Source organism: Mesocricetus auratus, unplaced genomic scaffold (assembly GCF_017639785.1).
Source record: "Mesocricetus auratus isolate SY011 unplaced genomic scaffold, BCM_Maur_2.0 Super-Scaffold_100013, whole genome shotgun sequence".
NCBI classification, from domain to species: Eukaryota; Metazoa; Chordata; class Mammalia; order Rodentia; family Cricetidae; genus Mesocricetus; species Mesocricetus auratus.
The window spans coordinates 51,909,714-51,976,392 of record NW_024429196.1 but is presented as its reverse complement, the minus strand read 5'-3'; the positions used below and the strand labels follow the sequence as shown (position 1 = coordinate 51,976,392).

Sequence of the window (66,679 nt, the reverse complement as noted above, 5' to 3'; positions counted from 1 at the left end):
CACATTATTACAACCCCAGATGTCTTCAATGTTGAAAATACTGATTAAAGAATGGTTCTTTCTGAGCCAGGCAGTGGTGGTACATCCTTTTAATCCCAGCACTCGGGAAACAGAGGCAGGCGATCTCTATGAGTTCAAGGCCAGCCTGGTCTACAAGAGCTAGTTCCAGGACAGCCTCCAACGCCACAGAGAAACCCTGTCTCAGAAAAAGAGAGACAGAGAGAGAGAGAGAGAGAGAGAGAGGAGAGAGAATGGTTCTTTCTGAGTTAATTTTAGTCTAATACCATCATGATGACAAACAATAATATCATGGGGAATATGACAAAAAAATTACATGTCATGAAATACAATAAAATACAACCAATATGGAAAAGGTAAGAAATATAGTGCCTGTTGGGGTTTGAATGGACAGTGTCTCCAAAGGGTCAAGTATCTAAACACTTGATGCTATGGGGGGGGGGGGTTGTGGTATCCTCAGGAGGTGGAGCCTTGCTGGAGGAGGTGGGTATCTGAGGAAGGGTGCACTCCAACCATGCCTTTCTTTCCTGTTGCCATGGGAATGTACTGTTCTGTCAACACACCCTTAAGTTATCTCTGTCAGATGTTTTGTCTTAGCAACAGGAACAGTAGCTAACATAGCAGCCACAAGGAATCTTCCACAGGAATGCAAAGCAGGTTTAAGTTAGTGACCAGTTAGCATACCAATAGACAAAGCATATCCCACAAGACCAGGTTAGTGACCAGTTAGCATACCAATAGACAAAGCATATCCCGCAAGACCAGGTTAGTGACCAGTTAGCATACCAATAGACAAAGCATATCCCGCAAGACCAGGTCAACAGATGCAGAGAAGCTGCAAGGCCAAGCAAATGCAAAATGATTCCAGGATTGGAAATCCTCCGCCAAGAATGGAGATAACCCTTAGCCAGACAAAAAACACACTGCTAAAATCCCACGTAACCTAAGGAGGAAGACTGGGTGAGTGCTTTCTCAGACCAGGGAGGGGGCAGACATCTGTCTGTCCTCACCACTACCACTCAACGGGCAATTGGCACGAGTTAGGCAAGAACAGAAAAGTCATTCGCTTTGGGAAGGAATAAAACTATCTTTTCACAGGAAGCATGATCCCAAATGCAGGAAACAATTACAATTTCTCTAAACAACAAAAACCTGATAAATCAACTCAGCAAGTCACAAGATAAAAACCCAATGTACAAAACTTCATTGTGTTCCTATATTCCTGCAATGAAAAGTTTAAAATGCAATTAACAAAATAATCCATGTAAAATAGCATTGACATGAATACAACAGTAATAAGTTTAACAAAAAGAAAATACAAACCAGATATGACGGCATACACCTGCACCCGCTAGGTGCTTGGAAACTGAAGTTTAAGTCCAGACTGGTCTTCATAGCAAGTTCTAAGCCAGCAAGACCCTGCATCAAGGAAGAAAAGGGGGACGGATGAGGAAGAAGAGGAGGTAAGGAGTGGATAGGGGAGGAGAGGGAGAGCGGAGGAGGAGGAGGAAGGCAGAAGAGGGAAGCAGAAGCAGAAACAGCAGTAGAAGTCCTGAATGGTGGTGATGATAGGATGATAGTACGTCTGGGCCAATGCATCGTGAGTTCAAGGCCAGCTAGGATACAAATAAATAAGACGAGTATAGTAGACAATAGCACAGAAGTGGGCAGAGTGTGATCAGAACTACAACACTAGCATGGCTTGGCATGGTTGAAGCAAAGGACTATTTTTCTTTTTTCTTCTTCCTTTTTTTTTTTTTTTTTTACATTTACTTAGTGTCTTAGGGTTACTATTACTATGATGAATCATCATGACCAAAGCAACTCGGGAAGGAAAGAGTTTATTTCACTCACACCTCCATATCATAGTTCATCACTGGAGGAAGTCAGGACAGGAACTCAAGCAGGGCTGGATCCTAGAGGCAGGAGCTGATGTAGAGGCCACTAAGGGGTGCTGCTTACTGGCTTGTTCATCATAGCTTGCTCAGCCTGGTTTCTTACAGAACCCAGGACCACCTGCCCAGGGAGAGCCTAATGGGCTGGACCTTCCTACCCAATTACTAATTAAAAAGATGTCATACAGCCTGATCTTAAGGAGTAGTGGTTCGCAGGCTTCCCAATACAGTTCCTCATGTTGCAGTGACCCCAACCATAAAATTATTTTGTTGCTACTTTGTAACTATAGTTTTGCTACTGTTATGAATCATAATGCAAATATCTGTGTTTTTCTGTTGGTCTTAGGTAACCCCTGTGAAAGGGTCCTTCAAACCTCAAGTGGTCATGACCCACAAGTTGTGAACTGCTGCTAGGGAGGCTTTTTCTCAATTGGGGTTCCCTCATTTCAGATGACTAGAGCTTATGTCAAGTTCACACGTTCACACAAAACTGTCTTCTCTCTCTCTCCCTCTCTCCCTCTCTCCCTCCCTCTGTGTGTGTGTGTGTGTGTGTGTGTGTGTGTGTGTGTGTGTGTGTGCCCACATGGAAGGACAACTTTGTGGAGTCATTTTTCTTCCTTTGGTTAGGGGGATTGCACTCAAGTCAGAAGGCTTGGCAGCAAGTACATTTACCCATGAGCCATCTTGCCATCTCCGAAAGGCTAGTTTTAATCTCAATAAAAATTGATTTGTTTTGGATATTGTAAGTTAAATAAATTCAAAACTAGTCATAAGAATAATAATGAGGGCCAGCATCCTGCATAATTGATCAAAATGTTAGGAAAAGGGGGAGAAAGGGTGTCCAGTCATTCCACCAGACCCTGAAAAGGAAGAAAAGGGAGACAAGGTGGTATATCCAGAAAGCAAAAAAAGGAGGAAGAAGAAAAAGCAAATACATCAAAAGAGATTCAAGCCTATTTAATCCTCCATTTTAAAGATAGTATATTGGGCTGGAGAGCTGGCTCAGAGGTTAAGAGCACTGGCTGCTCTTCCAGAGGTCCAGAGTTCAATTCCCAGCAACCACATGATGGCTCACAACCATCTGGTGCCCTCTTCTGGCATGCAGGCATACATGCAGGCAGAACACTGTATACATAATAAATAGATAGATAAAATAAAGAAAATAAAGATTGTATATTGATATGGGGTATAAGGGATTCCAGGTCTCTGGTAGGCTGAGGCAGGAAGGTGGCTGAGATTTTGAGGTCAGTCTGGACATGGAGAACCCTGCTTCAAAACAAGTAACAAATACATGGATAAATAATAGTTGACTTTGTTACATTAGGAGCAAATCCTATGAAACACAACCTAAAGATCCGTATGTGATGCATAAGAATACAGACTGTATATACAAAGAGAGTCACAACTCTTAACTCAAACCCTAGACACATATATGTTTAAGGCAGATTAATCTATGTAAAAATTAACACTGGGCTGAGGGGGCTCTCCATGCTCAAACACAGTAGCATTTCTGGAAAAATAACATAACCATACTAAGTAAAATAATAGGTTACAAATAGTGCCTCATGGACACAGAACAGAGTTTGCTGCCAGGAGAATTACAAAAGCAACATTTTGTTTTCAGAACTTTGGTTTCCAGAATTGCAAACTTGGAATTACAAACCTGAATCAAGCCACTAATATTAACCAAGGACAGCTAATGTACCTGAGGCATTAACAAATAAAACAGACTCTCGGGTAAACATTGCTAGAAGCTGACTGATAACGATATGTTTAAAGACTTCAACTAACCTAGACAATATTGCAATTCTAAATCTATTTGCTCTTATTCAGATAGCCTCAAACCACTCAGACACAGAGTATGATGGGAAAATCTGGTGCACAGAGCGAATGATTTTCAGTGTGTTGTGTCTCATCCACCTGGTGTTTCAGAGCTGCTTGTCTTCCTAAACACATTATGAAAATGGGCGATGAGTGGGTGGTGAAGAAGATCCTCAGATGAAAGGCTGCAGACCAGCCTCTCCCATTATTACCTCCTCTGAGTCACCTGACTCAAGTGAGTGGGGAATGCCATCTATTTGCACCAAGAGGTGACAAGGTGCCCAGGGTCAGACTCCTGTCTTAGTCATTGTTCTATCTGTGAAGAGACATCACGACCAAGGCAGCTCTTATAAAGAAAACATTTAATTGAGGCTTATTTAGAGTTTCAGAGGTTTGGTCCATTGTCATGGTGGGAAGCACACAGGAAAAAATGGTGCTGGGGAAGTAGCTGAGAGCTACATCCTGACCCACTGGCCACGTGAGAGACTCTGGGCTTGGCATGGGCTTTTAAAACCTCAAAGCCAACTCCTAGTGATGTGCTTCCTCCAAAAAGACCACACCTCCTAGTCCTTTCAAATAGTTCCACTCCCTAGCTACCAAGAATTCAAACCTGTGAACCTGTGGGAGCCATTCCCATTCAAACCACCGCAACTGCTAAGTCTAGGAGCTCAGTCTCCAGTTCTGATCCTAGAGATTCAAGCCGGTTTCAGTGTGCCGTGAATCACACCTAAGACAGCCTCCGTGTGCAACCACAAATCGACAGCTGTACCACATCCTGCTCCACAAGGCTTCAGGAGCAGCATGGAAGAGGGAGCAATGAAGACTGAACCACCCTGCTGGGGCGGGGGGGGGTGAAACAGTGTCTCCCGGATATGGCACTCATGAACACATAGCAGCTGTGGCTGCCCAAGATTAAGCCAGTAGATACTCCATCATGAAATAGGGAGGGGCTCCCAAGATCGCACCTCTCACGGGAGAGCTTTTGACAGTTGAAGGCCTCTTAGGGAAGGACAGCCACTTTACTTTAGAGGTGTGACCCCTAGTAGGACAACAATACTCCTATGGATGGCCCCACACCTGCTCATGGATGGGCAGCACAAATTGGACTGGATGGGTTAGAAATAAAAGGAGGATATGAAATTAGGTGGGGGTGGGAAGTGGGTGGTGGCTAGGTGAAGGAATGGGGGTGAATATTGAATATATTATATGCATGTGTAGAGTTTTCAAGTAATAAAATATTTTCTATATAATTAAAGGCATTGTCCCTTGATTAAGTAAAGTGAAAATGGAAGCCATTAAATAAGTTCTGCTGTAGCCATAATGGTGTGTTTTCATTTCCAAGAGGCACTTCATACAGTGTCTGCGCATGAGGGACCCTGCAGAAGAGCTGATGCAAACGTCCTCCTCTTCTACAGTCCCAAACTTTACCCTTTCTCCTTGACCTTAAGGCAGCCCCAAACTTTACCGCTTCCTCCTTGACCTTAAGGCAGCGGTTCTCAACCTTCCTAAAGGGTCAAAGCAGACCTTTTAATACAGTTCCTCGTGTTGTAGTAAACCCCAACCATGAAATTATTTTCGTTGCTACTTCATAACTGTAATTTTGCAACCATTATGAATCGCAATGTAAATATCCGGTATACAACCCCAGGGGGTCACGACCTACGGGTTGAGAACCACTACCTTAAGGCTCTTACTAAATGGGACAACTCACAATGTCAAACTTTCTGGTGTTTCTGGGGCTTAAATATGTATTATACGGCGGTGTTTTTGCTTGTTTGTGCATTTGTTCACTTGTTTGTTTGTTGTGCAGCCCTAAACTTGTTGGTCCTCCTGAGTGCTAAGATTAAGTATAGACTTGTGTTAACCACACTTAGCCTCCTGGGTTCCGTTTGGTTTTGCCTTGTATTTTTTGTTTTGTTTTGTTTTGTTTTTGCTTTTTACGAGACAGGGTTTCTCTGTATTGTTTCGGAGGCTATCAGTCCAGCCCAGCCTCGAACTCACAGAGATCCTCCTGTCTCTGCCTCCCGAGTGCTGGGATTAAAGGCGTGCGCCACCACCGCCCGGCTGCCTTGTATTTTTAACAACAACAAAAAAAAATTGCAGCCATTTGGAGAAGGAGTGAAGTCAGAATCGTGAATGGAAAGAAATCCTTTTAACCTACTTGATTTTCTTCTACTCGCATTTACTTATAACCTCAGTAAAACAGGAAGAGAAAAATAATTATATGACTAAAATTGGCCACAGCAACGACAGTTGGCACACACACACACACACAAAATACAATATTGAAACAACAGCGATGCAGACTCCTAGAGAAGGAAAAGGAAAGCAAGGGAATCATCCACCAGGGAGATCCCAGAATGCTCTAGACCACGTGGGGCTGGGATCTCACAAAGAACCCTGGAGCTAGACGAGCATCCTCACTATCCGCCACAAGAGGGCGGTCATCAAAAGCCAGTGAAAGGTCACGCTGCCCTCCGCAGACACCGGAAGAGTAAGTCCCGCCTAAGGGGGTTGAGACTATTTTTATAATCAGAAGCTGCTGACGGAATTAGGAAAACATGATCCAAATTAGGATTTTCTTCCAACTATTATGGTGTTGTTAATCCCATTTCAACAATTAATTCTTAGAGATTCATTAGCAGCAATAATAAATTGTCCCGTCTGCAGGGTAAAACAGAAACCAAAATAATTACTTACGTGAAGCAATTTTAGTAATTTGCGATCATTAGGTGGATTTTATTTTAAGTATATTTTACCCAAAATGGGGAATAAAGGAGATTCAGCCTGCATTTACCTTTTTTAAAAAAATGTGACTTTAAACTGAATCTGATTATTGAGAAATTAAAAACTTGAATTTAATTCCACTTGTATTACTGTGCAAAAGTCCTTTCCTTGCCCCTACGTTTTTTCATATCTTCCTTGCAGGGGTTTTCATGGAGAATGCACTCCTTGAAATGGCTTCCTCTCACAATCTATCCAAGGACTTGCCAACCCAGAACCCTCTGGGCTTTCACGTGCTGGAGCCCCCAGTGGTGAGTGTGCTCTTGCTTTCTGGGATCCATATTTCCGAGTTTAGAAGCATTTTCACGACTGGCACCCCCTTTTCTAGTCTCATAGGCAACCTTGGCTCAGACAATCATAACCCTTCTGCGGTCCTGTTTTCTTCTTTGTGGGAACAGGAACAGGTCTTACCTCATCAAGGGACGGTGAGAAGTGTGTGGGCCTGGCATCTGCTAATGGTAATGCAGATGCTAATAGTAATGATTGTTATTGTATCCTCAGACATCTACGGAGCAACTACTATCTGTCTTTGAACAAAATAGCCAATGGTCCCTGATACTGGGCTTGCATTCTAGCGAGAGAGGTTGACAGTGAACAGCGGGCTTTCTGAGCAGTCAAGAACGCTTTGAAGATGATAAGCCCTATGGGAAAGCAAAGTGGAGACAGACACAGAGGCTTGAGAAGGCTGGTCACAGGGGTTTTGCTGTTGTTGTTTTGCTTGCTTTTAGAGTACATGGGCATATGTCATTTAGAAGGTAGGACTTACATAAAGAAGGGTGAGAACTACGCAGCTCTGTTGGGAAGAGCATTCCATACTGAGGGCACAGCTGGGTCACTGGCCAGGTCAGCAGCTACTCCAGCAGGAGTGCCTGGTCTGTTCCAGGACCTGCAAGGCAGCCCAGGGCAAAACAAAACAAAACAAAACAAACAAACAAAAAAACAAAAAAACAACCAAACTGTGTGCATCATTTGCACAGGCAGCCCCAAACAAAATGGGACAACCCTCCCTGTCAGGTTTCTATTGGGTTTTCTCTCATTGTTAACCCATGGAGATTGAAACTTGGAAATCATGCCTTACGTTTTTGCTTGGGGCTTGTCTTCTGCAGTTCCGGGAATGGAACCCAGCCTTGCACGTGATAGGTTCACTCTTCTGTCGGGCCACACTTACAGACCTCTTTTCATCCCTTCTGAATGTGGTGACCCCAAATTGTGCCTACTGGTTAGCTTGAATGGCTATAACAAATACAAGCACCCCAGCCCTTTCTAGTGTCTTAAAATTTATCAGTTCACACTCCCCCTTTTTTTTCTGTCTCTGCAGTCATGATATAGAGACAGATTAAGACCTGGTTCCAAGATTTAAAATATATACTGCCATTCTTTATAAGTAGCAAAGATGTGTAAAATCCTAAACTGAGGAACTCTTGTTTCTAGCTACCCCCAATTTGTTCTAGAGTATGTCCTTAATTTGACAGCCAGGGATCAAAACCTCCATCCTCCATCTCCATTCTTTTTTTAATTTTTTATTAAAATTAAAAACAAACTTATTTTGCAAACCAATCCCAGTTCTCTCTCCCTCCCATCCTCCCACTCCCCCTATGAGTCCCCCATCCCACTCCCATCCACTCCTCAGAGAGGCCTCCCATGGGGGATCATCAAAATCTGTTACGTCATTTAGGACAGGATCTAGGCCCTCCCCCATGTATCTAGGCTGAGAGAGTAAATACTGTATCACTGCCAGAGGCCCCATAGACTATCCAGGCTGCTCAACTGACACCCACGTTCAGGGAGCCCTGTTCCATCTTATGCTGGTTCCCCAGATGTAAGACTGGGGTCTGTGAGCTCCCACTTGTTCAGATCAGCTGTTTCTGTGGGTTTCCCCAGCATGGTCTTGACCCCTTTGCTCATCACTCCTCTCTCTAAATTGGATTTCAGGAGTTCAGCTCAGTGCTTAGTTGTGGGACTCTGCTTCTGTTTCCATCAGCTACTGGATGAAGGCTCTAGGATGGCATTTAAGATAGTCATCAATCTCATTATAGGGGAAGGCATTTAAGGTAGCCTCTCCTCTATTGCTTAGATTCTTAGTTGGGGTCATCCTTGTGAATCCCTGGAGATTTCCCTAGTGCCAGATTTCTCGTTAAGCTCATAATGGCTCCCTCTATTAAGGTATCTCTTTCCTTGCTCTCCTTCTCTGTTCTTACCCCAGTTCTACCTTCCTGATCCCTCATGTTCTCCTCCCCTCTCCCACTCTCCCCTCCATTTACTCCTACCTCCCTCTCTCCCATGCTCTCAATTTACTTGGGAGATCTCGTCCTTTTCCCCTTCTTGGGAATGACCGTAAGAGAGACAAACATGGACCCCCAGTCTCCACTCTTGTCGATATCATTTCTCATAGGCTGGCTTCTTCATCTCCCTCTCCATTAGAACACAGCTGTAATTTAAAAAACAAAAAAACTGTGCTCCACCTATGTAAGATGTAGAATCCTTACTCATGGGAAGACTTGTGATGACCAGTTGTAATCCTCCAGATAAAGTCTCAACAGCAAAATCTGGCCTCATAGTCATGAACAACTCGAGATTGTCTTAAACTTCTATTGCAAAATGCTGAACACGATGGATGACACACATATACACTCAATCCTTGTTGGATCGATGGGAAATCACATTTGATGGAAATAGTAAAACTCATAATGTAAGTTCTCCTCGATCTGAAGACCATTGTTGACATTTAAAAAAACTATACAATATAATTTACATGCAATAAGTTTACGCTTTACTGTATGCACATCTGTGAATAGTGACATATACATATGACCATGTGACCACTGTCCTGATCAAGACACAGAACACAGTTCTGTCACTGAAAGTATTCCTATATCTGATGATAATCAACTCCTCCTTGGACCCTCAGTGACCCCTTGGATCACTGATTTACTTTCTGTTCCTGGAGCACTCCCCTCTTCTAGAAGCCATAATGGAATCATCTGGTATAGGAGTCTGGCTTCTTTCACTTAGCATAATGCAAATGAGAGAAGTTCGTCCTTGCTGCACATATGAGTAGTTCCTTCCTTTTGCCAAGTGGCATGCTAAGATGTATGGATGGATTGCCGAGCTTATCCTTTCAACAGCCAAACAACATTTGGAATTTGGGCTGTTTCCAATTCGGGGCAATTATGAATAAAGCTTCTATAATCCCTCATGTCCAGGTTTTTGTATGAACATATGCTTCCATTTTACTTGGCTAAACAGAAGAAGTGCAGTTACTGGATCATGTGGTATGATGAACATTTTAAGAAAATACCACACACTGCTTTCCAGAGAGGATAAAACCATTTTCTCTTACCACCAGCAATCCCACCAGTTCCGGCCTCAGCTCCATTGGTATGTGGTAGTGTCACGTTGTTTTATGACTTTATTAGTTTTACCAGTTCTAATAAACTCACATTAGGGTTTTAATTTGCATTTGTTCAGAGATATTGTACTGCAAGGAATGGAACCCAGGGCCTCACTGATGCCAGATGAGCATTCTATTATTGAACTAAAACCCCCAGCATGGTGAGGCGGCCCCTGCTTTTAATCACAGCACACAGGAAGCAGGGTCAGGCAGATCTCTGAGTTCACAACCAGCCTGGTCTACAGCCTCAACCCCTGGATATGTTCTATGATGTTTGTTCAAATCTTTTGCCACTTTTAAATGAATTATTTGCTTTATTATTCTTACATTTGAATATATATACTTTTTCAAATAATATGTATATATATGAATACATGTCCCATGTATGTGTTGTAAATATTTTTCCTACTCTATGACTTATCCTTTTTAAAGTCTACACAGAAGAGATCCACACTAGTGTACAATCTATGAGTTTAAACATATGCCCAGATTCTAAGGCATGTACAAGATACCTATACTAACACAGTACAGATGTCAGGTGCAGTGGTTCACACCTACAATTTTGGCACTCAAGAGGTGGAGGTAGAGGGGCTAGGAGTTCAAAATGAGACCAGTTACGTAGAGAGCTTGAGACCAGCTTGGACCATGTTAGACCCTGTCTCAAAAGAAGGATAAGGAGGAGGAAGAGGAGGAAAAAATCAACATGGACTAACAATTCCAATGGTTGCCAATGAATTCAGTCATGCTTCCCCTTATTTATCTGTTCTCCTTACGCATCTTCTGTCAACCTTTTCGTTTACGCTACAGTTTTCCATAGCACATACACTCTCTAAATAAATAAATAGACTGCTGGGACAGATCATTCAGGAAAGCGCTTGCCAGGATATGTGAGTGTGGGGCTCTTTGGCAGGGTGCATGATTTAGCCTGTCACTGTAATAAAATCCACTTTAATCGTGACCAAAGAATATAAATTTGGTCGCATGTTTGCCCTAGAACTATAGTTGGGATTTGGAGATGTGAATGCATGTCTTCCAAGGAACCATCATGAACAAAGGCCCAGGGGTACTGTGAAAATACAGACAGGGTAATGGTGCCTAGACCGACCTCTTAAAGCCTATGTGGTATTCTGTTATAGTGAGAGACCAGGCTGGCAACATAAAAAAGAACCAAATAAAAGGGACCCTTGAGCACTGGAATACTGGTTATATTAGAGATACAATAACACTGTTTTTGAATGGGAAATGGCATCTTGAAGCCATGTTGTAGGAGGATCAATCTGTAGCTACCTCATGGTGACTGCCATTCTCTAGGTAAGAAATGTTGCAGCACTCTGAGCTTCTGAGACTACTACCTCCACCCCAGGCTTCCTGCATGCTAGGCAAGCAGTCTACCCACTGAGTTCCACCCCAAGTCCCCATTGGTTTCCTTGGTGAGTATCTGTGGTTTGAACCTTTGGTATTATTGACTCAACCTTGAACATTTAAATACTTTAAAGTGCTGCTTACCTCTTTAAAATATTTCAATAAACAAGTTAATAAAGAACCTAAGAGGATTCATATTCTGAGTGTATTTACACAAGCTTCTTACAGCATGTTCATGTCCTGTGTGTCTTCCCCATCCATCACAAATGAGACATAAACACAGACCAGGATCCCTTGACATGAAAACACCTTGTCTGCAGCTTTAGTTTATGAATGTGCCAGAAAGTAATAAACTCTGGTTCTTCAAAAAATATTCTCTGTTTTAGATTGTGTTCCCACTGTTGGCTGAGGTTACTGAAGTGTTACCGTGAATGTCTCATGAATTTCCTTACTCTCACTTCAAGGAACCACTAGAGAATTGGGCAATTTTCTCCTTAAAATCAGGATAAAAAGATGAGGCCAACTGTTGAGAAATAAGAGGAAACTTCAAGTCCACAAAATATATTGCATTTATATTGCAATACTGTTTACACTTGAACCTACTGAATGTTGAAAGAGCTTGATATATGCACACTTCCTAGGAGAAGATGTCAGCCTGACTAACATGTCCATGGTCATTATCTGTGTCTGGCATCATGCAGCATCCGCTAAGCCCCGCTGGAGCTGTGGGAGATTCAAGAGAAGTTATGGGCATCTTTAGAGTTTATATCTTTGGGGGAAAATCATACCAGATTAATATTGAAACATATATTTCCATAAATTGTATCACAGCATAAAAAGACTACTGCTGGAATTAAGGCAAACTGAACTCTAAATTCATAAAAATTAAAACATCATCTCGCCTATCAGAACGTGCAAGGAAAAAAAATCAATGGCCACCATTGCTTGCTTTGGAAGAGTTAGAAAAGCAAAATATGCAGATGTTATCTTTGACTTGCTGATCAGAGTTCCCAGGCGCTACTTTTTAACCAGTCCCTGAAATGCCGAGTATATATTTTCAGTCTGGTTAGGGACCACTTTTTTCCTCCACAACTGCATCCTACAGTTCTCAAGAGATGCACTCCCTGGGGGGCCTCAGGGCAAACATGTTCATTTTTGTAGTATGTGCTCTATTATATACATATAAAAATGTGTGCTTTATGGTTTTTGTCCTTAAAGGAACTTTGGTTTGGTTGAATACCTGAACACTTGATTTTTTTTTTTCTCCATCATGCCATTGACAATAGCTGGAAGCGCTCCTGCACATCCTTGATTTTTAAACATTAAATATTTCAGACTCATTCCAGGCCATTTCCTTCTCTGGTCCTTGACTCTTTCTTGAAATGACCCCTTTTAGTTCAGCCAAATGTAAACAAAACTGAATTTTGTTCTGCTCTCACAAGAGCTGTGTTTAGACTACAATTTGCTCTGGGCCAATGGTTTTCAAAGGGAGGTTTGGATCCCCCAGGAATCCTTGAAGGTGAAAGATACCAGCCACAGGAAGTCCCGATTTAAAAACATGTATTTGTTCATCAGACCTCATGGTAGAAGCCCCCCCCCCGCACTGCAATGCAAGCAAAATGCATCTAAGCACAGTGGGCTACGTATGTAATTAGAAAATGCCAAATTACCCTAACTAGCCATCTTGTTTCAAAGTGGACTTTATTGTAGGATTCCATTTATAAGAAGTATCCGAAATAAACAGATGTATCAGATAAACATTAAGTTGGTGATTGCCGGGGGCTGGTAGGTGAGGGAGGATGGAAATGGGTTAGTGGATATAAACTTGCCTTGGAAGGTCACTAAGATTAGGGCTTAAAATTAAGTAGTGTGGGGCCAGAGAGAGGGGTTGGGGGATGAAGGTGTTTGCTGTCAAGCCTGGTGGTCTGAGTTCAAACCTCAGAACTCACGTGGTAGAAGGAGAGGACTGGCGACCGCAAGTCATCCAACCTGCACATGTGTGTTGTGGCATGTATCCACGCGTGCATATAAAGAGAGAAGTAGAGAAATCTTAAACTAGCGTAAAGAGTTGTGCTGCATGCACAGCTCTGTGGATGTATGGAATGAGCACTGATTTATGTATTTGAAAGGGGTGAGCTTTTTGGTATATTATTGTATTTAATAAAACAGTATTTGGAAAATGGAGCTGGGGAGATGGTTCAGTTGCTAAAGGGTAGGCTCACAGGCAAAACACCAAGAAAATAGATTTGCCTCAATATCAACCATGGGAAAATAACAAGTAATGCAATCGAAAATGAGCAAGGATATGTATTGGAAGTTCACCGAAGAAAACCCCCAGATGGACAAATGAGGATGAAAAGAGGGAGAGCATCACCGTGGGATGGAAAATGCAAAGCAAGATGAGGTCACCTAAGCCCACGATATTGGGGGACATGAGCATCATTTCACATGATGGTGGAAAGTGAGACAGCATTCCACCCACGCCCAGTGGGAAGGTTGATGAGACAGCTTTGGATCGTGGTTTGACAGCGCCCCAGAGCTGCAAACACAAAGCTCTAGGTTGTCTCTCTAGCACCGGAAAAGCAGCAATGGGTAGCAACTAACAGGGTTTGTAATGCAGCGTACAGTGCTGCAATAAATGTGGAGTGAAGAGCTTAGCATGCATAGGCCCAGGGTTCAAACCCTACTGTTACAAGAGAGTAAATTAATGCAACAAAGTTGAAAATAAGAACATCTTACAACCCAGGAGTCCTATTTCTAGGTGTGAGCATTCATTAATGTGAACATTATTTTTAATAGAGAAAATGGAAATAACCCAAATATCTGGTAACAAAGGGAAAAGAATTAAAATGTAGTATTAATATGGAATGTTATACAGCACCCAAGTAAATAGGTTAGATTCATTAAAAAGCAATCCATCCCTAAAAAATGCATTACAGGATTTTAAAAATTATTATTTTTAATTATATATGTGTATCTGTGTGAGGATATATGACATGAGTTCAAGTACCCTAAGAGGCCAGAGGTATCAAATCATATGTTCCTGGAGCTGGAGTTAAGGGTGGTTGTGAGCCTCCTGATGTGGGTGCTGGGAACCCAGCTTGAGAACTGGGGTGCTCTGCAGGGGACTATGCATTCTTAACCTCTGAGCCATATCCCCAGCCTACTGAGGGTACTTCTTAAAGGGAGGTAGAGAATCTGCTAGAATTGGTCAATAACATGACTCTGACCATTTACATCAGTGCAAAGGGGGATGTGGTGGACAGGAAAATCACACCGTGATTTAACCAGAGATACCTGCTGCTAGCACTGAGGTCCAAGAGATTCTCTTCCTCCGGGATTATAGTATCTATCATAGGTGTGGTGTGCTGGCACACTCCTTTAATCCTAGCACTCTGGAGGCAGGGGCAGGCAGACCTCTGTAAGCCCAAGGCAAGCCTGGTCTATGCAGCAAGTTTCAGGCCAGCCAGGCTCACAGTGAGACTCTGCCTTAAAACACACACACACACACACACACACACACACACACACACGTATATACATATGTTTATAGGCATATGTATGTGTATATCAGTTCCACCATAGAATATAGGTAATAAGTACCAGACTCAGCAGCATCCTCTCCTCCTCAAGTATGGGTCTTGGATCTACAGAGACTCATCTACAGAGATCTCTGGCTTCATGGAGAGTCACTTTTAAGAGCAAGACTTAGAAACTGGGATACTCCAAATGTTCTTTTTGCATCACTTGTGACATGCATTCCTCAGCAGAGTTGTCACTCACGAGTATCAGTGATGATTGTCTGTCCTACAATTGTACTACTGAGGACGGCATACAGGTGCTGCTGCCTGCAGAGCACCTGACTTGTGACTAGGGAATTTGAAAAACAGAATGTATATTGTAATAGATTTTAACTGGTTTTTTATTTTTGCTTGTTTGGTGGATGTACATGTGTGTGCATGTGTGTGCATGTACCTGGAGACTAGGGTATACATCTTCCTCAATCCCACTCCACCTTATTTTTGAGACAGGGTCTGGAGCTCATGGATTCTTCTAGATTGGCTGACCAATCAGCTGTAGGGATCATCCTGTCTTCACCTCCCCAGGACCAGGGTTCCAGATTTGCACACTACATCCAGCTTTGTACATGAGTACTGAGGCTTGGACTTGAGTCCTTATGCTGGAGAAGCAGGCACTTTGTCTATTGAGGCATCTCCCCAGCCATAATGCATTCTTTTGAGACAGAGTCCCATGCCTCCCAGGCTGGCCTCGAATCTACTATGTAGTCAAGGATAACTTTGATCTTCTGATCTCCCTGACCCATTTTCTGAGTGTTGGGATTGTGAGCACCACCACACTTGCTTTATGCAGTGCTGGGGAACAAAGCCAGCATTCTGTGCAAGTTAGGCAAGCACTCCACTGACAGAGCCACATGCCCCACCCCCTAATTTCAAGAGGTAACATGCAGTTAGTAACAACTCTGGCAAACCCTGGGTATCACAGTTCTCTACTTTATCAGGCCCTAGGTCTCTACACCACATATTTAGGTGATCTGTCTGCCCTTCAGAAAACAGTTTTACCGTGGCTTACATTTTATAATACTATATCACAAGCAATGAGCAAAAATTTCAGCCTCCTTCATCTTCTTTGTTCATTAATTCAATATTGTTTTATCTGAGATGCATCAAGTCCCTGTTGGACACAGCAGGTGGCTATGGAGGAAATATGGACCGGTGAACTGCAGCACTTGAGGGAATGCATGAGACAAAGAAAGAAAAGATATGTTAGGAAACCTAACCCAAGCCAGGCCAAATGATTTCCACCTGAAATCCCATCACTTGGGAGGCTGAAACAGGGAGGGTGCTGTGAATTCAGGGCCAGCCTCGATTCCTGAGTGCTGCCTGTCTCAGAAAAAAACATAAGTAAAGGAGGAAAAGGAGAAGGGGAGGAAGAGAGGGAACAAGAATGAGGAGAGAGAGGAAGAAGGTAGGGGGAGAAAAGGGAGGGTGGAATGCAGAAGTAGAAGAAGAGAACAGAGGGAGAAGAGCAGGAAAGCAGAAGAGGAAAAGGAAGAGAAGGAGAAGAAAGCATGGCCTGTTTTAGGGATTCCAAGACATTCACTAGAACTTCAGGTTGGGGGAGGGGATACTGTGCAAGACACTAATAGCAAAATCAATGCAGAATTTTTTTAGTTGACATAATAACTGTCCCTATTTATGGAGTGCAGTGTGGTACATTGATACCTAAGTATGTTGTATGGTGGACATATCAGGATATTTCATTTATCTCTCATCTCAAATATTTACCACATATTTGGAATAAAATATTCATATCACCTCTTGAGGTATTTTGAAGCATATGATAAAATATTGCTAACTATAATTACCCTTCTATGAAACAGCACACAAAACTGATTTGTACTGTCTAAATGGGACTCAGTGCCCTTTTGTTAGCAATGGTCAGAGTCCAGACTGTGTGTCTCCAGGTTCTTGACCTCTCATTCAAGGAATTGAAATGAAGTCTCACACAAATTGCAAAAGTAGCAATTCCCTTTAATAGAGGGAAGAGATAGTAAAAATCAGAAAGAAATACATTTTCAAGATTGACAGCAGGTCACATGAGTGAGGGCAATCAAGTGACTGATTATTGTTTGTGGCTTCCTTTTGGAGAGGGGCCAAGAGAAGAAGGAGTTTGATTTTTAAGGAATGTGGATTGGGTAGCTCAGTTTTGATTGGTAGATTAAGTTGCACAAACATTTTTCTACTACATTTGATTTTAATCATATGCACATCTAATTATAAGATGGCAATATGGGATTCTCCTTAAAGCTCACTTGGGGACATGGTTTGCCTTATTTCTCATGTATGCCAAACTAGTTAAGGTCAGATTGGTCAACTGAAGTGATTCTTTGATGTTTCCAGGGTGTCTTTGAAGAAAAATGGGGCATTATCACGGGCTTATTAAGGGGAGTAACAAATTTCCATTGCATAAAGAGGATGGACATATCCCATGCACATGCAGAGGGGAGGTTCCAGGTGGCCAACAAGTTGCTATGTGCATTGCTAGGAAAAGAGTGTGAGTATAGTCCAAGCCAAGCAGAGTCTCTGACTGCCAAGTTATTCCCTATGCTTGCTTGCGTTACCTTACCATATTTTCCCAACCCTATTACCCTACTACTCTCCCCAGCATCTGGCAAACACTAGTTTATACTATGTCTTTATGATACCAACCTTTTAAAATTCCGCTCATGAGTGAAATCATGCAGGGTTTGTCTGTGTCTAGTTTATTTCACCATCATATCTTCCAGGTCCATTCAAGTTGTTGCAAATGACAAGATTTCATTCTTTTGATTACAGAATAATATTGTGGTGTGTACGTATTACATTTTCTTTATCATAATGCTAAATTTTTATTTCAATTTAACTGCATCTGGAATTAACTAAAATCCAAGCAGTTGGGTATGCCTATGAGGGATTTTTTTTTAATTGGATCATCTGAGGTGAGAAGGTTAACCTTAAATCTGGCTACTCCTAGTGGCAGCTCACATCAAACAACATGGAAGAAGGAAGCCTTTGCTTTCTGCCTGTTTGCCCTTGCACTGACTGGCAAGTTCATCTATCCTGTTGCTAAGGCATTTCTTTACGGGGATTAGAACCCATTTCTTTGAGATTTCAGTGTATATTGAAGACCAGCTGTTCCCCAGGTACTTCTGGGACTCCAGCACCAGACTGAGACTGCTGAGTCTCTCAGACTGAACGATCACTGACTCTTGGCCTTTCCATAGGGAGACAGCCATTGTTGGACTAGCTGGACCACAGCCTGTAAGCCACTTTGATGCATACCCTTTTAATATACATATTCGCCGAATCACTTCTGCCCCTCTAGCAAACACTGCCTGGCACACTTCTGTACTCATCCCGTGGTGGACATTTATGTTGTGCCCAGCTCTTGGTTACAACTAACGATGCCGCAGCAGTAGATGTCTCTATCATTCTTCTTTGGACATATACGTGTCAGTGACATTGATGGATCACACGATGTCCTATTTTTCATTGACCGAGAGAACTTTATGCCATTTTCATAATGGCTGTCATCAGTTACAATCCCACCAAGGATATGTAAGAATCCCCACTTCTCCATCTCCTTCCCAGCATCTTTCTTTTACCCTTTTGCTAGCAACTATTCTGACTGGAAGGAGGTGGTCACCTTCTTGAGGGTTTGAGATGTTAGGTGCTTTGTGCCCTCTTTGTCTTGTGGCTTTTGAGTTTTTTGCCTCCTGTTGCCCAGGCTAGCCTAGGTCCTGGCTTCCAGATGTTCCCCTTTTTCAGTCTTCCAAGTGGCTGGGACTATAGACTAATACCAAGGCAGCTGGCCTTTTGCCTATATTTTAATTTCATTATTTGGGGGTGTTGCTTTGGATTTCAGGAGTTCCTTATATATTCTGTTATTAACCCTTCTCAGGTACAGATTTTTATGGGCATTTTCTGTCAGTCTATAGTCGTATTCTCACTGGCTTCCTTTGCCCAGTAGAAGCTTTTAGTTCAATGCAATCCCATTTGTCTGTTTTTATTCTGTTGCCTGAAATGAAGAAAGATTAAGTTACATTAAACTGACTTAGGCTTTTACCTGCAAGCAAAAGGAAGCCACTGAAAATCCCTAGCCTCTGGTGTCTCTCTCTTCAAAATAAATGCACTAGAATTGTCTGTTGGTCCAGCAATCTAACCACTGGGCACGCACTGAACAGAACTGAAAGCAGAGGGCCAGATATCTGTGATCTCAGCACCCTGAAGGCAGAAACAGGAGGATCAGGAGTTCAAGGTCAGTCTGGGCTATGTAAGATCTCTTTCAACACCCCTGCCAAAAAACAAAAACAAAACTGAAATCAGGATCTCAAAGAAATATTTATATGTCCATATTTATAGCAGTATTATTGACAATAACAAAAAAGGAAAATGACCTAAATGTCCATCAGAGTATGAAAGTATAAGTCATGTGACAAGGGCATCAAAAGCAATATAATGAAATCCATTTTGCATTAGGAAGAAATTCTGACTCATGCTACAACATAGACAGACATTTCAGGCATTATGCTAAGTGATAAGCCAGTGCCTAGCTCAGCAGCACACATACGCAAACTGGAATGCTCAGAGATTAGGACGGCATCTGGACAGCACGCACAAATTCATGAAGTGTTCCATATGAAAGAGAGAAAAGAAAGAAGGGAAGGAAGGAAACGTGGGCCATCTAGATGGACACACACACACAAATAAATAATCAGTACAAAAATGTATTTTTAAAAGAGAAAAGACAATCAGTGACAAGGGCAAATGTGACTCTACTTAATGGGATGCAGATGTCATCAACTTTATGGAGAGAAAGTAGAAGGGTAGTCGCCAGGGCCCGAGGAGAGAGGGATGGAAGCTACTGGTTAATAGGTATAGAATATCCGTTTGAAAACCTGGGAACACTCTTCAAATGTATATCAGTCATGACAACACCCCCAAATCAATGTCCACAGTGTTGCTCCGCTATACTAAAGTGGTAAAGCTCACGTTGTTTGTATTTGACCATATCAATAAAACACAAAATAAATCCATTGTTATCTTATGTTAAACTGTGCATAAGTGCAGGCAAGGCACTCCCAATGCATTTTCTCCAAACTGTTCTTTTGTAAGTAACTTTTTTAAAGTTACATGCTTATTTACTTGTGGGTGCACATGTGGACACACATGTGTTGTGTCCACATACTTTGTAATCCTATCATTTGGGAGGTTGAGGCAAGAGAATTATGAGATCAATGTCATCCAGGACTGTGTTGCAAAACTTCATGTCAAAAGAAAAGGGGGGGTCTCAAGCCAGAGGTAGTTCAATGGTAGGACCTGTGCATTAAATAAACAAGGTTGCCCACATGAAGAAGTCAAAAATTCCAGGGACATTAATGCCCTGCCTATGGTCACACGGGATAGAAGCAAAGTCACACAGGAATGCAGGTCACTGACTCCAATTCTTAGGAGTTTGTAAACCGTTGATTGCTCTGTGTTGCTTCAATGTATCTTTGAAAGGACTCCTTTAGTTACACTGTGGCTTACCAAGGCTACCTTGATATCCTGCAGTTTCCCATATGTCCGACCCAGTGAGGCTGTGGTCAGCGCTGAGTTGCCACTCTTGATTATATTTCAGCAAAATTTAATGCCCTGTTGAAGGTGTAGTGGAACTGTAGAGAATAAAGACAGGACCCCCCAGGGCATGTTCAGACTGCACATTGCTAAAATACCTAGTTAGGCCAGGCAACCACTCAAAGGCTAATCTTGACTGAGAGTCTTGATTCTTAGATAAACACTATTAGAAGCTATCTCAAAGAAGCAAACTGGAGTGACTGCTTTCAGCACTGAAAATATGTAACAGAGGCAGAAGAAAACATGGTCTCAATTGTGATGTTCAGGCAGCGGGAGCAGGGAGTTTCTTCTCCATTCCAGAATGAATTGTAGTCGATGTACTGAAAGCTCCCAAGGCCTTCCCGGCTTCTCCTACTTGCCTGCTGAAGATGCTTCCTAGTAGGTGGATGTGTCCACATGGCCCAGATCGAGGCCCTGAAAAGCAGATAAATGGGTGAAATGAGCATTGTTGCTTTCTGCATTTCAATGTCCTCTGTCTAGACAGGATGGCTGGAGCTGCCACAGTCACTCTGTGTTCTCTGCCCCCACCACCGTTATACACACACCCATATACCAGTGTGCTTGTGGTGGCTATCAAGGGTCTTTCTCTTTCACTTTTCACCTTCTTTTTTTAAAACTGAATTGGAACTCTTCATTCTGACTATGCTAGGCCCTGGGACCTACTCTGTCCCCTCCACTCACCCACCCCACCTCAGTGACAGAGTAACAGGCTTTTTAATGAAATGCTGGAGATCTGAACTCCAGCTCTATGCTTATGCTTCGGGCATTTTACACACAGCCATCTCCCCAGCCTGCATGAGAAAAATTGTTTCTCTTCATTTTTTTTAATGCTCCTATAGATGGATTTTTCTGATTCCTCTAGCTGAATACTGTTCTAACTGAAATATTAATGAACTACCTTCTTGGAAAAGTTAGTGATTGCAATGATGTTGTAGAATATTATTTTAAGGTGTGTTACATTTGCTTATGCTGCTGAACATTTGTTCAATGATGCAAAGATGTGTTGCATTCTTTTTTTAATCTTTTTAAAAGTTTAAATTAGAAACAAGCTTGCTTCACATGTCAATCCCAGCTCCCTCCCCCTCTCCTCCTCCCTCGCCCCCACCAACCCACCCAACCCCCTACCCAATCCCCACTCCACTCCAGGGAGGGTGAGGCCCTCCACAAGGGATCTCCCAAGTCTGTCATATCATCTGGAACAGGGCCTAGCCCGCCCTTGTGTCCAGGCTGAGAGAGCATCCCTTGATGTGGATTGGGCTCCAAAAGTCCATTTGTATGCCAGGGATAAATATTGATCTACCATCCAAGGCCCCATAGATTGCCAAGGCCTCCTCACTGACACCAAAATTTAGGGGGTCTGGATCAGTCCCACGCTGGCCTCTCAGCCATCAGTCTGGGGCCCACGAGCTCCCCCTTGTTCAGGTCAGCTGTTTCTGTAAGTTTCACCCACCAGGTGTTGACCCCTTTGCTTATCCCTCCTCCCTCTCTGCAACTGGGTTCCAAGACTTCAGTTCAGTGTTTAGCTGTGGGTGTCTGCCTCTGCTTCCATGAACCACTGGATGAAGGCTCCAGGATGGCATATAAGATAGTCATCAATCTCATTATCCAGGAAGGGCATTTAAGGTAGCTTTTCCACTATTGCTTAGTTTGCCAGTTGGTGTCATCCTTGTAGATCTCTGGAAATCTCACTAGTGCTAGATATTTCCTCAAACCTATAATGACTCCCTCTATTATTGTATTCTTTAATGTTGCATTTGTTTGACTCTGTGGAGCTGTGCTACTTTGCCTGTCTAAAACACCTGGTTGGTCTATTAAAGAGCTGAACAGAGAATAAATAGCAAGGCAGAAGAAAGGATAGGAGGGGCTGGCAGGCAGAGAGAATAAATAGAAGGAGAAATCTAGGAGGAGATATAGAGGAACAAGAGATGGAGAAGAGGATTCCAAGGGCCAGCCATCCAAGCACACAGTAAGACACGGAATAAGAAGAAATGATACACAGAAATAGAGAAATGTAAAAGCCCAGAGGCAAAAGAAAAACAACAACAACCATAGAATGGAGCCTATCAGAATATTTGTGGGTTGGGTCTAGGAATATATTTACAGGTTGGACATCCTTAACCAAAATATCTGCAACCTAAAATGCTCCAAAATCTGAAAATTCTTGAGCACTGACATGTAGAAAATTCTACACCTCCTCTCACATGGCAGGTCAGGGTCAAGGTGCAGAAACAGTAAACACATTGTACGAAATCACCTTCAAGCTATGAGTATGAATTACACAGGAAATGTAAATGAATTTACTGTTTCCTCTTGGCTCCCATCCTAAGACATCTTATGATTTCACTATGAATAGCCAAAAATTCCCAGTTCAAAAATCTGAAACATTTGGTCTCAGGTACTTTAGATAAAGGATATTCAGTGTGTGTGTGTGTGTGTGTGTGTGTGTGTGTGTGTGTGTGTGCATGTGAATTAGGTACCCAATGCCCAATACTTCCCTTCCTGATGGGAAACTGCCTGTATCACATTTTCTTAATTGGACCCAGCTTTATTTTATATACACAGTCAAAAATAATTGACTAAATAAAAGAGCTTAGAAAAAGTTGGTATCAGAATACAACTTCCACAGATGCAGACTTTCCTAATTTGGTAAGCTGCAGATACCACCCAAAGATGAGTTCTAATGTCCCCGGGCATGAAGCTGCACACTTGAATGGAGCCACCCCTAGAGAATTTGTGCAGCTCTGTGGGGCTGGACCCACAGGACGAGCGCTTAGGAGATTAGGTGAAATCTGCTTTGCCCAGCTGGGACTTGCACTGTGGCTGTCCTTATACAACCTTGGAACAGCCCACTCCCTTGTCTGTGTAGTGTGTGGGGCTTCAGCTGACTAAGCAATTGCAAGCACTAGCTCTGTTGCTATTAGTGCTCTGGCCAGATCCCTGTAAACCATCTGCTGGCTTTCCTTGCATCCATCATTCTGCAAAGATCACGGTTCAATCTGTTCTACCATGCTGAGGCCAAAGCTCTGCAATCAACTGTGTTGGTCGATGCAAAAGTCAGGTTCTTGCCAACAATGGGTTGCCTCCTAGATCCTTGGTGCCCCTCCCTCACTTTGCCATATAACCCTGATATTAGGCCTTAGAAACTGAGACACATTTATTCAGTCTTCTAACTGAAGGAAGCAGGTGGGCAGATGTCTGAACACTATTCTTTTAGATGTAGGATTAGCCCACTATGCAATGGGTGAAATTCACCTTTCCTGGTCACATGAGGACACCCTTGCATGTCCTTACAGCTCCCTCTTCTCACAGCTGTCACCATATAACTCCTGAATTGCCCAGATATATCCCTAGAAAGTTTGGACAGTTTGGAAAGTTTATCTGCCCCACACTGGGGAACTGTGACCTCTCATCAGCAAGTCACTTGTCTAAACTTAATTTCATATAGGATGGGAACTGGGTGTTTAATAAACACTGAATTGCCCAGATATATCCCTAGAAAGTTTGGAAAGTTTGGAAAGTTTATCTGCCCCACACTGGGGAACTGTGACCTCTCATCAGCAAGTCACTTGTCTAAACTTAATTTCATATAGGATGGGAACTGGGTGTTTAATAAACACACTAAGCCAAAAATAATGGGCCCAGAGATGGGGAACTAGTTCTGGCTGTAGGAGCAGGTGACCTGGAGAGAGCTGATGAATATGAATCAGACCTAGGTGTCTTCCAGTGGGCACCTCCGCATTCTTATGCCTGTGGATTGGTGTGATTATTCTGAGACTTAAAAAAAAATACAAACTTCATGTATTCTGTTTGTCCTCTTTCCCACTATTGATCATTCCCTAAATCAAGGCATCCTTGTGGAGTCATTTGTGAGTCACTTGTGGTGGTTTGAATGTCCCTTCCTGTACTCATGTTGAAATACAGTTGTCACTGCGACCTTTGAGGTTATTTGGCTCTAACAACTCTGCCTTTGCGAATGGACTGATGTCCTCACCTGTGAGGGTGTTAGTTGTTAGTTACCAAGAGAGTGTGGTCCATTCTGCTCTCCCCGTTTTCTTGTTCCCAGTTGATGCCATCTGCCATATTGTGACCCAACAAGGAGGCCCTTACCAGCTACTCCCCCATGGTACACTCCCCAGCCTGAAGAACTATGAGACAAACAGAACGTAGCCAGTCTGTGGGACCCTGTGAGAGCAGCAGACACTGGACTATGACAGGGCTGTGTTTGTGATGGTGGAAACTGTAAACATTTACCAAGCCAGTCAGGCATACCACCTTTCTGGAACCACACGCAGTCACAAGCTTTTCTAACTGAGCCAGAAGAGCAGTGTTCTGCCACCTTCCTTCAGATCAAGTGGCTCTCCCCAGTGCCCACTCGATATCATTCAGTTGGTCACTCAGATCCTAACCTCTCTCAACTCTGACCTAGTCTATAGTTTTGTTTCTTGAGTGAATTTCTTTGTTTAGTCTGCTTAATGCAGTCTGTTTAGTACAAATGAAACATCACCTGATTATTCTCTCATTAAATGCATCATTGGACGCTCCCACTAATTCTGCAATTATTCCTTTCAGAGGTATGATGAAGCTAGCAGAACAAAAATAAAGATAATTAATAAATGTGTTAGTGTATTGGTCCTGTTGCAGGGCTTTGAAGCAAAAAAATAGAAAGGAAAAAACAACACAATTATGATAGAAGTGTTTTGGGCTCTTAAGGCTGATGTCATAATTAATTTAAAAGGTCTATATAATAATCACAGTGTGAGGGTGAAGGACATAACTCAGTTACTAGAATGTTCTTTTAACACCCATGAAGCCCTGACTCTATCCCTAGCACTTCACACACCAGACCTGGTGGTGTGCACATGTAATTCCAGTACTCAGGAGGTAGAGACAGGAGGATCAGGAGTATAAGTCACTCCTGGCTACATAGCAAGTTCAAGTCCAGCCTCAGATATTTGAGGCCCTGTCTCAAATGGGGCGGGGTCTGGGGGAGAGTTAAAGATATGGCTCAAAGAGGTGCTTCCTGTACAAACATGAGTGCTAGAATCAGTCCTCAGACTCCACAGAGGAAAAAGCTGGACGTGACGGCATGTAGCACTGGGTGGCACGTAGCTCTGGGTGGCACGTAGCACTGGCTGGCACATAGCACCAGGGTTACAGATAGCACTGGGAAGACACAGATAACGTCTGGGGCCTCTAGCTAGCCAGCTTAGCTAACTGGCCAGCCCCAGGGCCCAGTATCAGACCCTGTCTCATAAAACAAGTTGATTGGCTCCCAACACCCAAAGTTGACCTCTGACCTCTACATGTACATTCATGTACCTTCACACACACCCCACAAACATGTAAATCTTTTAAAAATCATATTTGCTAAGATGAGTGTGGTGGCACGCACTTATAATTACAGCATTTAAGAAACTGAGGCTGAAGCCGAGTGTTGGTGTTGCAAACCTTTAATCCCAGCACTTGGGAGGCAGAGGCAGGCAGATCTCTGTGAGTTCGAGGCCAGCCTGGTCTACAGAGGGAGTTCCAGGACAGCCTCCCAAATAATACAGAGAAACCCTGTCTCGAAAAACCAAAAAAAGAAAAAGAAAAGAAAAAAAAGAAACTGAGGCTGGAGGATTGCCGTGAGTTTGAGGCCAGCAAGGGCCACCTAGTAAGACCCTATTTCAAGAAACAAAAATACACAGAAAGAAGAAAGGAGGAAAAAGACAGATAAGTTTCCTCTAATATCTTCTCCAGAGATTTTTTAATATTTTCATTTCTTTGAAAATTCCATACAATATAATTAGATCATATTAATTCCCCTCCCTCAATGATTCCCAGTTCCTCCCTGATTTCCCTATCTACCCAACTAAGTGTTCTCATATCTCTCTTTGTCTTAAGCAAACAAACACAGAGTCCAATTTCTTTTGGGCCCTGCTAAAAGGGTCTCCAAAATCATGGGAAGTAGTTTCAAAGTAATTTAACACAACAAATGTTGCACCTTTACAAAAATAACCTTCTGGGAACCATCGTGTCAGTGCCTAATTCTGACAGATTGCTGGGTGTGAATTTCACCTGCCACTTGTTAGGACACAAGGGCCTGACTCAGGACAGCCTGAGAGGAAAAAGGAGACTTGCAGAAATGTAATTATGAGGGGACCTCTTGTGCCACAAGGTTTTCAAATGTCCTGCATCCTGTAGGACAGGCATTCAGTCTACAGATGCTGTCGACTAAATGCCTCACAAGCCAGGAACAGTGCATCCAACAGCAAACACAGACTGCTCAGACTTACCCAGAGGAAAACAAACCAACATGTAAATACAATGCACCACCAGCTATGAAGTCTTTGGGTGGACAACATCACCTCAGAAGCTGTTTGGCTTCATGCTGGCATCTGAGACACATCTGACCTCTTTGAAGTCCTGCTGTGTGTCGCTCTCTCTGCCTGTTTCCCTGTGAATCCTCAGAAGTGGGCTGCATCCGCCAGGTATGAAACAGCCACAATGATGATCTCAAATGTGAGATGTCAGCAAGGATTAGCTTCACAGCTGTGTCATCCTCTGCCTCTGCGTCTCGTCTCCTGCCTGTACCTGCAAAGCTCGTGTGGATACCTGCAAGAGGAATTTGTGTTTATTTTTTCATTTTCTCTTATTTTGACATGTGTGTGCATGCGTGTGTGTGTGAGTGTGTGTGTGTGTGTGATGTTTGTGGTGCATATATATGTGTGTGTTCGCTCACCCATGTGTCCTCAGAAGCCAGAGGGAGATGTCAGGCGTCCTGCTCTACCACTCTTTGCATTACGCCTTTGAGACGGGGTCTCTCATTGAAACTGAAGCGAGGCTTATAGCCAGGAAGCCCCAGACTATCTCTGGCCTCCTACCTCACCAAATTGCTGGGGTCACAATTTACCCTTTTTGATTTTAACCACCCCACCAAATTGCTGGGGTCACAATTTATGCCAAGCTAGAGTCAAATGGGAAGAGGAACCTTAGTTGAGAAAAGTGCTTCCATCAGAATACCTGTAGACAAATCTGTGTTTTCTTGATTGTTAGTTGAAAGAGGAGGACCTACCCGACTAGGAGTGGTATCACCCCTGCACAGGTGGTCCTAAGTGATATAGGAAAGCAGGCTGAGTGAACCATGGGAAACAAACCAGGAAGCAGCACCCCCTCCAGGACTTCTGCTTCAATTCACGCCTGGAGTTCCTGCCCTGACTTCCCTCAATGAAGGATTGATATCAGGAAATGCACAGAGAAGTGAACCCTTTCCTCTCCAAGTTGCTTTTGGCCGTGACGTCTATCATAGCAATAGAAACCAAATGAGATACATGGTCACCCTCACATTTTTATGGGAACTAAGGGGAATTAACTCAGGTCCTTGTACTTTCTCAGCAGTGCTCCTACCTACCTAACCATCTCTCTCACCCCTTTCTGTTTTACCACCGCCTGTCTTCCTACTCTTTGGGCTCTGTCTTTCTGGTTCCTCTAAGTCCCATCTGGTTGTTCTCTCCTTACTGCAAAACTCCATGGGATTACAGCCCCACACCGAAGTCTGGTTGTGGTAACCTACCTGTTTGATACAGGCTACCAGTACTTTAAAATTTTAAAAAGAGTCTTTGGGCATCATAAAATAATGATTGCTGCTTCAGTGGTATATGTTCAAAGGTCAAGAAGAAATACACTAGGAAAGTCTGCCCACTTTCTTTTTTCAACTACATGCTTCTAACCAACCCAATGGAGTTATATAATGGACCTGTGAAAGAAGTAATTCCACATCTCTTACCTGTTTGCCTACACAAAGCATAGAAAACAGGCTATGAAATAATCAAGGCCTAGAGAGTCCCTGTTAGGTCTGCTGTATTAGGCCAACAATGTCTTCACATGTCTTAAGGGTTAGAAGGGAAAAAATGCTAGTACTGAAGGGCAAAATGGGTCTGCCAAATGCCAACCAAGCCTACTGTCTGCCTTTTATTACTGTAGGGAACTGGGCCTGGGTTTAGTATTTTCATGACCAGTTTCAAAGTAAGGATCAAATCAGTGCTCCCCAGAAAACCCTTAAGGAGAAATACACTTAATAATGTAAATCTCAAGGTTTGGTGAAAACGTTTGCTTAGCATTCAAGAGGTCCAGGGTTCAATTCTTAGTACCACCACCAAAGGGGAAAAAAACATAAGGAGTTAAACAGTGCAGCCCTCAGGGGCAGAGCTGCATATGAAGAGCTGATGTTAGACTGAATGATTCAAGTCCCATTTTGGCTCCCCACCCTCTATCCTTGGAGAGGATATAGAACCTCAGTTTCCTCATCCACAAAGAGAAACAAGAGGATTGTCGTGGGGATTAAATGACACTGTATGTGTAAGAGACATACTCTGATATTTGGCCACGTCCTGAAGGAGCTAAGGTATCATCATATAACTACTGGCTGCATAGAATTCATTAGACTCTAGAACATGGATCAGAAAACTTTTCCTTTAATGGTAAGACAATATATATTTCAGGTTTTGGAAGCCATATGCCATGTCACAATTACTCAGTTCTGTCCTAGCTGCTTAATAGTGGCTATATAATTGTGAATTGGTACAAATGCAATGTATTGGGGGGTCACATTTGATCTGTGGGATATAATTTGCTGGTTCCTGCTCTGGTAGATGACCAATAGATTATAAAAACTCTGACAAGAAATGCAGACTCTTAAATTAGGACAATCAATAAAGATGAGGGGTTAAGTAAAAAGCATTGACGAGTTCAGCCTTTCATTGGACCTCTCTAAGGTTTCCATACAGATTCTACAAACAACAGTGCCAATCCTTCTTTCTGGAAAAATCCTTTTAAAAGTTGCAATTTCTGACACACAGGGACAATAAAAACAAAAAAACCCAAAAACCCCAAAATAAAAAATACAAACCCACAAGCTGTGGCTAGAGCTGCTCATCAATTGAGGGCACTCGGCTGCTCTTGCATAAGACCTAAATTTGCTTCTTAGCGCATGCATTGGACAACTCACAGGAGATCTAATGCCCTCTTCTAGCCTCCATGGACACATTCACATAGGTGGAAGAGTCAAGGAGATCTCTATGGGTTCAAGACCAGCCTTGTCTACACAGAGAGTTCCGAGCCAACCAGGGCTACACAGTTAGACTCAGTCTTTTTCTTTTTCTTTTTTTTAAGGTAGAAGAATTGAAGGGACTGTGGTGATCAAGAACAAGCATAGCTTGATGATGGCATCTTGGAACTGCTGTCTCCTTGCTTCCTGGAACATGAAGGAAAACAACTATTAGATGACGTCACATTAGCCCATGTTCTCTAACATGTGGTTGAATATCATCCATAAATGGTCTATATAAGTATAGGGCCAAAGCTAGGATGCTGTAAAACACAAGATATCCTGCCATTCTGTACACCACTTATAAAGAAAAATATTACCAAGTATGCTATAACATAGCACGAAGACGGTCCCATTAGACGTGTGCTATTAGATACCACTTTTCTTTGAAGTTTCTACTCCAAAGGCCTTTTCCATTTCTGTGACTGTCCATGTCATTGTTGAGGATGACACCAAGTTCTACAATCTTTGCGACTAAACCCAATCTACTTTCACTTTCCCCATAGCAATTGGTTTCTGTTTGTCAAGGTCACTGTGAAAAGCTGTATGATCTATAATTTGCACAACAGCACATGGTCACAGGAGCAAACAAGGCTCCTGTCCGGCCCAGCACTAATGTCCTGGCAACTATCAAGAAGGAAGAGGGAAGCGCTTGCACATGCCTGCAGAGGCACTTTTGCCTTATTTTCAGGAAGGCTCCCTGCATACTGCCCAGGAGCTAAGAATGTGATAAAGAAAATGAAAGATGGTTCCTGTGTCTTAGGAGGAAGAATGTTGTTGTCAGAAGTGTGTTGAGGGACCCCTGTGAAAGCGGCCCAGGCAGAAGGCACAGCAGGAGGAGAGAGGGAAGGAAGCAAGATAGGGCAGTGGATGGAGGGAAGCTGGACAAGGAGCCTAGCTGTAGCCAGATCCTTGGGGGCTGTTATACCTGCTCTGTAGACAAAACGGCCCATGATCCTGTACGCTCTGAGCTGGTCCTTGGCTGAGGACCGCTGCAGTTGTAAGTTCTGAGGGAGACAGGCTCACACTGAGAGTGATACCCTGGTTGTGGGGCAGCTGGGGGTTCTCAGCACTTAAGCCACAGGGTAGTAATTCGGGTGGGTATGTTAGGCTTTGTGAAAGAACCTGGACAGGGGATAAGCAATGGCTTACACACACACACACACACACACACACACACACACACACACACACACACAGGTTGAGATATTCACCCTAGTACTTCACATCATGACCAGGTGGGGTGGGTACAGAGGTAGACAAGGATTGTGGCACATACCTGCAGTTCCAGCCGCTTCAGTCACTTCTGCTACGTTTGGAGGCCAAGGGCAGTCTGGACTAAGTCTAGGCTACAGGAAACCCTGCCTGGGAAAGCACAAACAAACAACAAAGTGTCTGCAGAGGTAAGCAAGTTAAAATGAGGTCACTGGAGCGTGACTGGTGTCCTCATAGCAAGTGGGGAAACTTGAATACAAACACACATAGAAGGCAGACAGTGTGGAGAGAGGCACAGGGAAAAGACATCTGCAGAACAAGAAGAAAGAGCCCCGGAGCAACTCCTTCCCTCAGAACCTTCCACAGGAACCAGCCTTGTCCACAGCGAGGTCTGGGGCTTCTAGGCTCTGGAATTGTAAGACAGTGAACTTCTGTTTCTTAAGCTTCCTAATATCTGGGATTTTGTTACAGCAACTCCAGGAAGCTAACAGAAAGGAGCATACCAGGGATGGGGGGGAACATAGCTTGCCTGTGCACCATAAGAAGAGTAAAACATTCTGGCTTACTGTTTAACTGAAGAGTGAAATAAGTCATTCCACAATGTTTCATGAGTGGCTTGATAAAGAGGGGAGTGAAAACCCTAGAACACATTGTGAGGAATAAATAGACAGAAATGCAATAATAATCTGAAATGTCAGTATTTCACATGGCAAATCAAGAGGATCCATGTTTAATGAAAGAAGTTTGAGATGATTAGTGTAACAAATTAGGTAGAATTAAAAGACACATAGAAACACAAAAGAAGTTAATATATTTTTCCAGTCATCAAAAATATCAAACAAAACAGAAAAACTATTCATATAAATGAAAAGGGGGAAATTTCTGCATCTGCATTACAAGCATAAAGGAACACAATCTGGCATACAAAATGTATCATAACTTGTTACAAATTTAAATTTTAAGCTGGGGAGGGGGATGAAGCTCAGTAGGGGAACATGGCTTACCATAGGCGAGGGTCTGGGTTCAATATTTAGCACCACTTTTTTAAAAATCTTATTTTGCAGATACATTTTATTATTTTACTTGTGTGCATGTTTGTGTATGTGCCACCTGTTTGCAAGTGCCAGAAGAGGCCAGAAGATAGTATCAGATGCCCTGGATCTATAGTTACAGGCAGTGGAGAACTGCTGGGTGTGGGTACTCAAAAGAGCAGCAAAGACTCAGTCACTGAGCCACCCATCCAGCCCCTAATTAATCTTTAAGTAACAATACGTAAGAGAAGAAACCTGCACAATGAGCCTGTGGATTCTCTTTTAAATCACGTTATACAACACACTTATAGAATTAACAATGTCTCCGGGTGGTGGTGGCACATGCCTTTAATCCCAGTACTCAGGAAGCAAACGCAGATGGATCTCTGTGAGTTTGAGGCCAGCTTGGTCTACAGGCTACACAGAAAAACCCTGTCTCAAAAGTGAGCCTCTGTCCTAGCATCAGCCTGCATTGTTTGGGGATTGACCCCCTTGGTCAACAACTGGATCCCTCACTGGATGCCTTGCCTGGCTACAAAAGATAGCCACTTCCGCCTCCATATCCTCCATTACTAGACCTCCTCACTAGGCGCAACCTCATAGATTCCAGGAAGTTTCCACAGTGTAGGCATTTTGGACGGATCCGGTGGGACAGGTGTTCTGGCACTCAGGAGTCACAGAATACTGAGTGTTACACAGCTCAGATGGAAAGGTATCCTGGAGTTCAGGAGCCAAGGACTACCACAGGCGGCAGTAAGCTTAGCAGTTTACAGCCCTGCCTCAGGGAAAGGCTTCCCAGTGCAGCTCTGCTCTGAAGGATGTTTGCCCAGTATAGCAGTTTTGCTCTGGCAGGAGGTTGCCCGGATGAAGTTGCTACAGTTCAGCTCTGCTCCTAGAAGAGTGGACAGCCAAGTGTAACATCTCCCCTCTGCCAGGGGAAGGCTTCCTCAGCAGAAGTGTTACAGGCCTGCTCGCTCTGGTCTGCCCAAGGTTGTCTCTGCTCCACTGCAAAAGAAATTCACCCAAAGCTCATCCAAGTGGTTTTTTGGGAGGGAAGAATCCAGGAGAGTGGCTGCCCTCTGCCAGAGTGGCAGAGGTCAGCCAGGTAGCGAGAACAGCCATAAACTGAACAGACACAGGCCTTATATAGGGCTTCCAGGGTAGGGATTGGTCAGATTTTAATGCTGAGCTCAGATTGGCTAGAGCTCCTGCTCAAGGATTGGTTAGTTTTTTGTACAGGGTTCGGGTCAGATTTGGCTCTGGTTTTAGGACCAAAGTGTGTTTCTTTCTGTGGTCCTTTTTAGCCTTTTGGCTCTAGTTTTAGGGCTAGGGTGTATTTCTTTCACTGGCTCTGATTCTGGGGACAAAGTATATTTCTTTGGCACTGGTTTCAGGGTCAGGGTACATTTCTTTGGTTCCGGTTACAGGGCCAAAGTGTGTTTCTTTGACCCTGTTCAGGGTGTTTCTTTGGCTGATCCCTTTTCCTCACACACAGGCCTCCCAAGTGCCCCCAATTCTAGCCTCTCTTCCCAAACTCTTTTAAAGGGAGAAAGAGTGGGACTGGAGAGCTGGCTCAATGGATAAGAGCACTTGCTATACAAACACGAGGACCAGAGTTTAGATCCCAGCTCTCATATAAGACACCCCACTGCTGTGGGGTACAGAGACAGGAGAAGCACTGGGGCTTGCTGGGCTCCAGCCTAGCTCCAAGCTCAGTGAGAGCCCCTGACACAAGCAAAATAGTTGAAGGGTGGTAGAGCAGGGCACTTGACATCATTTTCTGGTCCCCATCTATGTAAAGGTGTACACATGTGCACAAATGTGCATATGCACTACACACACATACACACACACACACACACACTTTAAGAAAACATCAACAAGAAAAAATGAGGTCTAATGAATTATGCATAAATAAAGTATGAAAAATGAAAGTTATTGACAGGAGTATGTTTCCTGGTTTGGTTTTGTTGTCTAATTGTTCTGTTTTTTTTTTTTCTTTTGAGACATGGTCCTACTAGGCAGCCCACACTGGCCGCCTGCCCTGGCCTCCCAAGTACTGGGATTACAGGCATGAGCTGTCACACTCAGTTTATCTGCAGGAATTTTTTGGCAATCTTTTAGTGCTAATCACTGAAATAAAAGGAAATAAAAATTAGTCATGTCCAGTTCAAATAAAAAGCTATTCTATGTAAACCAACACTTTGTTTCACTGAGCAGAGATATTACTATTTTCAATTATGTGATAAAACATTCACTGGCAGAAATGAAGTCAATGTTTTTAAGATCTAAAATATAATGCTGAGATGGCTGGCAGAGACCCAGGCTTCGCTCCAAAGACCTAGCCTTCTGAAGGACACTGTACAGTGTTCTCCAAGAGCCTTATGCAAACATGGTCTGCAGCTGTTGGCCACTGGTGATCCCACTTTGGGTGAGACACTAACAGGAGATGTTTTGGTGCAATAGACTTGTAGAAGAAAAGGCTGCTGGTTCCATTTAAATATACAGGAAAGGAGGAGAAGAAAGGCACTTGGCCCTTAAAATCATCTCTTTTTTTATTTAAGTTTGAAGTACAAAGATTGTGCTGATGTTTCAGTGTGTCCGGCTTGCCAACTCCATCACAACCAGAAATTAATTTAAGAGTAGCATACACAGAAGTTAACATATGGTTCATGTATAAAATACTTCCCGACAAGTATGAGGATGTGAATCTGGATCCTCAGAAAGTATGGAAAACCCAGGAAGGATTCATGTCCCACCAGCAATCCCAACGTCCAGGAGGCAGAGATGGAATCCCCAGGGCAAACTGGCCAGCAAGTGTGGCCAAGTTGGCAAGCTTTGGGTTTAACAAGAAGCCTCCACAAATCAAGTGGAGAGAGATGGAAGAAGACACCTAACACCCATATCTGCACACACACACACACACACCTACCTGTGCATGTGTGCCTGCACACATACGTATGCACACACTTGATAACACATATATACACATGCGCACAAGCACCACACAAATACGTAAGAACACTTTTAGGCCACAAATATGTAGTCAAGTATGGTTGCACACACTTTTAATACCAGCACTCAGGAGGCAGAGACAGGCAGATCTCTATGAGTTTAAGGCCAGCATGGTCTACATAGCAAGTTCCAGGACAGCCATGACTACATAGTAAGACCCTGTCTCAAAAGAAGAGGGGTGGGTTGGGGATTTAGCTCAGTGGTAGAACACTTGCCTAGCAAGTGCAAGGCCCTGGGTTCATTCCTCAGTTCCAGGAGAAAAAGAGAAGGAAGGAAAGAAAGAAAAGAGTTACAAATATTAATGAAAAAGAAATGCTGTAGCGCCTTTTACACAAGTGAGTTTCACAAAGAAATAGGTTAGGGAGAAACCCCATGCATTTTAAGCAAAGTAAAGGATTTTGTTTCACAAGCCAGTGATGGTAACCCAAAGGATACAAATAGGGAAAAGAGGCACTACTTAATGACTGTTATAGGGATAACTGGATACCAATATAAAAAAGTGTGTCACTTACTACTTTATTTCACAGAGTGAAAAACAGACCATTTTAAAGATTAGGAGCCATAACAATGCCACTAAGACTGATAGGGTTAGTCAGCTTCTGGTGACTTTAAGTGACAGGTTTAATCAACTAAAATAATCAGCTTACAAAGAAGCTTTGACAGGTGTGATGGTGCACACCTGTGATCCCAGCACTTATGAAGTAGAGGTAGGAAGATCGGGAGTTCAAGGCCAGTCTTAGCTACAAAGTGAGCACAAGGCTAGCCTGGGCAATGTAAGACTTATTTGAAAATAAAGAAGGAAAAAGATACTGAGAGGAAGGGAGAGAGTGAGGGAGGGAGAGAGGAGAGCAGGAAGGAATGGAGGGAGGCAGGGTTTTAATTTGGCTCATAGTCTGAAGGCTCTAAAAGTGTTTGGCTGGCCCTGTTGCTTTCAGGGCTGTAGTGAGATGCACAATAGAACAGGACTATGTAGTGAGAAAAACTTCTCACCTCATGTCTGGAAAACAAGATAACAAAACACACACACACACACACACACACACACACACAGAGGCCCCAAGCTCTCCCACTAGGCCCCACCTCTTAAAGGCTACATCACTTCCCAGTAGCATCAAGCTAGAGACCAACTAAGCCTTTAACATACAGGTCTTTAGGGAACACCATATTGTTGGACCCTTCCCCCATAGGGATCTGCTGACTAGCGCGGACGCTACGCCATATAACATTGTTGCTATAAGAATTGCAAAGAAGATTATCAATAACAAAGACATGCCACACAAAATTCACAGTCCTAGCATTAATTACCAAAATCAAAATTGGAACAATCCTAAGATCTAACTGTTAAGTCCACTTATTAAAGAGAACTGAAGAGGGGAGGGCTCGGTTGATAAAGCATTTGCCATGCAAGCCCGAAGATTTGAGTTTGGATCCCTAGCACCCACATAAAAAGCCAGGTGCCATGGTTCATTTCTGTAAGCCCAGCCCTGGAGAGGCAAAGACAGGGGGACTATGGAGGCTTGCTGGCAATCTAGTCTAGAAAAATTCAAGGAACTCCAAGCGAGAGACCTTGTCTCAAAAATTAAGGTTGAGGGGTCAGGGAGACGGTTCAGTGGATGAGGCACTCATCGTCAAACGTGGCAGCCTGAGTGATTCCTAGAACCTACATGGTAGAGGGGGAGAATGACTACACAAAGTAGTTCTCTGTCCTACACACACACACACACACACACACACACACACACACACACACACACACACACACATGCCCACACAGAGAGGGGGGGGTTGAAATCAAAGCAAAGCCTAAAGAGTCTCTAAACAGATAAAGCCAGGTAGGCTGCAAACCTCATTTGATTTGCCAACTGAAGCTAAACATAGCTTGAGCTGTTTTTTTTTATAAATATATGTGCTTTTAAAAAAAGGAAAGGAAAGGAAAATAAAAGTAAAAGAAGGAGATGGAGAGGTGGCTCGGTGGTTAAAAGAATGTGTTGCTCTTGCAGAGGACCAGGGTTCGATTCCCAGTCACACACAGGGTGGTTTGCAAACATCTAACCCCAGTTCCAGGCAATCCAATGCCCTCTTCTGACCTCCTCAGGCACCAGGCACACACACAGTACACACACACACACACACACACACACACACACACACACACACACACACATATATATATACATATATATATTTTTTTAGGCCAAAAACCAAGATGTGTAAAATAAAATGAATAAATATAATTTGAAATGATAAAGACAGACTTCAAGCTCAAAAAGGAATAGTCAGAAGTATAAGATGATACAGTTAGGAACTTCCCAATGTGTTGCTCTAAACCAAGTAGTGCTTCAGGTGCCCAAGGTGCTTCCTTTAGCTTTTACTCCACCGCAGCTGCTGAAGCCTCTCCATGCTTCTTCACTGGACCCAAACCCTCTGAGTCTGGTACCACCTCATGGATTTCTTGTTTGTTCAAGAAGATGTTTTAGTCTGCTGAGGGGGGTTTATGTTATAAAATACAGTGTTCTGGGACTGTGTGCAGGTAAATGTACTAAATATACCATCTGAAGGGTGATGCTATCTTCCCCAAAGCAACCTGTGCATTATGAAAAGCATTGTGACATTCTTTTGCACGTACAACATAGTCATCTTTTGGGTCTGTCACCTCACTGCCCCCAACTCCAAATCTCCAAAACACTTCATGTGAGAATATTCACAAAGCACTTTGAGAAACAGCTTACATACTCAGCAGAAAGGGCTGGCTGTTCAGAGCAGATAGTGACACAAGCCCTGTAGAGTCCAAGCTTCCCCTTGCTTGCTCACTGACCCAGCAGAGAAACTCAAGCCCCTTTCCTTTCCCTTTTTGTAATTCCTTTCCCACCCCTTAGCCTCTCAATGGGTCTCTGCCTCCAGCACCCTCCCCCAGTACAGCTTTGTTTTCCACACTGGTGTCATGATGCTAATTCTGAAACCCTAGGATACCTAAAAATCCCACTCTGCCTATCCACCTTGCCATAACTGCCCCAAACATGCAATCCATACAACCTGGCATCCAAAGACCTCCAAGACCTGACCCTACCCACCCTGCTTCTCCTTTCCCACAAAACCCTGGCTCCTTTTCAATCCGTGCTGCTATTTACAGCTCTGTGCCTTGACCAGAATGCCCTCATTTGCCCTCTCATCCTCCTGACAAATGTCTCTCACCTTTTAACCTTAACCCAAGCTTCTCATCCCATAAATCCTTCCTAAAGCACAAGAGGGAAGGCATGATTTCCCCCCAGATGAACACAAAGATTGGGTCTTGTTTATTTTTGCCCCCTTCTATTATTTCTGACATGATGGGGGCCTTGGAGCTGGAGCACCCCAACTTGTCAATTTAAAGTGATTTGGTTCCATTAAGTCTAAAACTTGTTTTCAGAGAGACAGGGAGGGCTCCAACTTCTCAGGAGACTTCTTTCCCTCCTTTCAATATCCTTCCCTCCCTCCCTCCCTTCCTCTCTCCCTCCCTCCCTCCTCCTCTCCCTCCCTCCCTTCCTCTCTCTCTCTTTCTTACTTTTAGGAGCATGTGCACCCCAGCACTTCCCAGGCGCTTGAATCCTGGGGAACTGTCATTGCAGTGAGGTGATGTGCATTAGTGACCTCCCTGGTTTTGTTGAGTGAAGTGTCACTTGGCCACCTTAACCCACTAATTTTTTACTTTAAGCTTGCCTGACTTGCCAGTGAGACAAATCGAGACAGTGTTACTGCCAGCTGCATAAACGCAAGGCCTGTGGCATCTCAGATTCAAAAAGATTCTTCAGCCTGTCATGGTGAGCCCAGGAAACCTCTTTGGTTCACAAACTCTTTAGCCCTTTAACATCACTGTGCTGTACTTTCTGGAGTATGGAATGTTCTCAATACAGGCTGTAGGAGCCTGAGCCCCTGCTTAGGTCCATGTATCTGGACTCATCCTGTGTCAGTTCTCTCTGCAGCAGTTGGGCCATGTTGGGTGTGATTATATCACCCATCGCACCCTCTCCAAAAATGTACAGACAAGCACTGAATCTGCACAGACTTTCTGGGTGTCACAAGACTGTCCACTCATTCCTGCACCTGGCTCCAGCCTTGGAGAGTCCATCACTCACAGCCAAACTCTTACCCTTTTCCTCCTGTCTCCACGGCACCTAAGCAGTGTTGGCATGGTCTCCTTATCCACTGTTTATGGCAGACTTCGCTACTTTAGTCCTTCTTGACATGCTATTGAAATGCAGATTTCAGTTCAGTAGTTCTAGAATGTAGTAGCCTGGGAGTCTGAATTTCTTACTGAGCTCCTAGGCGATAGCAACCTGTTGGTCCAATGAGCACTGTTTAAAGACTTTAATCAAAGTTTCACTTTGACAAAGTTGTCTTTGCTTCCTTGGGCTCACTTCCACGGGACAATAACAACTGACAAGATGCAAGAAAAGAAAGATGGCCATCAATGGAAAAACATCAGGCAGAGGTTCACAGCTGTCGTCTGTTTTCCATGAACCACCGCATTTTCCTCTCCCAACAGAAACACTGCTGCCTCTTCAGGACTCCTATACTGTACAAATTTCAATCATTACCCTGTGTGTTTGATTACACACACTTACCATTATCCATACTATAATGTTCTTGACAGTGTAGAACAGAATCCCAAATTGGTGGTGACAGGTCACACATGGCTCCACAGGCATATTCTTTCACCATCACTGTCTTGTAAAACACAGGAATCGGGTGCCACACATAAGGCTCCAACTTGCAGCCACAGTGCACACCAGAAGCCCCTGAGACACTTTCCAAGCCATGGTGCTGGCTCTGGTCCATCCTTTCTGGTGACTGTGCTTTGGCTTGTCTGAGAAGGGCCCTAGACACCTGAATTTGGTTCCCATATTTTGTTGACTTTGAGAACATGTGTAGATTTGGCAGAGACAGCCCAGGACTTCCACAGACCTCACACTCCATCTTCCCTCTTTACAGTTCACACTGACACAGGACATTTGTCATAGATAACGAATCAATATTGTACAGTCTGATCAACTATTGCCATGGTTTCTTCAGGCTTCCTCGGCCTTTCCCTAAAGACTATTTCTGTTGCCACATTACATTTAGTTGTCCTGTCTCCTCAGGCTCCTCCTTTTCTTTTAAAGATTTATCCTATTTTTTTAGTGTGCATGCCTGCAGAGGTAAGAAGAGGGTGCCCAGATCCTCAAGAACTGGAGTTGCAGGTGGTTGCGAGCCGCCTGATGCGGGTGCTGGGAACCAAACTCAGGTCTTCTGCAAGAACAGCAAGTGCTCTTAACTACTGAGTCAGCTCTCCATTCTTGCCCTCTTCCTTGCCACCACCCTGCTTCTTCTGTTTACTTTCTTTTTTGAAGCAGAGTCTTGCTATATAGCCCAGCCTGACTTTGAATTTTCTCCTGACTGTCTAACAAGCATTGGGGTTGTCAGAGTTTTTCACCACTTTAAACACTTTTCTTTTTTCTATTTGTTTAGTTTATTTTTACATTCCAATCCCAGTTCCCCCTCCCTCCTCTCCTCCTGCTCCTCCCACTTTTCCCCCACCCCACCTCCCATCAGCTCCTCTGAGAAGGTGAGGCCCCCCCTAGAAAGTCTACCAAGTCTGTTCCATCATCTCTTTGAGACAGGACCAAGGCTCCCTCCACCCTTCACATCCCTGTGTCTAGGCTGAGCAAGGCATCTCTCCATAGAGAATGGACTCCACTAAGTCAGTTTGTGCATTAGTGTTAGATCTTGCACCCACTGCCAGTGGCCTCATGTGTTGTCCCAGCCACACGATTGTCACCTATATTAAAGGAGTCTAGTTCCATCTTATGCAGGTTCCTCATTTGTCAAACCTGAGTCAGTGATTTCTCCCTAGCTCAGGTCAGCTGTTTCTGTGGGTTTTCCCATCATGGTCTTGACCCCTTTGTTCATATTATCGTTCCTCCCTCACTTCGATTGGACTCCAGGAGCTTGGCCCAATGGCAAGTTGTGGATTTCTGCATCCGATTCCATCTGTTTCTGGAAGAGGGTTCTAGCTTCTCCGGGGTTGCGGATTGTAGATTGGGTATCTTTTGCTTTATGTCTGGTATTCACTTATGAGTAAGTACATACTACATTTGTCTTTCTGGGTCTGGGTTAACCCACTCAGGATGGTTTTTTGCTAGTTCTGTCCATTTGCCTGTAAATTTTAAGATGTATTCCATTGTGTAAATGTACCACATTTTCTTTATCCATTCTTCAGTGGAGGGGCATCTAGGTTGTTTCCAAGATCTGGCCATTACAAATAATGTTGCTATGAACACAGTTGAGCAAATGTCCTTGTGGTATGAGTGTGCATCTTTTGGGTACATGCACAAATCCTTTCTTTCTTTCTTCCTTCCTTCCTTTCTTTCTTTTTGGTTGTTTTTAAGACATAATTTCTCTGTTTAACAACTCTGGCTGTCCTAGCCCTCACTCTGTAGACTACACTGGCCTCTGCCTCCCAAATGCTGGCATTAAAATCATGAGCCACCACATTCAGCTTAGGTTTTTTTTGTTACAGGGCCTCACACTAATCTTGATGCTGGTGACCATGGCAGTCCTTAGAAGGACTGGTAGGGAATTTGTAAGATGCTTCTTATTTGTTTTTTTATGAATAAATTGGTGTTCACACTGAAAGACTTTTCATTTACTCTAATTTCCATTTCATATTAAAACAACAACACTGATTTGAAGAATGCAGAGAGTTTACATAAAGATGGATAGTCTAGCTCCTTTGGATCTGTGGGGAGATCTAACACACCTGAAATCCCAGCACTCAAGTAGTGGAAGCAGGAAGATCGGGTTTTCAACGTCTCTTTCTGCTATGTCAGTGTGTTCAAGGCCAGCTTGGTCTTCAAGAGACCCTCAGCAAACAAACAAATAAATAAATAAATAATCAACCTCAAATTTTTCATGTAAGTAATTTATTTGTGAAACTTTTGTCATTACTCTTAGCTCTCCACAATACACAATCGTGCCTATCTGATATCCATTTTCTACTTCCTTCTGTCCTGAGGAGGTGGAAACATGTTGTGGTGCCTTGTTGTTGTGAGAGAGGGGATCTTGGTATGTTTCCCAGACTATTTCCAATCTCCTGAACTCCAGAAGTTCCCCTATCTCAGGCTCCAGAATAGCTGAGACTACAGATGTAAACCATCACACCCAGCTAATACGTCATGACTTTAAAGCATAGGCTCTGTTCCCATATTCTCTTGTAGAATAGTCAGCAAAAGTCTAGGAAGACTGTGGGCAGGCCATCTAACAACACTCTTTGTAGCAGTCTACTCAGATCAAGCATTCGTCCTCTTCCAACTTGAATGTGTGTTCTTAACTTCAAAAGGTGTCTTTCAAAAGTAAAAGTCGTGTGTTAAGGAGAGCAGTGACAAAAGCAAGCACAAGCAGAGTACTGGTGTAGAGTGTCATCTAACCGGCCCTAGACTGCCTGGCTTCCATACCATGATAGCTTTTGTTGTTGTTGTTTTTGTTATCTTATTGAAGCTGCAGAGGGTGGGGTGCATTTCTTAAGAACTTAAAGGCATATAGATATGGTATAATATCCAGATGGATGGAACTGAAACTCTCTCTGTGTGTGTGTGTGTGTGTGTGTGTGTGTGTATGTGTTTAAGCTCTAGCCAAAAGTCACCAGGAAGTTAATTTGTTTTTTTACTTTCCCAGCTAATCTCCTTGGAGTTATCAAAAAACATCTTCATCTTCAGAGTTGTTTAAAGGTTTTGGATGCTTAACTTGAAAGCCCAGGGGAGGAGGGTGAGGGGTCACCCCATTATCTGACGAGCAGTTTCATAATCCCACCTTCATGGATCATGGGGCCCTAAGGAGAGTGCTGGGGGAGAGAAGGCAGCTGAGGTTCTGGTTCCACGGTTTATATGGTGCTTCCTGCATCTTTATTGAGTGTCTACTGGGTGCCTGGCATGTGTACAGTAAACAATGAGGCCAGATCCCTGCCATACAGAGTTAGCATAGGCCAGGAGCAAAATCCTGAGAGGGGCTCTGTGTGGACACTCAGCTGGGTTACTGAGTTAGCGAGTTGAGCCAACAGTGCCCGTGACGATAGAGATGAAAGTCACCATGTGACCTCAGCCAGTGATAGCACCACATCTGGAATAGTGCCCCTCATACCTTTCGGGAGGATACTTTTCCCCAGATCACCAGTCATTCTAGCCTGCAATCCATCCCACTGGACACACCATTGAGAATGACCTCCATCTTCCTTTGTAAGTATTGATAGGAACTCCATCCCTGACCATCTAGGGACAGAAGAGTAAAGTACAGGACACTGAATTTGGAGAAGGGAAGGTTAAATATTTATACAATCTTGATTTTGGAGGGAACAGAAGTCTAACAGAGTGTCCATACGGACTATAGCCATTCATTGGTCGTCAGTTTTATGGTAGGTGCAGGTACAAACAGCACTCTTATTCATTTTTCATAAAAATCCTGAAAGGGAAGCACTGCTCTCTTCATTTTACAGAAGAAACTGACAATATTCAGAGAATGAACGGATCTGCAGGAAGTCAAAGAAGTCTATCTGATAGGGGGAGGAATGGCGAGGTGCTGGGGGTGGACCCCAGGAGCCTTCCATGTGCTAGATAAGCATTCTGCAGCAGAGTTGCAACCTCAGCTCCCAGATCCATCTAACTCTAAGGTTGCATCCTTTATACTCCTCTACTCTGCCTCTGCTTGTTAGGCTTCAACTGAAGGCATAGTGTCCTCAGCAACATGCCAGTCTGAATTTGGCAGGCCTCAAAAATTCAAAACATCACCAAAACAATCATCTACACAAACTTGTTACTAACATCAGAAGGCTGTCCAGCTCAGAGAAGGGCATCGGAGACATTCAAATTTAGTGCTGTTCCATGTATCTTTCTAAAGAGTACGTCTAACTGTAAGAAATACTTAGCAGTGCAATGCATGTGCTTGCCTTAGCTATCTGGGTCTCTTCCCTCCCTTTTTATTTAAATTAGAAACAAACCTGTTTTACATGTTCCCTCTCCCTTCCCTCCTCCCCTGTCCCCCACTGACCCCCTATCCCATCCCCTTTCTGCTCCCCAGGGAGAGTGAGGTCTTCTATGGGAGATCTTCAAAGTCTGTCACATCATTTGGAGCAGGGCCTAGACCTTCCCCCATGTGTCTAGGCTGAGAGAATATCCCAAAGTCCATTCATGTACTAGGGATAAATACTGATCCACTACCAGAGGACCCATAGATTAACCAGACCTCCAAACTGGCATCCATGTTCAGGGGGTCTGGAGCAATCCCATGCTGGTTTCCCAGCTCTCAGTCTGAGGTCTATGAGCTCCCCCTTGTTTGGGTCAGCTGTTTTTGTGGGTTTCTCCAGCCTGATCTTGACCCTCTGGGTCTCTTTTGTAACTGCTCTTACAGTGGAGGGGAATTAACACCAATTACTGTTTCCTTACAGAGAAAAACAATCCTTCGCTCTCGCCATTTTCATCTGCGCAGTCTTTGGCTGAAACTGTGCAGTCTTCAGCAATACAACCTGTTAGTGGAATGCACACACTAGGGGAAATTGGAGAAGAAAACAATTGGGAAGTATTTTCCACACCACTAGGTCCTCCTAGAACCAATCAGCCTGTGGCCTGTGAGAAAGAAGGATGCTATATTTGAAGCTCACTAGGAGTGTAGATTAGTTACCAACTGTCCCCCTCCCCGGGCCGACACTCACTCCCCTAGACAGAACCAGACTGTCTGTTCTATTCCCATCATAGCCAGAATGCATCTCTGCCTTCCCAGTCAGCCATTCTGTTGGATCGTCTTCAGTTGATATGTCTGACACCTCAGTATCAGGAGGGCTGTCTTTCCATCTACGTCTCTATATCAAAACCCGTGGAAAAAAATCAATTCAAACTGGAGAGAAGGAAGGGAGTGCCACTGAAAAGTGTAGGGTTGGTACTGGATGGAACCAGCCTGATGTGGTGGTTCTAATATCATCCTCTACATCCCCCCGCCCTGCCCCCAAGTCTCTCACTTTCACAGTATGAGGACGGGTATACTTTAGGTACTATGTGGTGACTCCAGGAGAGTCCAGGCTCATTTCATCTTTTATTCTCATAATCTCAGAAGAAAAGTATCTTCCTGTACTTTTCCAGGAACCACCTGATTGTTCACACACTCATTTTATGATGATGCAGGAATGACCAGCCACATCATTTCTCATAGAAATCCTGGGGTGAGGTACTATTATCCTCATTTTACAAGTGAGACCAGCAAGTGATCAGGTGCAATAAGGAATGAAAGCCATTCAAACTGAGTTGACTCCATCATCCGGGTGAGTTGGGAGAACTCAGTACAGTGGGCTGGCCAGCCCTGAGTTGCATGTCCCATCCTGAAAACTGTGGATGCTAAGAGACTGTAGTGATTGGCTTTGATTATCAACTTGACACAATCTAGAATCACCTACAATCACAGAGAATGGGGATTATCTAGATTAAGTTGGCCTGTGACCATGCCTGTGAAATATGTGTCTTTTAATAGGGTTAACTAAGGTTGGAGGGTCCAAGCTGAATGTGAGTGGCAGCATGGTCTGGGCCCTAGGCTGGAAAGCAGTGAGCCGAGCACTCAAACACGCATGTGCTTTAGTTCATCTCTCTTGTCTGTGGATGTAATGTCACCAGTTCTCTCAAGCCCCTGCTTGATGAATTGTAACCTGGAATTGGGAGCCAAATAATCCCCATCTCTCTTAAGTTGCTTTTGTCATGGTATTTTTATCACAGCAACAAAAACCAAACTAAGACAGTGACCAAAACAGCCTGTATTTCCATGCTATACTCCAGCGCATGGCCACCAGGAGGAACTCAGTGTTTTCAACGTTTGTTGAAGAAGGAAGTGCTGCCAGGACAGGCCTGGACTTAACACAGGGCTCTGCCTCGGGTACCCTGGGGTACCTTAGTAATATGTAAAGCTCTTCTCAGTTTGTCCTTCCTCTGTTTCCAGCTCGATCTAGAAACTTCCAGGTGAGGCTAGGTGATTTCTATTTCACAGCATGTCTTCTGTGCTCCAGCTGTGACTTCTCTATCTTCCCTTCTGTACAGATGGAGCTCTTTAAAGGCAGGCCCACATTTCCTCCTCTTCTCTTCTCTTTTGCAGAACCGAACCAGGCCTGTGCTATCTTAGTGGGAAGTGGGTTAATCAGCAGACTGAACAGAGTCGGGATGGAGGACAGGAAGCAGAGGCCACACGGGTAGAGGCCAGGAAGTAAAAAGCAGGTCTGAAATGTGACTTTCCAGAGCCACAGGCATCCTCTTTCTGAGCCGCCCATGACCTCTCCCACCATTTATCGGGATGATATCCTGAGGAATAACTCAGTGGCCTTTGTAGATGGCAACAGTTGCTATCTACATAGTTACTGCCACACTGGGAAACTTCGGTCTTACAGTGTTTTACCAGCTTTCCCAGGGAATGTTGCACCATGGACACAGCAAGTCATCAGCAAAACCCCACAGAGCATCTGTGACACAGTACACTCATTCCCAGGCTGTTAGAAGCCATCTCCAACCACCCCTCATGATCTTGGCGTTTATTGACTCACCCTATATCCTAAAACTCTCACGTGAAGTTAATTTTTGAGGATACTGGCAGTCCTCTTTGTTGGATTAAATTTTCCTATCTTTCCTCTTAGTGTCCTTATTTTAAAAGTTTACATTGTATTGCAAAATAACTACAAGTTATATTAAAAAATAAAACAAAACATTACTCCTTGACAGCACAGTAGCACATATCTGTAATCTCAGCTCCAGGAGGAGGAGGCAGATGGATCTGTGAATCCAGGCCACCCTTGTTTATATAGAAAGTTATAAACCAGCCAGGCCTTTTGTAGTGAGATCCTGTCTCAAAAAAACAACAAAAAATTGTATTCCTCAAGATAAACATCCAAATTTCTCTTTTCACAGCCGCATATGCTTTTTTTAAAAAATGAAGTTTAGGACGCTGAAGTTATACAGGTATCCTATGTCAGGTTTCATATATAGACCATTAAAAAATTATATAGACCAAGCTAGCCCCTGACTTACAGAGATCCTGGTGCCTCTGCCTCTGAAGTGCTAGGATTAAAAGCATGAGCCACCACATTTAGCCAACTTTTGCTTTTTGACACACTCTGAAGGAGAACTGGAGGGAGGACGGGAGGGAGTCATACAAAGCAGGAACTTCGATGAGCGCCCACACTGCAAGGATTGCTTTAGTGTTCTCTAGCTAAAGGAACCCGAGCAGAGGACACGGCTTGGCTTACAGCTCACGGGGCATCCAGTATCTATCCAGTGAATTTCTTCATGGCCTCTGTATCTTACCACGGTGGACTTTGAAAGCTTAGGAGGTATTTCTTCGACTCTGGTTTAAAACTATCAAAGTAGAGCTTGAGCAACTGCATTTCTCAAAGTTGAATGCATCATTGAAACACCTGGAAGTCAGTTCCAATCCCTTAAACTTTTGCTCATCTAGAACTTCCTGGCTTGTGTTTTGAGAAGCTGAGCTCTACTGCGTGCCCATTTTCTCTGTGTTGTTATTCTCTGTTTTCCTTGGAGTCCTGTTCTTGTTTTTGCCTCACATGTCAATTCTCTTCCTGACACTTGATTTTTTTGATTTTTTCTAATCTTCAGTGGCCTCTCAGTATAAATCAATTTCCTGTTTGTATTCCTAAAGCTCACAAATGTATTTGTTTTCCCAGCTAAAAGACAAAAGCCCAAATTCTTGTAGGAGAGATTGTCATGCAAGCCGAGCTGTTAAACAAAGCACAAAATCATGTGAAATCAAGATGCAAAGGTGTCTGAGTGTCCAGTGGATGCCTTCACGATCTCTACCACCGCATACAAGGAGACTTGGGCTGCCCATCCCTGATTCCAGTCTGAATCTGACACAGAGCTTGTCTTTCTGGCTACTGTTAAATCACTGTTATCCTCCCTTAGGCATCGTAGGGAAACATTTTTGCAAACCTCGCCTCCAGTAAGTGGCAGAAAGGCTGAATCTTTTGTTTGGAAATAGACCTTTCACAAGCACTGCGGAAAACTTCAGCAAGCTTCCTGTGGCATGCACTCAGTTCCAGGCTCTTTCTTCATCTTCCTGCTCGTTCTCCTTCACAGAGGAGCTTCTAAAAAGGGAAGCATTAATTGTCTTTCAGGGTGCAGGGTCTTCCTGCAAGGTTCTCACTAATCAAAAGCCGTATTGTTGGATGCTAAATACATACAATTAAGAACCCACATTTGACAGGGCCCTCAATACGAAGGTAGAGCGTGCTGACTGACAGCATCGGCTTTCTGAGAGATGAAGATTTGGACCTCAAATCTGCTGCCTCGGAAAAGCCACTTGATTTCTTGCACCTGTTGTCCCACCCATGAAGCAGTGCTAAGGACACCCACGGGTGCCGAATGAGAACATGAGCAGAAATAATATCCAACTGACAGCTGCGGTGGTGGTCTATACCTAAAGTCCCAGCAACTGGAAGGCTGAGGCAGGAGGAGCTCAAGTTTAAGGTTAGGTTGGACAACACAGATCCTGTCAAAAGAGAGGCAGAGGCAGCAGTAGAGTGGAGAGGAGAGATGGGGAGGGGAGCAGAGGAGGAGGGAGAAGAGAAAGGAGAAAGGAGAGGAAATCTTAATGTTGCTTGCAGAAAAATGGATGCAATTAGAGACCATCATATTAAGCAATATTAATCAGATTCAGAGTTAAATACATCGTGTTTTGTCAGATGTAAATTCTGTATTATATATGTGAACATAGAATAATATGTATGTATATATGAGAAGAAAGCAAAAGTGAGATGACCTGGAAGTAGAATGGACTATTGGGGGAGGGTACATAGAGAAAGAGAAGGAGATATTAGGGTGAACATGATCCAAGTATGTGATACACACAAATGAAATGTCTCTAGAGAGCCCATCACTATGAGCAATGAATATACACCAATAAAAGATTTTTAAAAAGAAAATATGTCTGTAAGTGAAAAGATGAAAAATGAAGAAAGGAAGGTGTTAATTTCTCTTTTTGTAGATGAGATATTTGAGGAACTGGATCCCTGAAAACCCACAATAGCTTGGCCATGGCATCCTCTTCATTTCTAGGCATTTCTAGGCATTGTTCTAAGGTAACAAACCACTAGTTGTCTGTTTATAATTTTGGTGAGCACAAACTGTGCAGTTCTTAGGGCTGTGTGTGGCTGCACTCGGACGCTAACCTGAGGAATGAGAGAATTGATTTTCTCTGTCACACAGAGGAGAGAAGGGGACCTCTTCTTATTCCCTCTAGGGTCACAGGAAGGACAGAGTGTGTCCCTAAAGAGAAAACTGAACTGGTTACCTTTCTTAAAATAGAAAATCTTTGTAGATCTGACACTTTGTAGATGGAGACACCCTGGTTGCTGGCAATGACACAGATTTATTATGTGCTTGTGACCAAGAGTTCCCAATTTTGAAATGCTGGGCTCACTCCAGAGTTCTTGTGCTTTGAAGAGTGGGGATATCTGCCAGTGGGACAACAGGAAGCTCAAGCCAGTGCTTACAAACTTAGCTACTTTTGCAAGTAGTCTGATTTGAAACCCTGGGCAAATTAAGGGGGAAAAAAACCCAACTCTCACTAAACACTGAACCAGGAAGAGAACTCCTGACACATCCTTTGACACCACGACAGCTGCAAGGTGACTGAGTCACAATAGCCTGGACATAGCCGGTTCCTCTTCCATCTCCTTTTCTGTCTGGTGTGTCTTATAGTGAGCAGGAAGGCCCCGTGCCCATCCGTACCTCTTTTCTCCCTCACAAATGAACAGGTCTTATTTATTAGATTCTTAGAAAACATTTAACTGCATAAAACGAACAGAGAGAATGTCCCTATCTGAAAACAGATACAAAGATCAAAGTGGAACACAGGATTACAATGAACAGAGTTGGAGAACGCCCTAAAGAGGCAGGTAGAGTCAGCCCATGGGAACTTAGCCGGTAAATTCATCAGTGCTACTCGAACTTCGTGTTGTTCCACTGGCAGATATTCCCACGCTTCAAAGCTCAGGGAGCTCTGGACTGAGCTCAGCATTTCAAAATTGGGAACTCTTGGTCACAAGTATATAATAAATCTGTGTTACCTGCAACCAGGGTGTCTCCATCTTTCCCATGTGGCCAATGATAACTCTTCATAGTCAACAGAGTGACGGGATTCACTAAGAGCAAGTCCTACTCATGAACCTCTGAGTTGTTTTTTAGGACCATCTTCCTGGTGCTAGAGACAATCCTGTTGACTCTTGTGACTTGTTAATGTGTTAGCAAATTAATAAAGATTCAAATGGAAGTAGCAAAAGCTGGGAGTTGGGAGGTGGAGGTTGTGACCTTGCTTGGTTCCACCACTAACTGGTGTCTGTGGGGTGTGCCGATCCTGTGAGGGGAACTAGATAGTATGTTGGAAACGTGACTGCTTTTGAGAGTCCCATGAAAGTCCTTGTTTTTACCTTTTGTTATTATTTTGATCTCTCTCTCTCTCTCTCTGTGTGTGTGTGTGTGTGTGTGTGTTCTTGTGGTTCATTATGTGTGCCTATACCCTGATGTTGTGGAGTATTTGTTTAACTAGGCAAAGATGTGTTACATTTATTTATGTTGTACTTGTAAAGATGTGCTGCGTTTGTTTAAAATCAACCTGGGCTCAGAGAGGTGGAGTTAACAATCAGTTGACAGGAAGTAGGAGGGAGGAGCACAGTGGTGGACTTTTTTGTTGGTGTGGTGTGGAAGAAGAGAGGAGAGAACAAGGGAGAAAGAGAGGGAGACACCCAGGGCCAGACACATTGTAAGCAGTGAAAGAGGACATACCGAATGAAAGAAAGGTAAAAAGCCCAGAGGCAAAGCGTAGATGAAGAGAAATAGATTAAGTTATAAGAGCTAGTGGGATAAACTAAAGCTAAAGCCAGGCATTCATAACTAATACCAAATCTCTATGTCATGATTTGGGAGCTGCTTGGTGTCCCAAAGAAAAAGCCTGATGCATGCTTCCCCACTCTTCTGCACAGAATCTACTACCAGGCAAAGGACATGTATAAATTAGTTCAAAATAAGACAGTTATTCTCCTAAGGGATTCCAAAACCCAAGGGAGAAGACGACTTGCAAGAATGAAGCTTCCAGAACCAACACACACCAGTGTACAGTAAGGAGGTGAAATAACAAAAGTTCCTATGAGCAAGGCCACAGGCACATTAGTGTTTTCTCAACTACGAGTAACCATTCGTTCTTAGCAGAGCACATCTGATTTTGAACATGAGAGCTAGAGACAGAGCGCAGATGAGGAACAGACAGACTCCAGGCAAACCATCTCATGGAACATGGGACTGGGGCAATAGAAAGTGTCAGGGGACAGAGCTGGGCCTGGTAGCATGCACAGCCAGATGGCAGCACTCCATAGAGTAAAGCAATTGACAATGATCCAAACAGGCAGTTGGTGTCGGTGAGGCCCATATGTGGATGGTGGGTAGCACAGTAGGGGGAAGCAGGCATCAGGTTCTGGTGGCCTGAAACCCTAGAGAAAGGAACTACTGAGGTGTGAAGAGGACACGTTGATTTAGGCAAAGCTTCAGAAAGTTGAGTGAGTGTGGACGCTATTTGTAGGGCCACTCTGGTGACAGGACGTGCTAGTTTCTTACTGGCAACCGAGAACCAAAAGAATAAGCTAAACAAAAAATGCCATTGACAATGCTATAAGGATTAATTTGATTTTGGGATCAATTCCAAGGAGAGGAGCCTGCTGTCCAAACCATAGCTAGGGTCTGCCATGGGCTGATGCCAGTGTCTTAGATTGTCTCTTATTGCTTTGATAAACAGCAAAAACTGTCTTGTCTATAGTCCATCCTGAAGGGAAATGAAGTCAGGAACTCAGAGGCAAGAGCAGGAGCAAAGGCCATGCAGGGATTCTGCTTACTGGTTTGTTCTCTATGGTTCACTTAGCTCAATTTTTATACAATCCAGGACCCTCTGCCCAGGAGTAGCACATGCAAAGTGCACTGGGTCCTCCCACACTAATTATTAATTAAGAAACATCCTAGGAGACTTGCCTACAGATCAATCTGATGGAGGCATTTTTCTCAATCAGGCTTGTGTCTTCCCAGATGATCCTGGATTTGTGTCTATCTGACAAAAACTAATGAGTATACCAATGTTCAAATTCACCAACAGGAACCAAATCCTTGCCTCTGATCTTAAGAAAAAGTCAGGTGAGGACCAAACCCAGGAGCTGTGGTAGATCACTGGACATCCCATGTCTTATTCAGAGTGATAATTCCTGTGTGTGAGGCTAAAAGCAGAGGCCGGGAATCATGTCAAATCTTCAACCAAATCTAAAACTGGATTCAAGGAAAAAGGTTTAATTGACATCAGATCTGAGATTTTAAAAGAAAAAAGTATTGGAACTAGGGAGAAAACAAAAGCATATAGTAAGTCAGTGGTGGTGGTGCATGCCTTTAATCCCAGCATTCGGGAGGCAGAGGTAGGTGGATTCTATGAGTTCCAGGCCAGACTGGTCTAGAGAGGGAGTTCCAGCACAGCCAGGGATACACTGAGAAACCCTATTTTAAAAAAACCACACACACACACACACACACACACACACACAGCATAGAGTGAATTGATCAGGACACAGACTGGGACAATTTGATAGCAAGTACCATAGATACATATACATTGATTATATGTAACAATTCCAATACAGGGTGACATATGTGCATTTAAGCTAAGTAAGGAGGGAGAGAGCACGTTTGTGTTGGTATCACATGACACAACAGTAGAGTTCATGCACAGACACAAAGCAGGAGGGTGGTTCATAGTTCTAGGAACATCTGCCCAATGGAAAGCAAGACTCTATCTAGCAGAGGGACGAAGTTCAGCACCTGGGGGAAAGGAATTTAGTCAAGAGGATGTGAGGATCCTAGCAAAGTAAACCAGGGTCAGGGCACAGCTAAGGTCTGGGGTAAAAGTCAGGATCTAAGGGAGAAGCATAGTCACGTGGACAGAATACACGAAGGGGGGGGGGGGGAGCCGAGACACTGCAGCTTGCTGGAACATCTCAGGCCTACCTAGTTCTCACCAGGAGCAGCAAGGCTTTGGGCAGCAGAATTTGATCTCCACCTTAGACTCGAACTAATTGAAGTTTTCTTCTTCCTACTATCTCCTGACTGTGAGGCCATTAGCTAGCTAATTAACATCTCTGAGTTGTGATTGCCTCATCTTTAAGAGAGGATAACAGCAAGCTCTTGGCAAGGTGGTTGGGAAGAGTAAGTGATGTAATGTGTGTGCATGAAGCACTAGGCCTGGTACCCGGCACCATCCTGGCTGCTTCGTAAACAAAGCCATTATGATCATTAAGACTCAATCCAAACCACACTGGTAGGGAGGGGACCAGGGATGAAGCTTATAACATGTTGTCAGACTGGTGTGGATCACCAAGGGAATGGCATGATACAGAGTCTAGTTGAGAGCTAGGCTGTTGACAGTCAGTTAGGTCTGGACTTGGCCCTGTGGAAAACGCATGGGCCATATATTCCTAAAACAGGTCAAGTTCAGAGAAGGAGCAACCCCAAGGTTCTAATTTAATGATGTCCATTTCCATCTTGAGGAAAACTACAGGCAGAGTCCAAAAAACAAAATACTGCTGCAGAAAGAGCAACAAGACATGTCATTAGGAAGTCAACAAGTCCCTGTTATTCCCTACTGTTCCTCTCTCTTTAATTCAAGGACAGTTATGCCATGCCCCTAGTATGCCACTATATAATTATTTCTCTGAATTAAACACAGTTGACTCTCCACATCCATGGACTCTACAACCGTGGATCCAACCAATCACAGGTGGAAAACATTTGAAAGGGGCTAGGAAAGCACCTCAGGTATAGAGTGCTTGCTTCGTGTGTAAAGCCTAGGTCTCATGAGTGGCACTGCAAAAAGAGAAAAAGAAATAAAATAGTCAAAAACTATCTATACTGAATATGTGCCAATTCTCTTGTCCTTGCTATTTCCTAAGCAACACAACATAACAACTGTTTGCACAACACTTGTATTATGTATTATAAGGAATCTGGAGATGATTTAAAATACAGAGGAAGATACATCCAGGTTGTGTGTGACTACTGTGCTGTTTTCTCTAAGCGACTGGGGCTTCCTCAGATTTTGTTATCTGTGGGAGGTCCTGGACCTAGTCTCCCATGGAGACAGAGAGTAAACAGTACTCTTCCCTCTGGGAATAACTGTTCAAAATTAAGTGCTGTCAGATGTGAAGCACATTGGTACTCGAATTGTTCACGTTCTCAGGCCTTGATCTGCTGAGATGCCTGCAATTTGTCCAGACAATTCCTGTGAGTACTGACCTTTCCCAAACACACCGCCACCAGTGCAAAGGAAGAGGAGGCATCTGCAGGCCCAGGAACCTTGAGGAACTGGGAAGAGGCGGATACCCACATGGTGTTAGTGTTCTTCGGGGTTTCACACAACGGAGTTTATCCATTTGGTTCTCTGTGGTCCAGAAGGTCCCCAGCAGTATAAATTAGGCACCTGGTTGTGGGGAAGATGGTCCAGAAATTCAGGGAGAGGGCCCCTGTGTCGTTTCCCTGACTTGGGGTCTATGTTCCTTTGAGACCTTCTTCCTTTGGTCTCCAAACTTCCCCCATAAGCCTTGAATGTAAAGTTTAAGTGAAGCGACTGAGTTTAGGGATCCAGGCTACACTGGAAACATTTCAATGTCCACGTCTAAAAGGTAACATAATTGTCTACTTGCTGTTTCCTAGTTCTGGGGATCAAACCCAGAACCTTTAGCTTATTGGTCAAGCATGGCCACTGAACTAAATTCCAACCCCAGTAAAATCCAGGTTTTGACTTCCATTATCTCAGTTGCTCATCCCAGCAACATGTGGCACCCAAGCTTTTGATAAAGTGGCTGGTCTGCGTTGAGATGCTACAAGTGCAAAATAGAACCACATTTCCAATGCAGGACAAAAAAAAATGAGCATAAACTATCTCCTTAATAATTCATTGACTGCATGTCCAATGATCATGTCTGAAATATGTTGAATTAGATAAAGCATAGTATTAAAATAAATTCTAGTGATTTTCTTAACTCCCCCCTCCCCAATGACTACTGACATAAGAAAAACAAAACAGAAAACCAGACAGCTGTGCTTCACGTTTCATTTGTATTTAGGCAAGCTGAGGAGATAACATTGCCAGAGGGGTTTTAGCTCTCAAAGGTCTGGCCACTCCCACTGTGACTCATCAACCGGGTGGGTAACAAACCTTTGGCCTGCCATGAAAGACTCTTCTGGGAAAGGGGGTTGTGATATCTGCTTTATCCCTTGTGCTTGTATCTTTTAAAGCAAATGCTGTCTCTCTTATCAGACAAAAGGACACGTAGGCAGCTGCAATTTTCTCCCGGCCCCTTTCTCTGCATCAGCACCCCACAGCTCTGCTTGAATGTCAGGAAACAGAAACTTTTACCTCTCCCTTTTCTACCAGCAGGTGCTTTTTAGATAGAGTGAGTACACACGAAGGCGAAGTCTATTTAGTTCTGTCTTGGTGAATTCCAGGCTCTATGTGATGCCGTTCACATATGAATCCATAAACGACTCTAATTCCACCTCAAAAGCTCCAAAGTTACCTCTTTGCCAGGCAAATGGAGATACAAACACCACCTCCTTTCTTTACAACAAATATTCATGTAGCATCTACTCCTGCCCAGCTTGGAAGAGCCAACAAAAGAGACTCCTGGCTCTGTTCTCTAGCAGCTTTGGGAGCAGCTGCCACGCCAGTCCTTCAGAAAAGCTAGACCTCTTCATGTCCCTCTGCCTCAGTTACCCTTTCACTGTGTGCCTATCCAGCTCCATGAGTGCGTCCTGATCACATGTGCGTATGCGTGTGTGTGTGTGTGTGTGTGTGTGTGCGTGCGTGCGTGCGTGCGTGTGTGTGTGTGTGTGTGTGTGTGTGTGTGTGTTTATTGGGTGTGTATATGATGTGTGGGGGTGTATATGTGCCTTGGTGAATATGTGGAGGTCAAAGGGTAGCTTTCAGGAGTCAGCTCTCTGTTTTTACCATGGGTTACAAGGACTGAACTCAGGTCCTCAGGCTTGGCAACAAGTGCTTTTACCTACTGAGCCATCTCAATGGCCTTTGATCTTTGAATATTGTTGTGCAGCCTGTCTCCAGATCTTACCTTTCTTTCATTCATTATCCCTTCATTCCAATGGCTAAAGTACAATCTGTGCATTGGTGGTGCCTCATCCCCCACCAGGTTGTTCCTACACAGAGCCTCTTTCTTAAACACCCGTCTCTCTCCCTGCTTCCCCTCTTCTCCTTCCCTCCCTCTCTCCCTCTCTCCTTCCCTCTCTGTGTGTGTATCTCTGTCCCTCCCTTCCTTACTACTTCCTCCCCTCCCTCTCTCCCTCTCTCCTTCTCTCTCTGTGTGTGTATCTCTGTCCCTCCCTTCCTTACTACTTCCTCCCCTCCCTCTCTCCCTCTCTCCAGAATCTCCATTTAGATGTTTGATAGATCTAACATTCTATGACTACGCTCCTGTATAATGAAACTCCATAATTTACCTAGTTAAGTAAAAATACAAAAATCTCGGAATCATCTGTCTTTGTTAGGCTTCTATTGCTTTTATAAAACACCATGACAGGGGCTGGAGAGATGGCTCAGCAGTTAAGAGCACTGACTGCTTTTCCAAAGGACCCGGGTTCAATTCCCAGCATCCACTTGGCAGCTCACAATTGTCTGTGACTCCAGTTCCATGGGATCTGTAACCTTCGCATAGACATATATGCAGGAAAACAGCAATGCACATAATGAATAAAAACATTTTCATTTTAAAAAATGACAAAAATCAATTGGGAAGGAAAGGGTTTATTTGGTTTACACATCTTCATTATAATCTATCATGATGGGAAGTCAGATCAAGAATTCGAGGCAGGAACTGAAGCAGACTGTGGAGAAATGTTTCTTACTGACTTACTCCCCATGGCTTGTTCAGCCTAATTTTTTTATGCAAGCCAGGTCTACCTGCTCAGCGACAGCATGGCCTACAGCGGATTTGACCCTCCCACAAGAAAGAATAATTAAGAAAATAAAGGAGACATTTTCTCCAAGATCAGATGAGTTGGGTGCTTTCAGGGTGGGTGGTATGGCTGTAGACAGGAGACATTTTCTCAATCAAAGTTCCTTCTTCCCAGATGACGCTAGCTTGTGTCAAGTTGACCAAAATCCTAACCTTGGAGTCATCCTTGACTCCTCTTTTTCCTACTTTCTACTTGTAATCTGTCACCAAATTCTATTTCAAATAAGTGCACATTCTACATCCTACAATCTGACTAAATGCTGTAGTTTGAGTAAGGAACGTCCTCTATAGTCTCAGGCATTTGAATCCTCAGTCCCCAGTGGTGCTGTTTGGGGGGTTTAAGAGATGTGGTCTTGTTGGAGGCATGCTTTGAGAGTTTCAAGACTATTTCCTGTTTGTTCTCCCTGCTTTGTGCTTGTGATTTAAGATGTGAGCTCTAAGCCGGGCTCCAGCTGCCATGCCTGCCTGGTGCTCTCATGCTTTCCCACCGAGGTGGACTTTTATCCCTCTGGAACCATAAGCCCAAAGGAATCTTCCCATTTGTAAGTTGCCTGGGTCATGGTGTTTTATCACAGAAAAGTAGCAAATACAGCTTCCAAGGTGTCTTTTTACTTTTGGAGGAACAGCAGCTTAAAGGAGTCCTTCACTGCCCAAGCACCCCTGTTAGCTGGTTCCCCCTAAATTATATAGCCATCATGGTCTCCTACTACAATAAAATACCACATGGCTGTTTCCAGGACAGTGGTTTAGGTCCTACTCCATTCCTGTAACCTCACAGATGCCCCTGGGCCTTTGCAAAGACATGTATTATGTCTCATTTACATCTTTGAATCCCTACAACTGTTCTAAAGCAAGCATGAGATCAAATTTACATGCCTGGGTGATGATCTAAAATTGACTTTATTATGGTAGTAGGCTAATCACACCCCTTTAAAGGATTGCACATCTTCAGGACTTGTAAACGTAACTTAATGAGACATAGGGATTTGCAGACAAGACTGCATTAAGTCATAACTCTCTCGATAAGGCGGGCTTACGTGGACAATCTGAGTGCCTCCTAAGAAACAGTAGGATGCCAACCAAACAAAAATGAGTGTGGCAGTGTGACCACCAAGGCAGAGATGGGAACTATGCAGACACAGGTTAGGAGGCACCAGAAACTTCCAAACAGAGCAGAGTGTGATGGTCTTGTCGCTGCTTCTATGTCAACCCAGTGATAATGACTTTGGACTCCTGACCTTAACACCTATAAGAAAATCGATTTCTACTGCCTTAAGCCACCAAGTTTGGGGTAATTTGTTGCAACAGCCACAGGATAAAAATGCCAGTGCCCAGCTCCACACCTTGGCATCTCGTCTCTTGTTGTTATCTTTATAGCTTTTGGCTGGCGGGGCTGGCCAATCTGTAGATAGTCCCTGTCCTCCTGTCCTTATTCTTGTTCTGCCCACTCGTATTTATTGCATACAGGTTTCACAGGCGCATGTAGGCGTTTCCCTCCTCCCACTTTCTTCCTCATAAAGCCACTTGACTCCAGGCAAATAAATGCAACAACATCTCAGATAGACCATGGCAATCAGGCCTGGCGCCAGCAAGACCAGCCAAGAGGCTGCTGCCAGGGTGTATCAGTGGCATATGGGTGTGGACAGATAGGTGGCTTTAGTTGGTTTGGTTGTTTCATTTTCAGTTTTTTGAACTCTGACTGTCTTAGACACTTAGAACTGTGGTAGCTAAAGGCAGAAAACAGAATTTCCAGACATTGTTATAGACAGGGCTGAAATTTACTGAAAGAACTGGCTGGAATTTAATGGCTGAGTGGTGTATAATGAAAAGAAAAATTAGGAAGTATGGGGGGGTAGGAAAGAGAGTCATAAATACTTGATCTGACATGTTGAGTTTTAGGTATGTGGAAATGACCCTTAATAAAGGTCATCTCCTTCAGGAAGCTCCATCCACCTCACCCCAAGTTTAGTGTTTCTGGAATCTTCTGGGTATGTATGTATCTTGAACTCATAATCCTACCTCATAAGCATACATATTATCTGGCAGACTCTTTGAGATGCAACCACATCTTATTTCAGCTCTGGCATCAATAAATACCTAGTACAGAGGAGACACAGACTTTAAATGAATTATTGACTAGGATTGACCTCAGACAAATATTCCAGGCTGAAGATGAAGATAGTGAGTTCACGTTCACAGGTGAGAGTTGAAGCCATGATAAACAGCACCAAGGAAGGGATGACAGATTGATCGATCATCTTCTGAGTTCTCCAACCCTAACAGGTAGTTCTCACTAAGTAGATTTTTAAAACTTTGACCTAATATTCAAGTGTCAGGGAGCATGATAACTAAATAAGGAAGAAGCCGGGAGTCTGAGACTGCCAGCTCTCCAGGGCCATCAGGAAACTAAAAGCAATTTATCACTGCCAGCAAGTTCAGGGTTCACCTACCCTTATCCATGTTGTCATACAACATCATAATAAGCATCAGTCAGAGGCATAAAGACCGTTCTGCACACGGTATGTCTGACTTTCAGGTACTTGTGGTTATATTAGGTGTCATATCAAAAAAATCTGGTTTGCTGAAAAACCCCAGGGGAAAAAAAAGAAGAATTCTCTCTGAATGTTACTCCTGAAAAGCTACCAAAGATATGTAGGATTTTTAGGAATGCATTTCAAGCCCAACCTCACACTCTCTCTTACAATTGAACCGGGTCCCTTTTTAAATGTGTAATTAATGTTGTTGGTTAGTTTTATTTTTTAGTTTATTATTATTATTTTATGTGTATGAGTATTTTACCCTTATGGATATCTGCGCTTCCTGTGCATGCATGGGTTAGTGAAAGCCAGAAATGGGTGTCAAATCCTCAGGAACTGAAGTTACAGACTGTTGTGTGCCACCATGTGGGTGCTGAGAATTGAATCTGGGTTCTCTGAAGGAGAAATCAGGGCTATTGACTGCTGAGCAACCTCTGCAGACTCTTGTTTGTTTGTTTTTTGAGACAAGTGCTTCTTCAACCCAACCTGATCTCAAATTCTGTGTGTGGCCAAAGATGGCATCTAACCCTTGACCCTCCTGCCTCTACCTCCTAATTCTGGGATTAAAGTCATGCACCACCATACCCAGCTTGAGTCAGATACTTTCTGTAGGCATAAGAGGACAAGGGTCATTCTCCTGAATGCCAACAGAACTAGAAAGTGATCCTGGCTGTTGTAGACATTGTCCTGGGTGCCATGGCTTGACCTATAACTGAATTTCCCTGGGAGTTTTACAATGCATTGATTGAACTTAATTAAATCAAGGGACTTGTCCCAATTATCTGCCTTAACAAAGTTGTTCACAGAAAACATTTCCCGAGCCACTAGACAGTACAAAGCCTTGTGTGGTCTGTGTTAGACACCAGACAAATAAGACTCATGGTTTCAATCTCCATCAATTCTTAGGTATGTATGCCATACACTAAATCTTGAAGAAATGAAAACGAGTTATTATCCTTGGCATGAAGTATACCATGGGGTTGAAATGATATCTAAATTATATATTTGGAAAGGCAACGACTAAGTCTATCAACTTGAAAGTGCTTATCTTTTAAGCAGAGTGTGAGGAATACTGACTTATTGGTCATTTCCTTTATCATCAGCCCACCTGTGTCCTTCTGGTGTCCATTGTTCTTGTTCCTCTTCTGGAGCACCTGTGGGAGAATGCACAAGAAGACTCTTGGGATTCTGTCTCAGGCAAAGAGAGGGGCATTTGGAAGGAGGCTTTGAGTAACTAAGGTAGGTGGGGAAAGTGAAGAGATGCTCCCTGGGATGATGGCTTCTTATTCCAGCAAGACAATGCAAGAACCAGAGGCCATGGAGGCAGATAGCTAAACAAGACCAGTAGGAGAGAAGGAAGACACAGGGGCCCTCGGAAATACACCAACCAACTTCCATGGAGTGGACTTGCATCAGTAATCTTTTCCTACCCCAAATGCACAAAGTTGTTACTTTCTTTATTCTGCACTTTAGTCTTCACAAATCATCCAACTCTCTGTTCCTGCCAGGGAATGAACTCAGCAATTTCCTAGGCAACTGTTGACACCTCCATTACAATTTTAAAGATGCTCTTGAGTAACTTGTGTTTCTTTCAGTGCAGAATCCCCCTCCCATTCCATTACTTGTTTTCTAGCACCAATAATTCAGCTCCATTTTGCCCTGAAACTTTCAGTCACTAGCTTTCAACATTTTGAATCTCTTGTCCACAAGTGTGTCCTTGAACCTTAGAAAGACTATTGGTACTGCATTAACATCCCCTGCAATCCCTTCTTGCTCCTGCTTCATAAGACAGACTGATTCTTCCTTGTCCCGACCACTTCCAAGACTCTGAACCAGGCTTTTAAGAATAAATTGAGCCAGGTGAGGTGGCATACTCCTGTAATCTGGGCATGTTGGAGCATGAAGCAGATGAATCTTGAGTTCCAGGCTAGGTTGGGCTACATATATAAATCCTGCCTCAAAATGCGGGTAGGTACTTCAATGCAACTTGGTTTTCAAACATATTTCTCTCTCCCATAACTTGAAAGAATTATATTTGAGGAAAACATAACTATTCTCTAGAATACCACTTGATATAACCCTCTCAATGTGAATTCAAGGTAATGATACTAGTGTGTGTGCTTGTGATATATATATATATATATATATATATATATATACTATAACTAAGATACTGAGGAAATATAAGGATCTGCCAGCCCTGGTATCAAGTCTGTGTATACATTTGAATTCACACTTGTCCCATGGTATTCACAGAGGGCTGGATCTAGGATCCTGCAGAGACAACAAAGTACACAGATGCTCAAGTCCTTGTAAAAATTCTGTAGCATTGCATATAATATATGCATGTCCTTGCATATATGTTAAGTCATGAATAGATTATTTATAATGTCCAAAAAATGTAAATATTTAGTTTACTATATTGCTTAAAGAATGACAAGAAATGATCTGTACGAGTCCCATACTGATGCAAAATTTTCTGAATATTTTCAATCTATGCTTGGCTAAATCCACAGCAGCAGAACAGACAGGGAGAGCCAACTGTATATGAATGAGGAGGTGTGGGTGGGTGGGTAGGTGGGAGTATCGTAAGCCCTGTATCTACAACGGATGTGTATAAACTTGTCATTTCAAACTTCATGATTATTTTCAGAAACTGCACCCACAATTACAACAGTCTACAGCCAGGCAGTAAGTGCTTTGATTACATCACACAGATTCTCAGACTTCAACCATATGTGTGGTTAATTTAGAAAATGATCATCTTGCTTCTCCTTCACAGATTAGCTGGAACAAGTCACATTGCCAAATTTGTTCCTTGTCTAACATGTAAATGCCCTCTTGAACTTTCAAGGTGGTTATGAGGAACTAGGGTGAAGGTGATAACTTCCTATGTAAAAGGAGGGAGGTATGAGAGTTACTATCCAAGCATTTCTAGACCCTTTGATCCTTGGGTTCTTTAGATAAGCAGGTAATTTAGCCACCAAGTTGATTGAGAGATGATTTTTTTTCTTTGTGTGCTTCTGTTAAATTTGCTATCTTGGATCCCAAAGCATCCAAGACCACTAGTTCTTCTACCTAGAAGACGCTACAAGATGACTTGTCACTTATTTGTTCAATAATTGTTTTATTAATTATTACTCTGTGCAAGACACAGCAAGTTATAAAATGAATAGTTTTTAGACTCAGGCTTGCAGGGCAGGCTAGATGGATCAGTGGATGAAGGTGTTTTCTGTCATACCTGATGACCTGAGTTTGATCATCCAGGCCTAACATGGTAGAAGAAGAGAATCAACTTCCACAAGTTGTCTTCTGACCACCACATATGTACACCTTCTCTGCGTGATCAACTTAAACATTTCTCACATAGTAATTGTGGCTTGTCCCATCAGCCTTCCCACCTACCCCAAAGCTACAATTGTGTCTACAAGATGAGCTCAAGCTCAATCTCTGAGATACACCTCAGATATTGCTTGCTATGGCATCTCTAGAAATTAATGACTCCCACTCTAGTGCATCTTCTGTACATAGAATGACCATGACTACTTCTTTTCTTTCTGTAGATCCAGAAGACTTGATAGGCTAGTTACATTTTGTCAACTTGACACAAGCTAGAGTCATCTGGGAATAGGGAATCACAGTTAAGAAAATACCTCTATCAGGTTGGCCTATAAGGAAGCATATGGGGGTATTTTCTTGATTAGTCATTGATGTGAAAGGGCCCAGCTTATTGTGGGTAGTGTTACACCTGGCCAGGTGTTCTTGAGTTGTATAAGGAAGCAGGGTGAGATGGCCATGGAGAGCAATCTAATAAGCAGTATCCCTCCATGCTTTCTGCTTCAATTCCTGTCTCCAGGTTCCTGCCCTGAATTCTCATCATGATGGACTGCAAGATGCAATATGAAGTAAGTTGTTTCCTGTACAAGCTGGTTTTGGTCAGGGTGCTTCTCACAATAGAAAGCAAACGAGGACACTTGGGTAGCTAAAAATGATCAAATTAGTAGAGTTTCTCAGCCACTTATTGCTATTTCCCTTCCATGTTTAACTTACTGGAACTTCGGACTCCACATGTTGCTCACCAGAGGCCATGTCCAGAAGAAGAACATTCTGTGAAACTGTCATATTTCCTCCATCACATATGTGCCACAATTACACATCAGGATTGCAGAAGCAGAGTGCATTCTCATTGTACATATAACAAAGGATCCAGTCATCTGATGGTGTTTTCGACCTAAAATGGAGCATAATGTTTGTTGGGTGGATAGATCACAGATGATGGGAATTTGATTAAGGAGAGGAAGGGATTGTGATTAGTGTCCATGGGATGTCTGTGACTCTTTCTTCCCCAGAAATCAGACAGTAAACCATTTCCAGTTTCCCTCATCTTCTTCTTCATTGGATGGGTAGCTTTGGGAAACATCACCTGGCCAGAGTCTAACTGGCTATGGGTAGAGGTGAAGCTAGCAGTTACTTGTAGCTGATAAGGAAATGTGCTATGCACTGGAGACAGATGGGCAGGAAATCATCACATGTGGTCTCTTTGCACTAGGGGTAGAGATTGGGTGAGTTTACATCTCTATTTTTGTTAGCACAAAATATACTCACTAAAGTGTTTGGGCCTTTAAAAGAAGAGTCGGGGCTAGAGTGATGGGTCAGCAGTAAAGCATACAAAGGACCTGAGTATTATTCCTAGCATCCTAGCATCCAGCTTACAACTCCTCTTTAACTCCAGATCCAGGGATGCAATGCCCTTTTCTGGCTCCTTCAAGTATATGTGCACACACACACACACACACACACACACACACACACACACACAGAGAGAGAGAGAGAGACAGAGACAGAGAGAGAGAGACAGAAAGAGAGAGAGAATATATGTGTGTACCAAGACTTTTAGACTTTTTTGAGAAAGGGTTTCTCTGTGTAACAGCCCTGGCTGTCCTGGAACTCACTTTGTAGATCATACTGGCTTCTAACTCAGGGATCCACCTGCCTCTACCTCCAAAGTGCTAGGATTAAAGGCATGTGCCACTACCTCCCACCTCCTGGCATCAAAAAACATTTGAGAGAAAAGACTTATTTTTTAAAGATTAGTTCTTCATAATAGTAAAATTGAGTGAAAAGAGAGTTTAACAGCCCCTTGTAACTCATCTTAGTTGTCAGCCAATTGAGTTTAGAAGCACCTAAGAGACAAACTTCTAGATGTGCCTTAGAGGACACTTGGGTGAGGTTTATCTGGAGAAGGAACACCCATCAGTAGTGGGGAGCCACCATTTCAGTGGCTGGGTTCCAGACTAAACAAAATAGAAGAAGCAAACTGACCACCAGCACTCATTTCTCCTTTCTTCCTGACTACAGATGTCACGTGACCAATTGTATCATGTTCCTGCCTCCATTCCTTCCCCACCTAAACTGTGAGAGAAAAAATAAACCATTCCTTAAGATAATTGGGTCAAGTATTTTGCCACAGTATCAACTAGTCATTCATAGACCCTGGCTTCATACATACATAAGCTTCCTCATTTCCAACATCTTGTTTTTTACCTATGTACCCCCAGTGGGCACTGGTTACAACTGATGAAATTTCATAAATAATCCCTATTACTCATTAAATTCATTCATTCTTGGTAGTGTGCATTTTTATAACTTTGGGCAAAATATGTGATGTGTGTCTCCTATTGTAGCATGCAGAGTAGTATCACTGTCCCGACATCCTCTGGAATAGTTGTCTTATTCCAGAATGTCATTGAATTGGACTCTTACAGTACATATGATTAAATTATTTTCAGGTTAGCCTCTTTCACTTAATAACTGAAATTTTCCTCATGTCTTCTAGTGGCATGATTGATCATTTTTTATAATAGTGAATAATAATAATATTCCATAACTTTGATGGAGTTGGAATGCTCTTCTGAAGTTTCTTTTCTTTTCTTTCTTTTTTTTTTGAGAGGGGAAAGTTGAGATTGCATGGAAAATTGTTTTCTTATATGCATTATTTAGCATTGAATATCTGTCTACAACAATAGTTTTGTTTTGTAACTTTGATAATCTTCATATTATTACATTGTATAAAGTCTACTTTAACCAAAATACTACTTTGTTTCCAATTTTCACATATCTAGAAATGCCTGTCAGAAATTTCATTGTTATTTAAATCTTTGCATGAAAGGTACAATCACTAATCTAGGATAAGGCTCCAAAAAATGGGAATTCTGGTTTATTAGTGAGAATATTTAGGCTTCTCTTGAGATATCCAGTGAATGAAATAAACTCAGAGCTGGTATTGTGATTCTGCCCAACATTACCAAGTACCATTGCTCCAATTTCATGGCTCTGCCAATGCTAGGTATTACTTCCATCCAGTCATCACATATTTCTTCCATAGAATAAATGGGAATAGAGGAAGCAAGTGTCCATGTACTGTGCTATCAGACCTTAATACATCACTTCCATTATTGTCCTATTGGATAGAACTTATCTGTCTAGTAGCAGTGAAGGACACCATCAAAAACAGAACTTACTCTGTGCATCTTGTCTAAAATTGTGCCTTGGAAGAAAGCCATAATACCTATACTTCATCCTATCATCCTATACAGTTTGGTCATAGAAACCTGACCAAGGTAATGCAAGAATGAAGAAATGACAGACAAACAAACAGAAAAGGTGGGATCAAGTGGGATGTGCTCACTCTGATGAGCACACGTATTATATAATATGGGAATTCAACTTGTTTGTTATGCACAGCACAAAGATGAGAGGTTAGCTAGTCTTGACAGGAGGTCTCTGTAGGGAAGCAGTGTCAGGTTGTAGTCATCTAGGAGTAGGAAGCTACAATTGTTTTTCACACACTTGTCAGTTGTTTGTAATACTCATACTTGGACCAAGAAAAGGCTTTGCCTATTTTCCCGAGCCTCACCAGGGTAAGGATCTACCACTCCCATAAGCCTGAGGCATTAGAATCCTTGGCATTGTTGTGTCCAAGTCAACAACATACATTCACCCAGGACTTCATCTGTTCTACACATAGGTAGGTACACATATTTTTGAACTTTTGAGACATGCTAACTTATCAGTCTGTATTTTCATCAACCTTACCAACACAGGCAAATTTAAATACCTTATAAATTAATAAATGAAGACAATGATAATCATGCTATCTTATTGTGGAAGTTTGAATGTAATTGGCCCCCGTAAGGTCACAGGGAGGGGAACTCTTAGGATGCATTGCTCTAAGAGTAGGTATGGCCTTG

At 43.2% G+C, this 66,679-nt stretch overlaps 2 long non-coding RNA genes across 2 annotated transcripts in view; one reads left to right on the top strand and one right to left on the bottom strand.

Annotated features, from left to right (window-relative positions):
* The first annotated feature begins 6,145 nt into the window (after positions 1-6,145).
* On the top strand, positions 6,146-30,026 carry LOC110340241. The gene is made up of 3 exons (XR_002382036.2): positions 6,146-6,228; positions 6,663-6,769; positions 29,598-30,026. It is a non-coding gene; the product is annotated as an uncharacterized LOC110340241 (long non-coding RNA).
* A 30,401-nt stretch (positions 30,027-60,427) lies between these two features.
* LOC121143438 overlaps positions 60,428-66,679 on the bottom strand; it is a 26,181-nt gene continuing 19,929 nt past the window's right edge. Inside the window, exons 3-4 of the long non-coding RNA XR_005880623.1 lie at positions 63,480-63,660; positions 60,428-60,583 (exon numbers count right to left, since the gene is read on the bottom strand). This is a non-coding gene — a long non-coding RNA (uncharacterized LOC121143438). The remainder of the gene's footprint in view (positions 60,584-63,479; positions 63,661-66,679) is intronic.